Source organism: Podarcis gaigeae (assembly GCF_964106915.1).
Source record: "Podarcis gaigeae genome assembly, chromosome: 1".
Classification (NCBI taxonomy): Eukaryota; Metazoa; Chordata; class Lepidosauria; order Squamata; family Lacertidae; genus Podarcis; species Podarcis gaigeae.
Window position 1 is genome coordinate 19,743,279 of NC_139678.1, and position 72,089 is coordinate 19,815,367.

Below are 72,089 nucleotides of genomic sequence, written 5' to 3' on the forward strand. Positions count from 1 at the left end.
AGATTCACAACGGTGGTTTGCAGAGGGTCACAGCTCAGAGATAGAAGAGGGGCAAAACTGGGAAATAATGGGAGAAGCAGAGCAGGAACAGCTGGTTGACATGTTATCACTAGAGAGCATTCCAGACCCCCCCCCCTTCTCACAGAACATGGCAAGCAATGAAAGTAGGAGAACAGAGAGTCCAGAGGCAATTGTCTCTAAGCAGACACCGTAAGGGGCGTGTGGGCTGTTGTTGACTGAGAAGGGATGGGGGGAGGAGATTACTTGGAACAACACCATTACCCAAGAGGTGATATTTCTACGTCTCTCTCTCTGTGAATATTGAATAAAAGACATTGGTAAGAGCTTCTTGTCGTTCCGTTACTAGCAGCCTGCTGTGAGGGAAGGGGATCGGGTTCCCTGAAGCCTGACACTAGTGGGGAGAGTTGTGTTGCATTCAGGTCCTGTTTGTGGACTTCCCATAGGTATCTGGTTGGCCACTGTGAGAACAAGATGCTGTGCCAGATAGAACCATCTGATTCCTTTACTCCTATTCCAGTGCACATGGAGTCATTTGGAATCCTGATTTTCCAGGGTTTCAAAATACATGAAAACCTCCTCTATGAATACAGAAGGCTTCCTTGCTGCTGACATTCTCGCTTGCATTTGTGCCTGTTCAGCTGAGCCACATCACAATGTCTGAACAAGACTTTGGTTGATGTATCAGCTTCTATGAAAGAAAGAGTTCGAAGACACCCTTACTAGCAACAAGCAACTACTGCCTTGAAAGTAAAGAGATCAGTTCCACCTTATGATCCATTCAAAGTCCTTCTGTATCTGTGTTCGTGGATGAAATTTTAAAAATAGGCCATATATTCAGATCATCTGTTTAACAAGTTCTGGAAGGAATAAGGTTTGCCTTTCTGATGCTTGAGATATGTTTTGTTATGTAAAGGGATGGCTAAGGGGGGCGGGGATGAATGCCTCACACCAAGATTTGTTTGACAGAACATTTGCTTTTTATTCAACAGTAGAGAAAGGGAATAAAACTTTCAGTTCCTTTCCCCCAAAAAAACAGGGGTGGTGAACCGGTGGCCTTCCAGATAGAGGCGACAACTTCTCGAGAAAATGGGGGGGGGGGAGGCGATGCGATGCCCTGACATCACGTGCGCAATGTTGCAAAATTTCCTGATGTTGCATGCGCAACATTGCGAGGAGCCAGGGCGTGGAACCAAATGCCCTCTGAACATTGTAGGAGCCTAGCCCCCTAAAAGAAGAAAAATTTTTGGGGGGCAAGGTTGCTTTGGTCCTCAGGAGGTGGCACCTATTCCTCCAGATGTTGTTGGATTATTTTCCATAATCCCTGCCCTAAAAGCATTACTGTACTGTCCAAACATGCACAACGTGAATCTGTTTCCCATGGTGGACCTCGCCCATTTCATACTACAGGTCTCCTTTCGAATTTTGCCAACACTTCTTTTAACCTTGCTGTACTATGTGACAAGTGACAAGGGTGGTGCTGTGGGTTAAACCACAGAGCCTAGGACTTGCCGATCAGAAGGTTGGTGGTTCGAATCCCCATGACGGGGTGAGTCCCATTGCTCAGTCCCTGCTCCTGCCAACCTAGCAGTTTGAAAGCACATTAAAGTGCAAGTAGATAAATAGGTACCGCTCCGGCGGGAAGGTAAAGGACATTTCCGTGCGCTGCTCTGGTTCGCCAGAAGTGGCTTAGTCATGCTGGCTACACGTCCTGGAAGCTGTACGTCGGCTCCCTCGGCCAATAAAGAGAGATGAGTGCCGTAACCCCAGAGTGGGTCACGACTGGACCTAATGGTCAGGGGTCCTTTACTATATGACAGTGCAAAAGACAGTGTTAAGAGCAAATTAGCTGGATGTTTGGGGATGAAATCTTAAAGAGGGATAAATAGCATGTTTGTTTAGACAGCTTTATTTGTTTCATGAAATAGTTCAACCACAAAATTGATATCAAAATCTTTATTTGCAAGCGGTCCAGGATAAGGGGGGGGGAGGAATCCATCACCACCTGAAAACGAACAATGTTTCATTCATATTCAGATATAAAAACTCTAAAGTTGCTAGACTATCCGTTCCATTTAGACAAGCTAAGAAGGAAATAAAAGAGACCTACATTTATATCTTTGTTTTTTAACCTGCAGAATTAGAGGTGACTAGATGGTATTCAATATATAGAATGGCTTGTCTGGCAGCTGAATGGAGGCTCTTGTTACCTTTAATCTTGAACTTCGACTTGACCTAAGCCAGTATCAAGTGATACCAGTTTACCATCTGTCCTTGGTCAGCCCGATGGAAGACTTCAAAGGGTAGATTTAATAGCATATAGCTTGGCCTTGATGTAGAGGCTGTATCTGTTCTTACTTACTGAACAATAAAACCCTGTATTTAGTTTCCCATCAACAGATGGAAGGCCAGCACCTCACTCCATTTCGTTGCCCCATCTGGATGCCTTAGAAGTAACAGAAAATGGAAGTCGACCACACCGAAACGCCCTGGTCAAATCCAGAGAGTGAGAAGGGGAACACCAAGGAGACTGAGGGCTGTGCTGGGTCATGGCAAATTAAATACATTCCAGGCAGCCCTAAGCGATTGTCAAAACTAAATCAATATTGGCTCCAGGATAATGGCAGCAAAATCAGATGATGTATTGATGGGAATGCCCTGAAAAGCATTTTGCCACAATCCAGGTGCACCAACATTTTAAATTGGTCGAAACTCTCCCGTAAGGCACAATATTTATTTCTCTCAAAAGAAGGACACGACTCTCAGGAGACACAATACCTCAAGGACTGTCTCTTCCTATATAAACTGACTCTTGACTCTGCGTCCATCATCTGAGGCCCTTCTTCATGTGCCTCCTCCACATGAGGTCCAGAGGGTGGCAACACGAGAACGGGCCTTCTCTGCAGTGGCTCCCTGTCTGTGGAATGCTCTTCCCAGGGATGTTCACCTGGCGCCTTCATTATATATCTTTAGACACCAGGCAAAAATGTTCCCCTTCAACCAAGCCTTGGGCTGATGAATATACTACAGCCTTTCAATATTCTGATGAATATTCCAACGTGTTTGTGGGAAAGAGGGTTATTGTTTCATTGCTTCTGATTTGACTATGTATTTGTGATTTTATCCTGTGATTTGCATGTTGTGAACTACCCCGATATCTTTTTGATGAAGTGCAGTATCTAAAACCTAATAAATATACAGTGGTACCTCAGGTTAAGAACTTAATTCATTCTGGAGGTCCGTTCTTAACCTGATACTGTTCTTAACCTGAGGTACCACTTTAGCTAATGGGGCCTCCCGCTTCTGCCGCACGATTTCTGTTCTCATCCTGAAGCAAAGTTCTTAACCCAAGGTACTATTTCTGGGTTAGCGGAGTCTGTAACCTGAAGCGTATGTAAACTGAAGTGCCTGTAACCCGAGGCACCACTGTATATATTTATAAATCAGTGTTTGGCTAAATTTTAAAATCAGCCTCTCCCCCTCTTCTGAACTTGCTGTTTTTGAGACCAGTATTATTTTTCTAGAAAAAGAGGTGCCGGAACTCACCATGAATGCCTCCCTTGTTCTCCTATAATGGCAATGGCATCCAGTTGAGAGGTGCCAGAACTGAGTTCCAGCAAGTTCCGGCTGGGGGAAAAAAATCCCTGCCCATACCTATTGCATGATTAACTGGAGGGAGTTCTCCGACGCAAGAGGTGATGATGGTGCTAAGAAAGGGCTTGAAATCTACTTGTAGTCTCAGTGGCTTTGTGGAACATTAATGGTCAGAGGCAATATGCCTCTGAAAGCCATTGGCTTTGGCTTTCAAGCCCTCCTTGTGAGTTTATTGGAGGCATCCGATTGGCCACTAGTCTAGGTTGCTAAACTACATGGATCTCAGACTGATCCAGTGGGGCTCTTTTTGCACCCACATGCCATGCCAGCCTTCTGGCTCCACCTCTCATTAGCCACAGCCAGCATGCCTAGTGGTCAGCAACCATTGTGGGAGTTGCAGTCCAACGCCATCTGCAAAATGACAGGTTCCCCATCCCTGCACTAGCTAGGATGCCCTGGTTATCTCCCGCTTGGATTACTACAATGTGCTCTATGTGGGGCTACCTTTGAAGGTGACTTGGAAACTACAACTAATCCAGAATGCAGCAGCCAGACTTGGAGCTGCTGACGGGACCACATAACACCGGTCAGTGGCTCCCAGTACGTTTCTGAGCACAATTCAAAGTGTTGGTGCTGACCTTTAAAGCCCTGAACAGCCTTGGCTGGGTATACCTGAAGGAGCATCTCTATCCCCATTGTTCAGCTTAGACACTGAAGTTCATCTCTGAGTGGTTCCCTCACTGCAAGAAGTGAAACTACAGGGAACCAGGCAGAAGGCCTTCTCAGTAGGGGCGCCCACTCTGTGGAACGCTCTCCCATCTGATGTCAAAGAGATAAGTAACTAAATAACTAGACACCTGAAGGCAGCCCTGTATAGGGAAGCTTTTTAAAATGTTTTATTATGTTTTTTATATATGTCGGAAGCCGCCCAGAGTGGCTGGGGCAACCCGGTCAGATGGGTGGGGTACAAATAATAAATTATTATTACTAGTAGTAGAACTAGCTGGAGTTCCTGCAGGCACTGAGTATGAAATAGCCACCTGGAGCTGTGTAGGCAGAGCAGTTTTGCACAACGTACAACAATGCTTTGCTTCCGCAACCAACGGTGGAATGTTTTCCATGTGAAACAATATTTAAGATTAAGAAAAAAATCACAATAATAAAACACAGGCCAATGACAACAAGGTCAACTTTATTATCCTCTGCAGCAGAAAGCAATGGAAAGGTAAAGATGGAACACTTTACCATGCATAGCAATTATTCGGCTTGATTACCTCCTGCCCACCAGCACGGAATGTACACTTCCAGAGGTTACGTTTAACGTTGATAGATCTAGAAATGCTGGATATTGCCGTTCCCTTCCCTCAAAATGCTGCTACATCTGTGGGAAGCTATTTGCCAGCAATCTAATTTCCCCCCCGCAATTTGAAGAAATGTAGCACAATATTTATTTTTGTTTCCTCTCAAAAGAAAGGAGAGGGAGAGAGAAAGTAGAGTACAGCTATTTTATTAGCATTGAAAACAAAGCACCTTCCATTTGAAACCTAACTCAGATAAACAGCTGAAAAACGTTGTGCTTTTATATGCTATTATGCTCAATAATATTATTGGTTATGCCTTTTTTATATTTTTTTGTAATATATTGAGGAACTTGCCGATGTTTGTTCTCTCTCTTTGCCCAGACAAATGAATTCCTCGCAGCCATAATAATACTTCAAAAAGCTGCCGAATGAAGAACCGGTTGGGGGTAGTGTAGTGGTTACAGACTGCTGGACTAGGTACAAGGTAAAAGGTAAAGGACCCCTTGACAGTTAAGTCCAGTCAAAGGCGACTATGCAGTTGCGGCGCTCATCTAGCTTTTCAGGCCAAGGGAGCTGGCGTTTGTCCTGGTCATGTGGCCAGCATGACTAAACCGCTTCTGGCACAACAGGACACCGTGACAGAAGCTAGAGAGAACAGAAACACTGTTTACCTTCCCTCTGCAGTGGTACCTATTTATCTACTTGCACTGGTGTGCTTTCAGTCTGCTCGGTTGGCAGAAGCTGGGGCAGAACAACTGTAGCTCACCCCGTCGCAGAGATTCGAACCGCCGACATTCCAATCGGCAAGCCTTAGAGGCTCAGTGGTTGGGACCACAGCAAATCCCCAGTATCTGCCTCTCAGCCTAACCTACCTCACAAGGTGGTTGCAAGGATAACACTGGGGAGTGTAAGCCACCTGGAGCTCCTTGGAGGAAAAGTAGGATATAATAACAATTAAAAAAACAATAGCAAATTAAATGATTGAAGGGGAAGGAAACAACACACCTCCCTACCCAGGCTTGCTCTACCTGACTGACATCTGATGCCCTTTTAAATGTGTTGTGAGAGGGGGGTTATTGGTTTGTTGTTGTTCCTGTCTTTATTATGTATGTTGTATTTTGTTATCTTGTATTTTTATGTTACGAACTGCTCTGAGATCTACAGTGGTACCTCAGGTTAAGTACTTAATTCGTTCCGGAGGTCCGTACTTAACCTGAAACTGTTCTTAACCTGAAGCACCACTTTAGCTAATGGGGCCTCCTGCCAATGCCGTGCCGCCGGAGCACGATTTCTGTTCTCATCCTGAAGCAAAGTTCTTAACCTGAAGCACTATTTCTGGGTTAGTGGAGTCTGTAACCTGAAGCGTATGTAACCTGAAGCGTATGTAACCTGAGGTACCACTGTACGGATGAAGGGCGGCATACAAATTGAATAAATAATAGAGAGGAGCAGCCAGTTCTTTTCAGGGATGCCTCTACCAGTATTGAATACTGATGGCTGAGGAGCAAAGAAGGAGAGTGAACCATTAGGCAGACTAAGGCAGGTGCTGGGTGCTGGACACAGCAGTGAGATGGTTCAAGACAGAGCAGCGTTGGCCAAGTGGCCTCCACTGTGCTCTCCAAGCCAATCTGCTGCCTTCAAGTACTACAATGTCTTGAGATGACCTAGATTCCTATTTCGGACATTCAACAAGGTTTCAAAAGCTCAGGAGCCCCTATCCAGGCTCGCCTTGTTCACCATCAAGGTGTAAGTTGCTTTGGGGGGGGGGGCTCCCAACTTCTGCAGGCTCTGTGAGCATCTCATATGCAAAACCCACACCCCGGCTGATGCTTTAATTCAAATGAGAGGACCCTGGAGTCTTCAAATGCATCTATTGGCAACCCAGGGAATTTCTCTTTCTCCACCGCCCGCCCCCACTCCCTCTCTCTCAGTACATCACACTTCAAGCCAATTGCAGAGTTTAAAGCTTGATTGCAGAGTTTAAAGCTATCTGGAACAGGCATTCCCAAGTGATTCCGGGCACTTTGCAATCGGTGACACGAGGAGTATCAAAGCAAGGCACGAACATCAGGCCAGAAGACTGACTGCTTCAAATGACACTCCAGCCTCCCAACAGTAGCGAGTAGGCAATGCTATGGAAATGTAGCTAATTGCAGCTTTTGTCATTTGCCAGTCCCCTTTTAGCCCGCAATAGTTTCATTTCAGTAATTGACTTCCACGCGCTACTTACAAATGCTCGTTTTTGCAGGTGGAATCTCAGAGTGATAGGAACACGTGACGCAGCCTGGTCACGCATAGGGTTAGGAAGAGATTTCCAGCATTTCAATATTCAGGCAGTATTAACCCAAAGCGATCCATCCATGCAAAGGAAAGCGGGCATGAAGCCAGACACTGTGTAGGGCTACGTGAGATGAAAATAAGGCATCCTAAGTCAACAGGAAAGCAAAACCCCAAATACTGACAGCCTGGAATGTTTAGTCAAAGTTGTATTGGTCGATTTTAATAAAGAATAAAATAATTTCAAGATGTAACCCACAAATCAGACCTATGCTGTGTCAGTTTCCCCAATGAGTTTGCATTCAAACTGGCCAGAATAAGATGCTAGTAGTTTCTGGCTTCCTTTCATTGAGCAATTTGGTGAAAATGTTGCCTGTATATTTGGGGGGGGGGCATTAGGGGAGGAGTACCTCCGGTGGGGGACACATCATGCTCCTTCTGGGGTAGTGTCTCCACCTTTGGTCCGCATCCTGCCCTCAGATCTCACCTGTGGCTCCTAAAAGCTGTCAGCATGTGACAGCAGCCACACCCCAGGATCAGCTTCGACTGGCCAGCTAAACCAGGCGAAGGTGGCTGATGGGTCTCAAACCCTCAGAGCGTTAGGGACTTCCCCTGCATATGAAGGCTCCAGTGGATTGGGCGAACGAGACCGATAGTGGGTCCAGCTGTCAAGATGGCAGTTTCTGCACATGCTGTAGAGGGATTTGAGGGCCACACAGAGCCCCTCATCAGCCCATCTGGGAGAAGAAAAACTCTGATCCTAAACCTCCACCGCCTTGCAGGCTATCTCCAGGAGAAGAAAAGGCTAAGGAGTAAACCCTACACAAATCCAGAGCCGAGTCCCTAAGACGGTTGGATTGTGTGACCATCTCCTTCAAGCAACACCTGCAGCCAAGCTCTGCTTTCCTTTGGACCACATTAGAGAGGTCAAGAAGCAGGTCTTGTAATCTGGGCAGCCCAGGACCTCCATATACACTGCCCAGGCTAATGCATCTGTATGACTTCACCCCCAGTCACCCACAGTGAGAACAGATGGATGATTAGATGGTCGGTTGGCCTGATCCAGTAGGCTCTTACGTTCATATGAGCTAAGGACAGAGTATTTCTTCTTTCCAGAAAACAAAAAAGGCAAGGAAGGGGCAAATAAAATAGCAGAGGAAGATGGGGACCCCTTTCCTCCCCCCTCTCTCTCACACAGGCCATTTGAAATGGGGCATAAATTCTATTGATTAAGATTGCACTGATTTCCAATCCGTTTCTCCCATGTCATTAGCAGTGGATGAAGCAGGGGAGAAAAGACTGTGAAGCAGGAGTGCGTGAACTGTGGCCCTCCAGATGTTGTTGGACTCCTGCTCCCATCGATCGCAGCCAGCAGGGCCATCAGTCACACATCATCACAGTTGCAGCACAACATCTGCAGGGCCTCAGGTTCCCCTACCCTGTTGCAAAGGAACGGCCTCCAGAACAAAACCCAAATGCCCTGGTCTGCCAAAGTGACAGCCATGTGCAGAAGGGCTTCTGGGCACAGCTGAAAAAGACGCTGCATTATGATGCACATCCATGCACCGCTGAACTGGCTGGATGCACCCATTGTCTAGAGTTGCCTCAGTTGGGACAGAGGTCTTTAATTAAGGAAGTTGCATCCGCTGACTGCAAGCTGGTATAAGCTTCCTCTTTGGCTTCCTGGCACGGTGTTTTGCAAAATAATCTCTGCAAGATTTACTGTCCCACCAGAAGGTGCTTCGGATGTTTGTGCTAACCATTTTGATCAACTAGATGAAATAGAGGAAAAACCATCATTCCTCTGATTAAAAAATAAATTTAAAAAATCAAAACAAGACTCCAAGTGGAGAATTAGCTAGTAGAGCCTTGACACCTCCACCTCAGCTGCTGCCTCCCTCTCTTCCCCCTCTCTCCATCCCTCCCCCCATCTCTGAACATCTTTGGTTTCCAAAACTAACAGTGCAATCCTTTGCATGCTTATGGGGACATGGGTGGCACTGTGGTCTAAACCACTGAGCCTCTTAGGCTTGATGATCAGGTCGGCTGTTCGAATCCCCGCAATGGGGTGAACTCCCGTTGCTCTGTCCCAGCTCCTGCCAACCTAGCAGTTTGAAAGCATGCCAATGCTAGTAGATAAATAGGTACCACAGCAGCGGAAAGGTAAATGGTGTTTTCATGCACTCTGGCACTTGTCATGGTCCTCCATGCACCAGAAGCGGTTTACTCATGCTGGTCACATGACCTGGAAAGCTCTCTGTGGACAAACGCCAGCTCCCTCGGCCTAAAAGCGAGATGAGTCGCCTTTGACTGGACTTAACCATCCAGAGGTCCTTTAAAGGTAAAGGTAAAGGTACCCCTGCCCGTACGGGCCAGTCTTGACAGACTCTGGGGTTGTGCGCCCATCTCACTCAAGAGGCCAGGGGCCAGCGCTGTCCGGAGACACTTCCGGGTCACGTGGCCAGCGTGACATTGCTGCTCTGGCGAGCCAGAGCCGCACACGGAAACGCCGTTTACCTTCCCGCTGGTAAGCGGTCCCTATTTATCTACTTGCACCCGGAGGTGCTTTCGAACTGCTAGGTTGGCAGGCGCTGGGACCGAGCAGCGGGAGCGCACCCCGCTGCAGGGATTCGAACCGCCGACCTTTCGATCGGCAAGTCCTAGGCACTGAGGCTTTAACCCACAGCGCCACCTGCGTCCCCAGAGGTCCTTTACCTTTACCTATTTATCTTATATGACAAGGTCTTCTCCATTCACTTTTCCATGCAATCCTTTGCATGCTTATACTTGCAAGCAAGTTCCACTGTGTTTATGGGGACTTACTCCCAGGTACATATGCATGGGATTACAGACTAAGCCTGTGGACTCTCTGGCCACATCTGCACCATATATTTAAAGCACTATTATACCTCTTTCGCAATCATGGCCTCCCTGCAAATAATTCTTGGAACTGTAGTTTGTTAAGGATGCAGAGAGTTGGTAGAGAACGCTATTCCCCTCACAGAGCTACAATTCCCCGGGTGGTTTAACGATCAAGCCCTCCTACAAGGGAACTGTAGCTCTGTGATCTACTAAAAACTTTCAGGACCCTCAGCCAACCATCGTTCCCAGGATTCTTTGGGGGAAACCATGACTGCTTAAAATGGTATAATAGTGCTTTAGGCATGAGGTGAGAATTTGGCCTCTATGCGTTTCCCACTCAGAGCAACGTGGAAGGCATCCCTTCCAAAATTTCTACTGAAGTCTGGCATTGCGAGAGCTGCAAACATAAGCACAGGCTGCCATATATTGGCTTTTTGCTTTAATAGCCTTTTAACCAACTTTCTTAATGGACTGAATACAATTTAGATATGGAACTTGGCTAAAACGTAGCTTCAATTGGCTATTAAAATTTAAGAGCCAACTAAGACAGCTAATTACAAAAAAGAGAGAGAGAGAGAAAGAAAAAGAGCTCTGGTGATAATGCTAAGCAGAATTAGTAATAGCAAATGACAGTCTGTCTAGTCTTATTCCCAAAGGGAAGCGGAATTCTTAACTGAGAAGTCAAGCAGACAATGTGAACCCCCCCCTCCCCACTACCACCACCACCAAAAAAACCCCAACCCTTAATTATATTACTGGTGTTATGGCATCCCAAATCTGGCAGCTTTTTGGGGCAAACCATGTTAGCGTATCGGCAGGGGTGGGCTGCCAAAACTATTCAATTCTGGGCTGTCAGATTCTTAAGAGATTATATATACACACACTCATTTAAGAATTATTACTGGGGGAATGGGAGCAAAGAGAGAAAATGAAACCATCAAACCAGCAGAGTATTTTGTGTGTGTGTGTGTGTGTGTTTAAGAGAGAGAGAGAGGGAGAGAGAGAGAGAGAGAGAGAGAGAGAGAGGGAAAGGACAGAACCCAACTCCTTATGCCTATAATTAAATCAAAGTCTCCCCTCCAGATATTTTAGATTAGAGAGGGAGGGGACCAAAGTACACAAGGATCTGCCTGCTGAATGTTTTGGCACCAAGAAGTGTTGTACGATTCATTATCAATACCCTCATTACACCATCAGCTGAAGTGCATACTAGTTCTCCTGTGAAGATTTATCATGTATGGTGGCTACTTTGAAAGGGGTGGGGGAGAGAAGATGGGGGAGGGGGAACCCCACGTAGGTAGTGGAGTCTTTAACATTCCCGACTCAAGTGTCTCCCTGCTGTGCCTGTAAATGTCAGTCCGGTTTTTTCACGGCTGTGCGCACAGATTAGAAACAGCAGGAGAGCTCGGGAGTATGACTACAATACCGGTAAGGACTCTTGTCTTCATGGCAGTGCTCAAGTGATTCTTGGAATGCAGGACCCTGCTGTTTTCTAATATTTACACACAACTGGAGTCATCAAGAGCAGTAAATGCAGTCTATAAGGAAGCTTGCTTCCTTTGTGTAAGGGACTTTACATTCAAATCAGGACGCCCCAAGTGCTGCCACCCTCCTTCTGCTCCCTCCCACCCCACAGACAACAGGATAGGGCCATACTTTTTAACCATGTCGTCATAGCAATGTGCTTCCTATCTTCTCCCTGGTTCTTTAAAACACCAGGCAGCAGTTCCTAAGGAACGCCTCTCCTTAACGCCGTGGGGTTTTCGTTGGGCGAACAAACTTCTTGCTTTCCAAAACTCCCCCAAAATTGCCTTATCTCCCTCCATCTCTCCACTCTTGGATCTGAGGACATCCATTTTTGGAACCCTCCCTTGGTCAGTTCTGCCATTCTCAAGTCACTCCAAGCCCTGCTCCCGAATGTCAGTCCTCACTTACTCTCTTGCTGCCCCTTCGGCCTGGAACTGCTTCCCAGAGAAACTTTCATGCAAACAAGTTCCATTAATTCCTTCAGCTCCATTCCTGGACCTCGGCCTTTCCAGGGACGCTTAGGAAGAACGAATACCAAAATGGACCAAACTAAAGTGCCTGGGATTGAAATGATTGCACATCCTTCCTGTTTGTTCTGGCCTTGGTCTCTTCCCCACCCCACGAACTTCTTCTGTTGCTTAAACTGTAAACTCCTTCGGCACAGATTTGTCACACCTGCTGCTAGTATAGCCCCAGCCATGTAAGTATGTACATCAGGGGCAGGGAACCTTTCGGAGACTGTGCGCTGCATTCCCACCTGAGTAATCTTCCAGGGGCCACATACCAGTGATATGCAGGGCCAGAGGCAAAAATGGCAGAAGCAAGAGCTGCAAATTTTTTCTTGGCCCAGTAGGCTAGTTTAGTTACACACACAGGAAACCACGAGGCACCAACGGAGATCAAGGGCACACTCCAGCCAGGAGAAAACACCCAAGGAGAATAAGAGCTGGGGAAAGGTTAGAATTAGAGGGCCAGAATCAGAGTTCCCTTGCAAGAGGGATTGACTCCTAAACCACCTTGTAGCTCTGTGAGGGGAATAGGGGTCTGCTAACCACTCTCAGCCCCCATAACTGCAGTGTCCAGCGTCTTGTAGTGGCAGCCATAACCACTAAACATGGTATGATACTGCTTTAAATGTATGGTGCAGATGGGGCCTTAGTGGGACATTGTTGTTGTTGTTGTTGTTGTTATACCACCCTTCATCAGAGGAACATGGGGCACTTTACAGTATAAAAACACAAAACATAACAACAAGCCAAACAATAACTCCTCCAAAAATAAATTTGTCAGTTCTTCCAATTATTATTTTTTAGTTTGTTTTGGTTTTTTACCGTGCGTGGGAGGTACTAGTTGGTGCTTCTGTTTGTTTTACGGGTTGCAGTTTTGACCTCTGTATTTTTGTTCTTGTTTTCTGTGAACAGCAGCACATAAGTTACCCTAAGTAAATGCATATTGCCAGTCTTTTCTTGAGCTAGCAATTGCAATTGCACCCCAGTCGGAAGCACATTTATCTTGCATGTACAGCACCTGGATCCCAACGCAGCTTGCACCCGAAAACACTTCCACTTCAACCTCAGGTTTCATTTAAACAGAGACCAGAATTGGGACTTTATTTTTATTCAAGTTTGACATAAACTAAACAGTTAAATGAGCAGGTGCAAAAACAGCCATTCAAGATTTTTGAAAACTTCTGTACTAGTATTAAAACTGTACATAAAAAACTTAAAATACCCCTTTTCCAGTTTCAGCTACATAATGCAGTGCCGCATTGTGACTGCCTATAGGCTAAACACATACAGAAAAAGGGAAAAGCCCATGATTACTGGAAAAAGAACAGTAACTAGTAAAAAGCAGCAAGCACTCATCATTTAGACTTTCCTATTTCTGGGTCCTCTTCCTGGGGGTCAAGGTTTTCTTGGCTTTGGGAGCGGTCTTCAGTGCCTTGGGTTTCGTGACTCCTGCCTCTACAGTTGTTAAAAACAAAAACAATTTAGAGGTTATAATTAACGACTATGGTAAAGTGGTCAGGATATAATCAGAACATTTTATTTTAACAAAGGAAAATCCACGTGAATTTGCTACTGATTTAGACCAGACATAAAAAAAAAGAAAGGCAAGGAAACGCAACCTGCTCACATCAGCTTTAGGACACTCTTGAACCCCACAAAATTAATTTATAGCAGTAAAAATCGTAGAAGTAGTTTATAGTATTTCGAGCTATACAAACTAATTAGTCTGAAAAGGCAGCCTATGGGCAGTACCTAGTCCTCTATGCGATTTCATCTGGCCCCTGTTAAGATTCCTGGATAGTGATCCCTGTGTGTCTACACTGCCAAAGGAGAGGACTATGTGAAGGCAGCTCTTAGGCACACAACGGGTCCTTTCCTCTATTCCTGAGTCCAGTGGTTAGCAGCGATGCTTGGGGAGCGTTCACTTCCTACAGTCCTGACACCAAGAGCATTTCCCCAAGCATCCACAGGAGCTGCCAAGGCCCGGGGATTAGGGAGGGGAAGGATAAAAAGGTGGGAAAGAAATAAATTCCAGCTTCAAGTGAGGAGGGAGGTGCCTCAGGTTAGCCCCCTATCTTTTCATGAACCCCACCTCTAAAATAAATACTTTCCATGTATGCTCCTGTACTGTAATATTGGTAATTGCATGTAGAATGGTCTCACAGCAGATCCACAGCCGGGGACCTGCAGCTGTATACATAGGTGTTCACACACCGAGTTCTTTATTTGCTGTTGTTGCAGCACCCCTTCCCTCCCAGCCGCTCGTCTTATGTTTCAGAGATCAATAAAAATACCCCACGACTATTTAGAAATCTGAGTTGCAGGTAGGGCAGGGAGAAAAGAGGTGTTTGGCTGACGACAATGAATCCTCAATATATATTTGCAAGCGTGTAAGTCCCTCTCTGTGAGAAATTGATGCTCCAGTGCGGGAAATACATTTGGGGTAAAGCAAGGGCTGTTTTGGACAGTGGTGCCTTAGCAGGTAAAGAAGGAGCATAGGTGATTCTTGCATTGGTTGTTCTCGCTGATATTTCATTCTCTAAATCACTTTGAAAACACAGAGATTTCTCACCTTGCCTGCTGTCAGATCTGATCTGTGTATTCCAAGACTTTTCAGGGCACAAATATGACTGCAAATGAGATCCATGTGCCAGTTAAGTAGAGTGCAGTCAGTTCTCCCTTCTGCTACTCCTATCACCCTCATATCCAAACTTGCTCGAAAATGAGCAAATCAGCTTCACATCCAACAGTGAAAGTTAAACAAAGGGAAATGAATTGGGGAGATTTTATATTTCTAAGGAGGACAAAGAAGGCAAGGTCCAGAAACAACTAATGTTTCTCAGTAAAAAAAAAAAAAAAGATAAAAGAAGCATACAAGCACTCATGCAGCTTTAACTAGGGAGTAGTAGGCAAGCATCTCTAGTATCTAGTAAGATCTGGAATGGTCTCCCTCAGAAAGTTGTGGACTCTCCTTCCTTGGAGGTTTTTAAGCAAAGGTTGGATGGTCCCCTGTCATGGATGCTTTAGCTGAGATTCCTGCATTGCAGGGGGTTGGACTAGATGACCCTTGGAATCTCTTCCAACTCTACAATTCTACAATCTCAGCTATTTATTATGTTTTTATATGTGCTGTAAGCCACCCAGAGTGGCTGGGGAAACCGAGCTAGATGGGTGAGGTATAAATAATAAAACTACAGTGGTACCTCTGGTTGCGAATGCTTCTGGTTGTACATGTGTCGGGTTATGAGCTCCGCTAACCCAGAAACAGTGCTTCAGGTTAAGAACTTTGCTTCAGGATAAGAACAGAAATTGGGCTCCGGCGGTGCGGCAGCAGCAGGAGACCCCATTAGCTAAAGTAGTGCTTCAGGTTAAGAACAGTTTCAGGTTAAGAACGGACCTCCGGAACGAATTAAGTACTTAACCTGAGGTACCACTGTACAGTGGTACCTCTGTTAGCAAATGCTTCTGGTTGCACATGTGTCGGGTTATGAGCTCCGCTAACCTGGAAGTAGCTGCTCCTGGTTGCGACCTTTGCCCAGGATGCAAGTGGAAATTGTGCGCCAGAGGCTTGTACACAGCAGGATGCCCCATTGCTGAAAGTGTGGCTCAGGTTAAGAACAGTTTCCGGTTACGAACGGACGTCCAGAACAGATTTAGTTCATACCTGGAGGTACCACTGTATTATTATTAATAATTATTATTATTAATAATAATTGACACATAAAACATGCACTATGAAAGGTCAAAATCTTGTACTTCCCACTAACAATTGCCTCCACCTCAATTGAAGGCCAAGCTCACATATATTAACAGCAAACTCCTTATCCTGATGTCGGATCCTCACGTCGCCAAAAGGACACCATCCACACAAAATTAACGAGACATCGGCAGGCTTGGAGTAACTCCAAGGTGTTCAGAAGTACAAAAAATAATAATAATCTGGGAGATCTCAAATGCAGGAGCCCAGTGATGACTGACTTTGCTTGGTAGACAAGGAATGCCAATTGGCTCTTGGGAGGGAGGGAATGGAAATTGAGGGGAAAGCGAAATGGGACAAAGCATCCTGGAATAAGGATAGCTGGACCTGAGAAGGAGCACCACACACTTTTGTGTTGAAATTCCCACTGCAACCTCAGACATCTGAAAAGGATACATGGGAGAAATGCCAGCCATATTTCAAGAAATTTGAAACAGGAGGTGGGGTACCAAGACCAATTCTCAACACCACATGATTGGTTTGTTACTGGGAACAGAAAATAAAGAAATTGCAGCTGTGCAAAGTTGTACTGCTGGAGAAACACCATGGAAAATATACATCATATGGCTGGGAAATCCTACACTGAGAGATTAGCCAACAGCTTAACAGGAAAAAACAGACCAGATAATGTGTGGGGTCTCTGACTGAAGAAAACTCATAATGGATTAGAGGCCCTGGACACTGAGGGCCCAATTCAGGCTTGAAAAGCGGAATGGCGCTGAAAGAACGTGCGCTCAGGGGCATAAAAATGGAAAACTTGCAAGTTAAGACGTCAGTGCTGGGCAAACTGGATAACAGCCACTGCATGTATGGATGAGCAGTATATGCTAACAATCAGGCTGCATCCGTTATGTAGAGAAGCAAGTTTCACAGTTTCAAGTACTGTACATCGTGTGGACAAGGGTAATCTAGTGGAAGACATACTTGGAAATTCCCTCCCCATCTAAATTCTCCTCTCCCCTGCCCCATGACCACCACTCCAAAGTATTAAAAGGAGCACGCCGGTCACTTTGAGAGACATCTTTACATTTACCAGCTCAAGAGGGCCATATCACTAGACTAACCATGCAAAAGCTCCCCCCCCCCCCCTCACAAAGGTTTTCTCTGCATTAAACCCCTTTTCTCTGCAACTTATACCTTGTACTGTCTCTACCTTCTACACTGCTAAAGAACCTCTCTAAACCCCTCTCTGTTAATTCTCTCTCTACCCCAGAGCATACATATTCTTCTTTCTGCATGTCACCTCTCTGTTTCTCCTTTTCCCTCATTAATTCTCTTCCTGCTCGCTTACATCTTGCGGGGTCCAGAGGCACAAGCTCATGAATCTTTCGCTCTGCTAGCAATTCACACACTTGCGGAACTTCAATGCCAAGACATTGTTATTAATGGATTTATTTATACACCGCTTAATTGCAAAGGTGGAAAATGCTGAAGCCACACACTCTTCACACTGATTTCCCATAAAGCAGGACAAGTGGGATGGCTGTTTAAAGCACAGCAGGAGCAGGGTGGAGAGGAATGCCAAATCCTTCCTTTGCCTATGTTTCACACCCTAAGCAACTTCACTTCACACACTTGATGGCGCCCTCCCATCAGATGTCAAGGAAATAAACAACTACCTGACTTTTAGAAGGCATCTGAAGGCAGCCCTGTTTAGAGAAGTTTTTAATATCTGATGTTTCATTGTGTATTTAATATTCTGTTGGGAGCCGCCCAGAGTGGCTGAGGAAACCCTGCCAGATGGGCAGGCTATAAATAATATGATTTCTTCTTATTATTATTATTCCACCAACAGGGATCCACTGCAGAAAAGGCTCGTTCTCAGGTTGCCACCCTCTGGACCTCTCATGGAGGAGGCACACGAGAAAGGACCTCAGACGATCATCACAGAGTCTGAGTCAGTTTATATGGGGATTGAGGAATTCCATTCCTCTGAAGTACCTCCGCCACCCCAAAAATAACCAAGCGGAAAGTTTTTGAAAGCTTTTTTTTTAAAAAAATCCACTTCTCTGACCCCCCAACCCCCACCCCCCAAATTAAGCTAAAAAATCGACAACTTAGTTATAACAGTTTCATGTTTAACAGAAGGTGACAGATTCATTTTAAAGCAGGGTTTTCCTCTTAACACGTTTCCACGTGTTAATAAAAGCTCAAAATAATAATAAAAAAGTTTCAAACGTTTTTTAAAAAAACCAAACACACACAAAAACCAAGCAATGGATTTCATCCGTCCCAGAGCAGGCGATACCAGGCTAGATAAGAGTAACAGACTGAGTGGAAGTCGAGTCCATTGAGTTATGCATACACCATGCATCTTCACTTGGAAATAGTATCACCTGCACCGATGCCTGTCTCTTAGGGATAGGCTCAGTGGCAGAAGTTGTGTGGGCTCCAACATCTAACCTCCGGCATTTCCTGCTAAAAAGATCTTGGTTGACAGGGCTGGTAAGTCTTGCTTTCAAAAGTTGTGCTGCTGCACATAGCCTGGGTTGTAAGCTACCAATTATGCCAAAGCAAAACCAAGGTTCTTTTTCAGTCTATCTGGATAACTCCCTTTTCTTAAAGTAGCTCCACTCACTGTTGAATACGGTGGCGGCTGCGGCGGCTGCTGCTAGCCTCTGGCTGTAACCTGCTGTGATGAATTGGTCCTGGGGAGCGAGCACTTCCTGACAGTGAATTGGACAAGATAGGGGAGGATGAAAATGAGAACAGAGAGGAAAATAAAAGGTGGGGAAAGGGGCTGGGGACTACAACCAACCACAACCATCCGTTTTATATGTTGGGCCAAAAGCATATTTCGCGTTTGCTGCAGATAGACAACTGACAACCTTACATTCCCCAGGTTGCCCAGTATAAAAGAGTGGCATTTATTGCAAAACTTAATGCTTTTTTATTTTCAGCAAAATGGAAGATCTATGACAAATACCAATGGGGTACTTACTAGAGGTAGCACGTCTTCTTCTTTTGATGTTTTTCGTATCTTCTACAGCTGTTTCGCCATTGTCTTCATCAGCAGAGGCTGGCCCTGATGCAGCAGCTGCTTTTCTTTTCGTCTATCCCCGAACAAAACAAGAAACAAAGCCACACTTTATACAAAGCAGAAAAGTGCATGCAGACAAGTTAAATCGCAAAATGATGGTGCACTGTAGTAAACTGTTTGGCATGTTTCTCCATCTTTGCCCTTGTGTGAGTAACCAGATCAAAAGCCTATAGGAGGAATAGTATTTAGTCATAATTAACACACCATGGTTTTCATTCCCTCATTTTGAAAGTTTGTTGTTGTTTTTAAATGAGGTTCCTATGCAAACCCATAGTCTGTTTGAGAACAAGGTTGTAGTTGCAATCATGAGGTATAATACATCAAATGCTGTATCATTAAAATGCATGTGGATTGCATTCAAACACGAGGGTATTCCGCCAGCCACAGACTAGAAAATGAACTTTGTGGGATTCCCGAGTAACTGAGCTCAAATGTTTATTTTAAAGTTTCTTGTCTTTGAGATCACAGGGGAAAAGCATCACAATTTTTACAATATGTGGACAGCATCAGCTAGGAATGCACAAGAACTCTGATTTTTGCAAACTGCTATACAACATGAGCAGATCTGCACCTCTCGGACCAATACAGTATGTGCATTGGGACTTTTCTATGCACCTGATTTCACATATCTCCAAATGGCACGACACAGTTCTTGGCTAATTCAAAGTATGTATTAAGAACACGTTTTGAGAGAAAATGCATACATTTAATATTTTTAAGGATTTCTTTTTTCCCTTTTTAAATGCAAATTAATGCAGAAAGAGAACTTAATTGTGTGGGGAACATGTTCAAGTGACACGGATCAGAAAGAGACAGATTCCCTCCTTCCTCATCATGGGAACTGAGCCTGAAAAAATGTCTCTCCTTTATCTCTCCCCACCCCCTTGCCACATCACCCTATGGGAAGACCTGGTTCTCAACCAAAGATACATCAGGTTAGACATATTCTAAAAACAACAGAGCATGCAAAATACTTTAAAATAAATCGGGTGTCTCTCTTTTCCCATCACCTCCTCTCCCCCCCCCCTGCTTTTTTTGCAATGAATGTCGACAAGCCAGTACGTTTTGCCAGACACACAAACACATCTTCACCCATAAGCATAAAAATAACTGCGAAAGTTCAGCCTGCTTTTGGGGGGTAAGTTTGACAAACGTGTAGCTTTACTGAAATAGCTGCTGAAGTGGTTGCAACCTCACATAGCTGATGAGAGAAGGGGAGAGTGCATTACATCTTTCCAAAGTGTTGCTTCATGATTACCATCTAAACCCTGCTGGGCTGAACAGATTGGTTCGATAATTACATACAATAACTGCAGTGGGCAGGTAACCCTCAGCTGGCACAGGGCAGCTCCCCTGTGAGAACTTCCATATGCAAACTGCACTGATGGAGTGCATTAGGTACATCTTTCCTGCCGGTGCACAGGCCTGATTAACGCCAACCAAGACTCCAAGGTTAGCATGTCAGCAGATTTGTGATGCATTAGGCAGGAATAAACACAGACACTTTTGTTCGTTCTGACCAAAATTAAGGAGGAATATTTCACCACTGTATTGCTTTTATTTTCAGGATATAAACGCATTCCTCCTGGTTGCACCGAGGAGAGATTTTTAAAAGGCTCATTGTGAAAACAGATATCCAATACTTCCCACACAAAAAGCAAAAGGACATTTATCTTGTTTCCAAGCTTATTCAATAAAAAAAGGCATTTCTTAATCTTGATGCAGGTGAGTTACATGGCAAGAGAAGTCAGGCATCATTCTCTGACAGAGGCAACACCCATGTTTGATGCAGAGTGCAAGGCAAACTATGAATCACTAATTCATATTTATTTCACTTCAAATGTTTCCTAACAGTTATCGAGTGCCATCAATGGGCCCATCACCGAGCATAAGACATGCCCCACGGCTTGAGTAGTTTACAGGAACAATAATGGATGCTTTCACTGCACCACAATGAGGATAACTTTTCTTTCAGCAGGAGCTAACGGAACCCATGCAAATATTAAAGTAACATCATCCATTACATATGAAAGTGAATTAGATTCAAGCCAAGTTGGAAACAATGGCTCATTAATAAATCGCAGAACTAGAATCATTTTAAAATTTATAGTAGAGGGGAAAATGTAGATCTCTTAGCTCAAAGGAATTTCAATTAAGGTAGGCAGCAGATGTTGCCGCTGTTTCACAATACTGGCCATTCTGATGTGTCATATATACCCTAGCACAAACTGGATTAAAGTTCACCCAACAGTTTAACATTTGAGAAGCCTACCATGCTATATGCAAGATGCATGTCCCACTGTGATCAGTGGAGCTTACTCCCTACTAAGTGTGTTTAGGATGCAAATTATGAAATAGCAGAAGAGGAGTCTACACATTTAAATATAGTTCTCAACTGAATTTCATTTTTAGGAAGGGAGAGCAACAGCTCATCTTAGAGTTGTCTGAGGTCCAATTAATATGCAAGACTGTCTCATCTTCTAACCAAAGTTGGATTGAAAGTGCTTATTAACTTTATTAAGTTCACACACTCCTCCCTCTTCCAATCTACCAATAAGTCCAACTTTGGGTTTGGAGCCAACTATGCTTAGCATAAAATATTGCCATGTAAGGAAGCCCGAGGTGATACTTTTAGAAGCCACTTTGACACTCAGGATTTGCATGCAATTCGACACCATACTGAGGAGGCATACAAAGTACCATCTGGTCCAACTGAATTGGATCAATTTCAATTACACAGCCCAGGAATATCCTTGCAGGAGAGTCTGAGTGACCACACGTGGCTCATCAGGGGGATTGATGGGACAAGAGGGATTAACATCAAGACTTTGGAAACTTAGCGTTATGCGGTATTAGCTGCTTCCAACACTTTCTCCTCTATTCCAAAAATAGTCATGCATTACCAAAGATTCCTGCATTGCAGGGGGTTGAACTAGTTGACACTCAGGGTCCCTTCCAACTCTATAATTCTTTGATTGCTTTTTTTTTTTAAGTGCTGTTAGATTTATCAATCCTTCTTTCCCCTGACGTGTATAACTGTTTGTCTCTTCTGAAAAATAGTATTATAACAATAAGCAAAGTGTATTTTTCCACCTATAAATGCTGTTTGACTTGATAATGACAAGTGTTTACTGGAAGTACTTCATAATTCAGAATACCGTGATCATTTCTTCAGATTAACTGAAAGTTATTTTTTACCAGTCAGAAACAGGACAAAACACTTCTACTCTAGAATTTCTCTTCTAGGAAACTTAGATTCTGAGAGAGAATTTATCCACGCTTATCTTTTGTCCTGCTCTTTCCAGCTACACTTTAAAGCTCCCTGTCCAAGCAACCTTTTTCTTTGCTCTGGATCTTCCCCCATGAAAACACACTATTTAAAGATGAATTGAAACAAACGTTAATTTGGGTTTTTGTGGGGAGGGCTCTGGAGCAAAAAAAAAAAAAAAAAAAAAGTGGGGATGCTCAGACATGAAGCTATAAAATGCAGAGTGTGCCTAGAAAGAGCAGAGAAAAGGTGTGTGTGGATAAACCCCAGAATGGGAAATGTAAAAATCAGTGCTGAGCTAGGAACAAAATCCAGATCAAGCTGCACTTTGAAATCCAGTCGAGACAACTGCTAAATGCTGAAAGTCCCTTCATACACTGTCCTTTACAAGGATCATGTCGATCTCACATACCAATCATAAGTAAACTAATGAATCAATTATGAAATGGCTAACGTAGCCTGCAGGCATTATAGTGTGCTCATGTGATGAGCAGGCTCTTTTAGAATATGAGTTTTCACTCAGAAAAAGAGGTTCTAGTTCTTAGGATGGCACGGCTGCGTGCCAAGATGTTGATCCTATAAATTCTCAAAAAGGAGAGCAAGGAAAGAAAAGGTGCAAAGCAAACTATGCAAATGACCAACTATTTATTTATAGCTACGAGTCTTAGTTTTGTAATAAAGTTGGCAACCTGGCAAAACGTGAATGGAAAGTATATTTAGCCTAACTTGTTACATCCTGTTGGTTCTTGACCTCTGAAATGGAATTCTTCTGGATAAGCTATCTGAGTTTGGGACAAGTTTATGGAGATGTAAGGCTAATAGTCATGATGGCTGTGTTCTACCTCCAGCACTATTAACTGGGACTGAGAGCTGTGATCACATTACAACTGTACTTTGCCAGCTACACAGTGGTGTCTTCCTGTTTTAGTTTTAATGTCATATGACCTTTCCGTAAGCCATCTTGGGAATTTGATGATCAGCACAGTACAAATCTCTAAAAGTGAATAAATATTCATCAGCTCTTCAAGAGATTATCTCTATTTTTTAACCCAGTGCTGCTGTGAAGCATGGCACATCTATTCTCAAAAGAGTTAGGAAGAAAAAATAGTTTTGGATTTGTGTATATATTTATTGTCATTCATTCATTCATTCATTACATTTAGATCCTGCATTTTCTCCGCAAGTTTTTCCTCCTCCCCTATTTTTCATCTTCACAACAATCTTGTGAGGTAGGTTAGGCTGGAAGATAGTCACTGGCAAGTGGGGATCTGAACCCTGATCATCAAGATCCTAGTTCAAAACTAACCATTATACTATGAACGATCCTAGTCCAAAACTAACAGCTAGACTATGAATCCATTCAACTACATTATGTGCAATTCTCCCACCCACTTACGGATACGTTACCATACCAAACAAGTGAATGCTGATTGGATTCACGATTCACACCAAGCTAAATCCCAAGATAAACCAATTGAACAATTCTAGAGAGAGTAGAGCTGAGTGCATTAATATATTAATTGGTTCAATTAACTAAAGTGTGGCTTTTTTACCTGAATTGTAAATCAGAGCACTTCCCTTTCAAAGATCCTCAGCACAGAGAATGCTTTTTAAATCTATATACAGCTCTCGATTCAGGCAAGGCATTTGAAGATTATCTTTCAGAATACAATTTCCCAGTTTGGGGAAAGGAAAAGGAAACTTACAAATACCATACAAGCATCACCTGTATTTAAAGTCAACTTAGAGGGAAAGATCAACAACATGATCCCAAAGATATTTACTTGGAAGCAAGACCAATTATTTCAGTGCAACTTATAGCTTCAATTAACTAAACATCAATAGGCTAACAACCTGAATCATAGACAAAAATCAATTGCCAGGGTGGGGGTTGAGGGGGGTGAGAAGAGAGTCACCAGCTAAGATTAATTCTTGTTTGATTGAGGCTTTATTCTCCAACTGCCTGTTTCAATGCAAGAGCAATCACATCAATTTACACTGAAAGAGACTCAAAAAGTGATGGGTCCCAGATATTTATTTAGGTAGATTTATATCCTGCCCTTCTGTTGCAGGAAATTGGTAGTATCAGATGAAAAGGGTCTTACTGCACTGCTACGAGATGGGCTATGCACAACTGCTGCACTAGTGCAGCAAAACATGCAGTGCAGTAAGTCAGGCCCACGCAAATCCAAATGCAGTATTTTGCTTTCAACATTTTAATGCATTTCATAGAGATGTGCTAGTGTATAGCTTCTGCTATTGTTTGGCTCAGGCAACAGAAGCCAATTGATTGCCTGTCCTTAGCAATATTCCCTTGAAGTCTCTGGAATAATGATTTCTTGTTCCGGAACATACGTTATGTGAACGGAATGGAAAGATAACAGCTTCTTCTCTAAACTATCCATTTTTAGTCCACTTCAAATTTCACTCCTCTTCGTTAAAATATGGTTCGACTGAAAGATTAAGAAACTCTAGCTTTTAAACATATAGGCTACACCAGTCAACATGTCAAGCACGATCTATTAATTTCAAGTATACTCATGAACGTTGTATACAGTGCTTCCTGGTGACAAGACTTCACTATACCAGTGTTTTTCAACCACTGTTGCCTGGTGTGCCGTGGGAAAAATTGAAAAATTCGAAAGATTTTAAAATAAAGTATTTTATAATTTTTCATATTTCTGTTTACTTACTATTTCATAATAAAGTAATTATAAAATACTTTCTTTGTGTTTATTTGATTCCTATTCAAGAGAATTACTTTATATATAGTCAATATAGGCACAGAGCTAAATTTTTTAACATTTTCTAATGGTGGTGTGCCTCGTGATTTTTTTCATGAAACAAATGTGCCTTTGCCCAAAAAAAGGTTGAAAAACACTGCACTATACAATACTGTTAATTCCACAATTACTGCTATGATTATTCCTATATATATTTCAGGCTGTACTAGCTGACAAATCAATATTGTTTTGCAGTAAACCCCTGGATGGTTTAGTCTAGTCAAACCTGGCTATGGGGTGTGGCGCTCATCTCGCTTCAGGCTGAGGGAGCCAGCGTTTGTCCACAGACAGCTTTCCGGGTCATGTGGCCAGCATGACTAAACTGCTTCTGGCGCAACGGGACACCGTGAAGGAAACCAGAGCGCACAGAAACACCATTTACCTTCCCAGCGGTACCTGTTTATCTACTCGTGCTGGTATGCTTTCAAACTGCTATGGTGGCAAAAGTTGGCAGGGTGTATGGGGTGTTAGAGGAGGAGTAGCACTTCTGGTAGCAGACACGTCATGCTCCTTCTGTTGTAGGTTGTTGACTTTCGGTCCCTACCCTGCACTCAGCTCCCACTTGTGGCTCCTAGTAGCTGTCAGCTCATGACAGAAGCCACACCCTGAGAAATGGCACACCCGAACCATCATCCTATTGGCACATCCCATTGGTTGAAGCATTCCAGCGCTCAGTCTAGTACTATCACTTCATCCTTCTCTTCAGTCGGTAGCTCTGAGCGCAGCCATTTGGTGCCAATGCTTTCCTTCTTATCCAGCTTCCTTTTGCAGCTCTTGCTTTCTGGGTCATCAGCATTAGCTGAAAAACCTTCCTCAGTCTCAACTATCAGTACATCATCATCTTGAGCAGTGGGTGCTGATTCCTGTATATACACAGCAGCCTTCAAATAAATCTTACACTTGAATCATAAATAATGTCATTTCATGACATCTCTGTCAATACATATATTCGCTGAAGGTTTTTCCTGTTTATGAATAACAAAGCAGTCAAATATGCTTTTGCAAAGAGATGGACTCTAAAAAGGAAAAGAAGGAACTGACCTCTCTTTCTTTCTCTGCCTCTGCCTCTCTCTCTCTCTCTCTCTCTCTCACTCACTCACACACACACACACACTTGTAGATCCATTAAAATCAGCATTTATACAGAGTTCATACGAAAAATATTGAAATACACACATTTGGTGCATCAATGTTTTACCCATGGGATACAACCAAGTAAATATCCATCACAGAAATGTATCACTACGACAAACCCAAAATCCCACTTCTAATCTTTTTAATTACTGTTCATGAACAGCATTATGCTAGTACTCAGTAATTATATTCTGATCAAACAGCCTGGTGTCCAATACCAAGCTTATGAATAAAATTCTGGTAAGTAAAATACTGGATATTATATAGAAGTACAGTGGTACCTTGGGTTACATACGCTTCAGGTTACAAACTCTGCTAACCCAGAAATAGTACCTCTGGTTAAGAACTTTGCTTCAGGATGAGAACAGAAATCGCCCGGCGGCAGTGTGGCGGCAGCGGGAGGCCCCATTAGCTAAAGTGGTGCTTCAGGTTAATAACAGTTTCAGGTTAAGAACGGACCTCCAGAACGAATCAAGTTCTTAACCCGAGGTACCACTGTAGACTGAACGCTTGGTTTACATGCCATTACAGGAATAACACATCTGGTGGTTTATCTGTAGAACAGTCTCTCTGGCTGTTCAGCTATCATGTCAATTAAAGATTTGATAGCCTATAGCAGGGATGGGGAATTTTTAGCCCTCTGGATGTTGTTGGACTCCCCACTCTCCTCAGCCCCAAACAGTACATTCAGAGATGGTGAGAGCTGTAGTCAGCATTATCTGCGGGACCACAGGTTCCCTGTATCTACCATGTTGAAATGCACAAAAAAAGAAAACCTTCTGGGTAGACACCAGCCAAGATCCAAAGAGCTTTTTCCTAGCTTTCACATGAGTTCCAAGGAGACTTGGGTGGATGTGTGTTTTTCCACTTCAGCCCCTTACACTGTGTGAAGTGGCATTTCAACAGCGGTTTGTGATGTGGCACAGAGGTCTCCATAAAAGAGAGGGAAAAAAACCTCCCAGTGGCGCACGTGTAAGCTCTTGGGCAAGGCTAAAGTAGCTCTTTGGACTCAGGCCAGTGACAATAAGATGGAACAAGCCTTTTGCTCATGAAATATAGTCAAGTCTCAAGTGTGCATTTGTTCCCTTTCCTCTTCCAGTCTGGATTTCACCTACGTGACACCCATTTCCAACAGCACTCACTCGCTTTCCAGCTGAAAAGAGGAGGCATTAAATACTGATCTGAATTAAAAAATAAAGACCTTAAGTGCAGGCTTTGCTGGAATGTCTCCATTCTCTGAAACATCCAAGTCCAGTATACCATCATCCTTCTGACCAATGTCCTTGAGACCCTGAAGAAGTATTTCCCGTAACTGCTCGTATGGTGGTTTCTCAGCATAAGTCAGAGACATCACCGTTTCCATGTATTTGGCTATTTCATCTGAAATAAACAATAAGTGTCTATCTAAGGAGATTGAATTATACTACAAATATATTCTAAAGTGATTCACCTAGAAAATTCACACAATTCTATGCTACCGCTCAGCCATGGCTGTTGTGCAGAATCTGATTTCAAGGGTTTACTCGGAGTAGGACTTATGCTGAATATCACCCTTCGTCATGAAAAAGCCATCCTAGCATTTCAGTAAGAAAGCACTACAAACAACCCTGCAGTTTTGCTTTGGAAGGAGGCGTTTACATAATACACTAGTCTTGCTCAGGAGTGTTTATTTCAATGAAAATAGACTTGAGCCCAATGACTTACACTTTCTAAGTTCAATTCATTCAGGAGTTTTTAAACTTCCCGGAAATTATGTCACGTTTTCCAGTATTTTAGACATAAAGTGCTTGTTTTGTCTGCAGGCACAAATACACACATCTCTGCAGCAAGCAAAAATTGTCATGATCTGAAAGCCAGTCATGTTTCATGTGTGCTGCATGCTATGACTGAAGAATCTGGATCCTCCTGGCATCCCAATCCCACTGGTGGTCTATGTGTGAACGCTAAACGATCTTAATAGCTGTGAATTTTGCCCCCCTGCATTAAAAAGAAAAAATATTTCCTTACAAGCCAATCCTTTCATCCTGCAATTTCACGACAACCTCAACTATATTTGCAAAATGCAAAATGTACAAATATGTAGCAAGTTGTTCAAGGGGTTGTTTTAACTTTGTTTGGAAAATGAGCACCAGAAGCTCTCCAAAAACAAGCAGATCCTGGACACTTTTTGTTTCAACAAAACCCCTTTGAATTCTTTTTTATAATTCTTGTAAAAAATTTATAATTCTTGTAAAAACTTTTTTTCAAAAGTTTCATTATGGGTTAATATGACAATTGAATATTCTTACCTGGTTTATCTTTTTTAGAGAAACACTCACTCATCAAGTCTGCAATATTATCTGTATACCTGATGGGGGGGTGGGGGGAAGCAGACAAGTTATGTTTAAGAGATCAGCAGCTAGTATTTTTGGTGAATATTCTCCCTTAGGTAAATAAGTGTGTATCAACACAATGATGAGAGTAAAAATGGGGCAAATCCCTTAAATTTTAAAATTATACTTCAGTACTGAATAAAATATCCCATTTTCTAATATAGTACAATCTCATTTAGTAACATTTGCTCAAAATATACAGGTAATCAAAACTGTGGATGAATGAAAAGATTATTGCATTATATTTTTGATGGATGTGTTACTATATCATGAAATTCCCAGAGAATCATGCATGTATATCAAATAGGAAAGCCGGGGCCTTTAATTAGACCAACCTGTGTTGGGAAAGTAGAGAAAGTCAGAACTTTCAAGCAGAAATAATAGGCAAATTGAAAATTACACTGACAGAAGAGGCTGGAAACATCTTCAGAGCTGAGGGCCACATTTCCCCAGCGGAATGCTGTCAAGAGGCCCCACACCAGCAGATCTACTTGCAGAGGATGGACTTACAACTGCACACTTTGCACAAGAGATAAGCCCCTTTCCCTCCCCACAGATGGTTGAGACAGAGCTAGATGAAATCTCGCTGTGGGTTGCATGCAGCCAACCCACAGGTTCCCCATTCCAGCTATGCAGAGCAAGGAGGGGTGATAACCCTGTAATTCACGAAAGCTAGGGCTAAGCTGCTGCTAGCAAATGAGGAACACTGTGATAATGATTTAGAGTTTAGGTTATTTCAGGGCAGCTTGTTCAAAAACAGATCTGAGCCCAACGTTAATAAAACTATGGTCATGCTATTCATGTCAGGAATCTGTTGCAAACTAAGAGGGATGTGGGATGAGTATGTACTCATTGCCTAGAAATTTTCAGCAGTAACAGATTATACTACTATGCCCTTGTTTGCAGTTTCTGGCTACCAAGGCCTCATCAGACTGTTGCAAAAAGCAAAACAAAAAAACCAGCAGTGCACAGGTGGGTGCATTTAATGAGATTCCTAAGTTTGGATGATATGTGCAATGAGAATGATGAAAAGTGGATGTGAGCTACTTGTTCAACAGCTACACTTTCCATTTGCTGCATGTTCAGTATGTTCACCTGTCAGGGCTGGCCCGCCCATCAGGCAGGGCTGGCCCGCCCTCAGGGCGGCAGGCTCCTGTGGGTGGCGGTGCTGCTGTGTACCTGCTGCTCACTGCTGCCAGATGCTTGGCACCTCCTCCTGCTCCTTTGTCACTGCAGCCACACGCCACTGTCTTAGCCACACCCCTGCAGCCTGCCTGCTGCTGTACCTCCTTGACCACCACTCAGGGAAGCCTCAGTGTGCTGGCAGCAGCGAGGGGCTGTGGAGGAGGAGGGGAGTGGAGAGTAGATGGGGGGGGGTTGCCTCAAGTGGCAAAATATCCTGAGCCAGCCCTGTCATCTGTTTTCTTTTATGTAAAATGAGGAATACCCACAATCAGTGTGAATACCTTATCCTATTATTTAAATAAGGGCTTTTCATTCAGTTAGGTGAGTATTGGAAAATAGAGTAATCTCATTCCTTTTGGGTAGTCAAGCCCCAACTATACATTTGACTAATATTTTGAATTTAGGGGCCTCACTATCAGCCAAGTTGAAAGATTACTATTTTGAATAAGACAAATTTGTTTGTGAAAATTAAAAATAAGAGTTTTACCTAATTTTGGAGTCTTTGACATAATTGGGGTCTTTCAGATTGTCTTCCCAAGGGAGTTTACCACAAAGCCAACAGATCATACAATAACCCAGAATTTCCAAGTCACCACGCCTTGATGGAGCTGCAAACAAAACAGAGCATTAACTTCACAGTTGTGTCTTATAGTCAATTTAGAGATATATAGATGATTTATAGATCAAGTTTGGGAACTATAAAATATTTTCTTAAGAATCCAAAAGGAGCCATCAATGTACTGTCACAGGGTCTTTCAAAACTGATGGACGGGATCTCTTTGGAATGTGTGGAACATTGGCCAAGATTTGGCATGGTACTATTGGTCACAGGCCTACAGGCGCTCATAGTTCAGGGTCTTCTAAGGGTGGATCATTATTCCAGTGTCATCAGTGAATAGAGAGGTGAGGTATGGAGAGTCCCCAGCTGCTGTTCTGCCTGGTTGGAGATTAAATGTGCAGGGAGAAGAGGTGTGTAATTGATGAGGTTTCTAAGTGGTGTCAGAGATTACTATGGCTGGGATCCAAACAGCTACTTTAGTGGTACCCAAGGATTTGCACCTGTCCAGTGGGGTTTCTTTTAGAACAGAAAATCCCATGCTGTCTCACAAATTGCTTTTGAGACTATCCTCAGCAGCATGACAAGAATGGGGAGCCACTCATTGCATTAGCACAAGTCCAAAACCACTTTGGGTTCAACATTTTCAAGATCCTGAACCTAGTAAACTTAGAAGACATGTACTTTGAGGCACAGTGACCCATGCCACACTTCCTGATGGGACCCTTTTTAGTTTTATATTATTAATTTTTTTACCATTGGTCTCTGACTGTGGACAGCACAAGAATTACGCCAACCCCTGGAATTGTACTTTTAAAACTCCTGTCTTACGAGACGAAATGCAACAATGTGTCATTGCTCTCACCACTGTAACGTACCAATGCAACTCATAATCTGAAAATCAATCAAGATTGCTTTAAAAAGCCTGGATCCAAAGAACAGATATGCATGCATGGAATAATGGAAAGCAATGCCTCAAGGGCAGTTTTTCTCCATATGCACCTTCCCAGACACTGAGGTCATTCTTGTGTGCCTCCTCCACGAGAAGTCTGGAAGGTGGCAACACAAGAACAGTCATTTTCTGCGAGGGCTCCCCAGTGACGTTCGGCTGGTACCTTCCTTACACACCTTTAGGCGCCAGGTGAAAACATGCCTCTTTAACCAGGCCTTTGGCTGATTGACATCCAATTCCCCTTTAAATGTGTTCTGGAAAGGGAGGGGAATTATTGGTTTGTTTTCGTTCTTACTTTTATGAAGGATTTTGTGTTTTGTATATTGTGATTTTATGTTGTGAACTGCCCTGAGGTCTACAGGTATAGGAAGGTATACAAATTGTAATAATAATAGTAAGCAAGAGCTTTGCTTTTATCCATTGTTTTCAGCAGCAGTACCCACCTGAAGCCGAAAGCTTGTGAAATTAAAAACAGCTAACCTCTTCTGTACTTAGAAATCCTGCTTAGAAAAAAAGGAGTGCTCTGGCTATGTGAAAGTAGCTGGGTGTAGCTCTGTGGTTCAGAATGTGCTTCGCATGCAGAAAGTCCTGGGTTCAATTCCTGCCGTTTCCAGACAGGGTTGGAAAAAGACTCCTGCATGAAACCCTGGGAATGCCCTGTCAGTCAGTATAGCCAACACTAAGCTAGATGGACCAACAGTCTGAATTAGCATAAGGCTGCTTCCTCTCTCATCTCTGAATGTACATTCATCCATTCTTTACCATCTAAGATCTAAACATATTTTTTTAAGAGCTAATATGTAAAAAAAAAACAAGTAGTCTTGTTTTATATACTTGGCAATATGATGAAATATATTAATATTTGACTGGCCAAGTAAGACAATCTGTACAAAGATTTCAGCACGCAGATGTCCCGTTTGCAGACAATGTTGGTACAGTGGTACCTCTGATTGCAGACGGGATCCGTTACGGAGCTCCGGTCGAATCCGTAACCAGAGGGGCCACTTCTGTGCATGCATGCGCAGCTAAACACTTCTGGGTTTGCTGCTTTCGCAACCCGAAGTTTACATTATCCTAGGGTAACGTAAGCCGAAGTGATAATGTATTATTATTCTCCAACACTACTACAATCTGGCTTGTAACATCGTTTCAAGTTATTCTGCTAATTATTTGCAGATTTGTTCCCACTGTGGAATTCTAAATTAATTCTTGATATGTAAGTGGGCTACTTTAGACCAGTATTTCAACATGGCCACATTTTCAAGCTCGTTACCTTGCATTCACAGCAACCACAAGAAACGTTATGCAAGAAGCAAAGCAAAACTACTTACCCACCCCCTTGTGAGCATCAATACTAGTAAATTCAAGAGTTCCATCATGACACCTCTTGGGGTTCTCTTTATAATCTTTGTGGTTACCTTCCGGACAGTATCGATAGGCGAGGCCATAATCCACCAAGTACACCTATTAAGATTCCAAATGCACAAAGATGAGCGTCATCCAAGAATTTATAAGGATGCTTTTACAATACTTTCAAAAATTCTCTTATCATTCAGACTTCAAATGCTTAGGTTACACTTGAACAAACATCTACAAACTATTCATTTTTCCTTATTGCATTATTAAGGTCATTTATATACTGTCATTTATATATTTATATACTGTCATTTACATATTTCTAAGCAATGCACATAAACATAAACCATGCAGAATATAAAATAATAAAAAGTCCTCATAAAACGGAACACTAGCTTCTACTGCCATGCATGTAAAGTTCAGCAAGGAGGTGCCTGTCTAATCTCAGTTGGGAGGAGAGCTCCATAGGTTTGGGCCCACAGCTCTGAACACATGGCTTCTAGCAGTTATGAACCATGCCACCTGAGCCACAGGGGATCACCAACAGAGATGTCACAAAAGATCTCAGTGATCAAGCTGGGATATAAGGGATCAAGTGGTCCTTTGGATACTTTGGACCCATGTTGTTAAAGGCCTTGTGAATTAATGCAAGAACCTTGAACCAGGCTAGGTAACATAGGGCAGCCGGTGCAAGTTTTTAAGCACCAGGATTATGTGCAGGTTGCAATGGAACCACTGTAAATCAGTGCCCCCAATACCTATCCCAGAAAGCCACCCTTGTCAATTGTATCAAAAGTTGCAGGTGGTTTGAGAAGCAGGAGCAAAGATGTATCCTGCCATCCCTCTATCAATCCAGGTCATCTATCAGGGTGACCAAGGTTGGTTCAGTCAAAAATCCGAACCTGAACCCAGAATGAAATTGATCTAGCTAGTCCACATCTTCCAGGAATTTCTCCAACTGCTCTCTCCACTACCTTGCCTACGGAAGGGGCATTCATGACTGGGTGTGACTAATCATTGATTCCACGTACTCCAATATAACACAATCCCATAGTGAGATACTTGCTTTTTGTTGTTGTTAAAATAAAGGAAAAAACCAAGTTAAAGCAAGTCTACCTGTATGCTGTGTTTCTATCTAGAGTAGGGATGGGAAGACCAGTGGATTAAAACAACCTTGCAAATAAACCCACAAAAGTTACTAGCCTGTAACAATTTTTTGCTATCCTGCTGGGGATTGGCACAGGAAACTCTGTCTCTGCTGCAGCAGCCCGCTGTATTTCTATGATGGGCATGGAGGAGGGTTTTTTCCTCTTCTGGCAGCCTGCTTGGTTTCTAGGGACACAAGGCAGGGAAGGAGCACTCCATCTCTCCTCCAACAGCCTGTTTGCTCACCTGTATGCAATTCTTTGTCACTTATGGCTACCAGGCTAGTGCTTAAATACAAGGCTGGGATTCAACTCCCATCATCTCTGGCCGTGTTGGCTGGGACTGATAGGAGTTAAAGTCCAACAAGAATGGGAAGGCCACAGATTCCTGGTCTCTGATCTAGAGAAATCCAATACAAGCTTTAAAATAACAGTGGGGGGATATTTTAAACTATATAGGTAAAGACTATATTGTCTCATAATCCTTGAAAAAAAAACATTTGGTTGGCTGCATGGATCTGACCATATTGCCTCAGGTGAGCTGGTGGAAACCCGAAGGCTCCGATTTGCGTCAAGTCACCAAGATAAGTTTGATCTATAATTTCTTTTTTAAACCTATCATGAATGATCAGTAAGATGGTAAGTGATTTCACTCAGTTACAGAAGACTCCTGCTCATTTTTTAACAAACAGACACTACCCACTCAGATGGCAGAGGATGGTTTGCATCTGTTTGAGACTCACTAATTGGCACAGTGACTCCAGTCAGTATAAGCGCCATCTTCTTCCCTATACCTTAAATGGAGAATGCTCTTCCTTCCTCCAACAGGACCAAGAGTTTTCTACCCTCTGGTTGAATACTTAATTTGATATTAAAGGATTTAACAAATTGTTCAACTGTTTTTAATAATTATATTTTCATCCTACCTTTCGGACAAAAATATTGTCTCCCAAAGCAGCTCACATCAATGAAAAATTCAATACAGTCCTGGTGGGAGGCACTGTACATAAATTAAAATGAGACACAGGCCTTGACCTCAGGCTGGCAGACTAAAAAACACAAGACATCCAAGGGAAGGGAAGGGGGGGAATAGGTAGAGGATGGAGATCAGTTCGGCAATGCCAGAACAGCAGTGAACTTTAAATGGGCATCTTTATTAGATGAGGGCAGGAGCTGATCTTTCCTTGCTGGCACTCTTGCTTGGGTATATATATAAAAAAATGCAATTGCCCATTGACATTTAGACCTCTGGCCAGTTTAGTTCATATTCATGTGGGTAGCAGAGTAGTAAAGCTTTTTTCTTTCTTTTTTATAGACTAGTAAGTGTCACAAATTCATTTGCAAGGCTAGTTGGGCCACTTTAAAAAAAGTATAACATTCGCTTATTCACTCCAAGATAAGCACTCAAACAAGGGGAAATTATGGACTTTGTATGTGCATTTGCCAAACACTAAAGATGTAAAATAATAATAATAATAATAATAATAATAATAATAAAATTAGACAGCTACAGATATTTCTGTAAACCAATTGATTTGAACAATCAACATGTTAAAAATCAGGTTTTCCAAGTAACAGAACACTTATGCTTGATGGATTCTTCAAACAAAGGAAATAAAAAATTGACAAAGCAGACAGGCAAATGTAATTCACCGGTGTACTATATAATTTTAAACTTCCACCCCCAAATAGCTATTTGAAATTCATTTTGTATCGCAAGCATTCTCCTGAATATTATTCAGGGCAGAATAGCCAATTTGATCAACTGCCAGCAAAGTGAATAAAAAATGTACAACATTAACTAGATATAAATGTCAAGCAGAAATATTAATGCTGTACACATTCATAAAGGCAAGATTTCTGCTGAGGTTCACAGCAGCTCCATTAAAAAAAACACAATAGGTTAAACAATGAAGAAAGAAAAAACCTGGAAGTTACCTGATGTGGAGCCTTGTAGCCCAGGAGAAGATTTGAGGCCTTGATGTCTCCATGCACATATTCATGTTCATGAATGTATTCTAAAACATCAAGCTAATAAAGACATAACAGAACAATTTCAGCATATATAAACCACACACAGCAGAGGGCAACTACTCTTTACAGGTTAACTTTAAAGCAAAGAAACTACATTAGATAGCATTAATATTACTTAATTTTTAACTTACTATTCTCAAGCCCAACAGTAATACTGTTTTGCGGGTAAAGTGCTTTCCCCTCTCTTCAAAAATCTTCTGGAGATCTTTCCCAAATCTGTCCATTACCATAAATCTGTAGCTGGTTTCAGAAAAAGAAAACATAGCCTTTAAGAAAATCCAAACGAGATACCTTAATATATATATACCTTTTTAGTGTAAGTATTTAAAATTTTAGGTTGCTTTCCAGCAAAGAAAAAAAAGCCCCAAAGCAAAGTACAAAATGAATAAACATGCACATTTAACAACAGAAATTTAATATCGACTGTAGATACATTAAATGTATTTATTTAAATTATGTAGCAACAAAAGATACACACAATAAGCCACTGAGAAGTCTAAACAGGAGAACAAATGAACAGTGAAGGACTGTCAGAATAAGAAGAGCTAAGCGAGTTTCCTATGGATGAACAGGGACAAGACTAGGTTCCTGAGGGAGAGTGTTCCAGGGTCTGGTCTCCTGTCCTATGACAGCGGGTGAACGAGATGCTAGCGGGGCAGAGGTCTGGGCCTCACCAAAATATCTTAGGAGGAAGGAATGATCGTGTGGAAGCATATCGTCCATAAATACTATGATCTCAAACTGAAAATATAATTCTTTCAAGCAGTGGAGGTTGATCTGTTACAGCCAGTGGGGCACTGCCCCGCCAACTTCAATAAGATTCAAATGCAGAAACAGGAAGCCGTTGACTAAATGGGAAGGATCCTGCTCTGCATCAAATGACAAGACTGGGTCAGGCTACTTCTCTCTCCTCTTCTACCTTTTTATTTAATAATTTGATGAATGGTTATTTCATAATTTCCATTTCTACGCACCATTCCTTCTATATTTTCAAATTGCTCATTTAAAAAACAAAAAACTGAAGGAATTGAAAAAGCAAATCATGGTGGTGTTGAGCTGCTTTTCCAAAAAATGCTCCCCCAAAAGGCCCTATAATGCTTGTGAATATTCCACGCTCTGAGCAAAAGCTGGCTGTACAGGAAGCAATACATAACTGACTCATTTTTATTTTGCTTTGGGTCTGGCTCGTGCTAATGCCCTGCAACGAGGTCAGAATGCCCTGATCCCACCGAGGACTCTATCTGGTTCACAGCCATCGAAAGTGCACTTTTAACAGATTGCTTTAGTTCTCATTGCTTTTGAGCAGCAGGATACGGAATTTCAACGTTTTATTAAAAATGAAAACACCTCTACGGAACCCACAGCACCCACCCACCCTTTCAGGGTGGTACTCAGAACAAGCTGCTGCTGAAAGCCGTAGAACATTCAAGCAACTATTCCAAGGAAAGGAGTTCTGGTCAGAAACCAGAAAGCAAAATTACAGAAAGCGTGGAGTGCACATGGGAGGGCTTTTGTGACTCACACAGAAATAGAAGCTGCATTAGTTGACTGTGAAAAGTTGCTCCTAGAATCATAGAGCTGAAAGGGACCACGAGGGTAATCTAGTCCAACCCCCTGCAATGCAGGAATCTCACCCAATGTGGGGCTCAAACAACATGACCCTGAGATTAAGAGTCTCATGCTCTAACGAATGAGCTATATGTAAGGGTGTATCTTCAGAAGCCCTTGGGTTGTTGTTTTTTTAAAAAAGAGCCATAGACAAATTCAGTCCCTTCCCAAACATGAGGGTTCTTTGATCATGTAGAATCTTCTGTGAGCTGGGTGGGTGGGTTTTTTAAAAAATGCCCCCTTTCTCCTGCAGCCTCTTGTGCTACTTCCCCAACCCTCTGGAGAAGACTTTGGGAGGTGCAGGAGCTTCTAGAAGGGAAGGGAGAATCAGATAAAATTGTATTTCCAGTAGTGACATAAGCTTCTACTCAGCGCCTTTTTTCTTAAAAAAAAATGTTTAGGGGTACTCTCATTTTCCTACTCATATTGGAAACTTAGATTCACAAAAAGTTTAGGGGTATGCGTACCCCTGTGTCCCCCCAGAAAAAAAAACACTGCTGCTACTACATTCAAAAGTTTCCCATCAAGCAGAGGAACACAACCGGATACAATTCAGGGGGAAAGTTCTAAAATTCATCTAACAATGCCTTTTGCATGCATCTGTCCATACATATTTCCAGTAACATTGATCTGTTCATCAGTGACATGAATTTAACTGTTAGTACAGGTTTAATTCTCCATATAGAATTTTTTCTCACATGGCAATTCCTCTGATATTTTCACATTGATCAACTTTTAAGTCTGAATGCTGACACAACACCAAAGGCCATCAGTTACTGAGACGTGCTAAGAATGTGAGAAACTCACACAGGGGGAGTAGTGGCTATGAAAAATCCTATAAACTCAAAAATAAGAAATGGTTTGTACCTTTTGCCGTTCTTTTGATGCAAGCCAGAACCCCAGTACTTGGGTACACCTAAGTATTTCAGCTTGTGAGAAGAAATCCATTTCTTAACTGAAACAAGAAAAAAGTTTCCAAATATGCATTGTTACAGCTTTCTGCAAAGCCATTATTGCCATATTTGTGTAAGGATGTGATTAGTTAAATCAGACAGAAGGCAAAATGATGAACGCCTATGGATAAGTACTAAACATTTACTACTAACTCACTAAGGGGGCAATCTTATGGCAAGATCTGCCAGGTTGAAAAGATTAGGATGCAGCAGATCTCTGGCTCAGCCAGTGCTAAGTCCCCAATCAGCTAAGGGTATGCTCATATAACTTGCTCATCCCAGCTCGGCTGGCAGAACCAAGGTCAGTGTACCCAAAACAGTGGCATTCTGGGGGCTGGACCAGAATGGGGGATGAGGGACTTAGGAGGGCTCCTAAGCCCAATCAGTTTGGTCATGTGACCTGGAGACCCAGAACAGAACACCTTTTTTGAGGCCTGTTTTCCATCTGCCAGGCTTAGGCAAAGCAGCAGCCCTGCCGCTGAATGGAGTTTGGATCTGATATAACTTTAACTTGCACCAACTTGCCTTATGCCAACCTTTTTGTGCATAGGATTGCTCCCTTGGTTACTAAGCATGTGATCTAATCAACACTAAGCATTTTAAGGCTCAACAGAATCATAGAGTTGGAAGGGTGACTGGGAGCGGCCGCTGAGACCACATAACACCGGTCTTGAAAGACCTACACTGGCTCCCAGTATGTTTCCAAGCACAATTCAAAGTGTTGGTGCTGACCTTTAAAGCCCTAAACGGCCTCGGCCGAGTATACCTGAAGGAGCGTCTCCACCCCCATCGTTCTGAGGTCCAATGCCGAGGGCCTTCTGGCGGTTCCCTCGCTGAAAGAAGCCAAGTTACAGGGAACCAGGCAGAGGGCCTTCTCAGTAGTGGCACCCACCCTGTGGAACGCCCTCCCACCAGATGTCAAAGAGAAGAACAACTACCAGAGTTTTAGAAGACATCTGAAGGCAGCCCTGTTTAGGTAAGCTTTTCATGTTTGACAGACTATTGTATTTTAATAATTTGTTGGAACCCGCCCAGAGTGGTTGGGGAAACCCAGCCAGATGGGTGGGGTATAAATAAATTATTATTATTATTATTAGCGACCACAAGGGTCATCTAGTCCAACCCGCTGCAATGCAGAATCCTTTTACGCAATGTGGGCCTCGTTCCCCTTGACCCTGAGATTAAGAGTCTCATGCTCTAACAACTGAGTTAGGCATGTGCTTAGGTCTCTCTCACTGAAATTAGTGGGATTTAAAAGGGCTCAACTTAGGAACTGCATTATGCCCTTTCTATCATTTATGCGTTCCACGAGTTTCTTTCTGCCTTCTTGGCAATTTTAATATAGCAAACATCTCATCTGCTAGCAAATCCAAGCATATTATTTAATTAAAATTGCTTATGCTTTCTTCCCCCTTTGAACAGCCACCTTGCACTACGAAAATTCCGCTTTCCCCTTGGAAATTAGTGGCTGCAGCCTCAATGGGCTGTGACCTTCGAGCATAAAAAAGGACAAGAGAAAGTGTTCCAGTTCAGTAGGCCCTGTTTATAAACAATTACCTTCAATAACTACCCAACACTGCACCATTATGAAGAAACATCCAGTTGTAATTAGGTATGCCCTTAAAGTTACCATTCAGAGTCCTCCGAGAACTATGGTTTTCGTTGCCCATGAATCATTAAATATATTATTACACCTCTCCCAACGTCTCACATTAGGTTATTCAAAAAGGTTTAAAGAAATTGTTTTGTTGATTCAAACACCAGTAGATTACTTACTTAGGTCAGGTTTAGCTGTCCGCATGTAGAAACTCAGTTCTGTAAAGAGTGGTCCATTGTCACTGGGTTCCTTTAAAAAATACATTTTTTTAATTAAAAAAAAGTGAAAGCTTTCAAATCTGTTGGGTACTCTCCTCTAGTAAATACTTTTTAACAGGTAAAGCTTTCTTCCCCTGTCCTATGCAGAATTCTAACAACCTAAGTAAATTCTATTCCTTTTTCTTTATCTTCTTAATGACTGTTACATAATGCAAAAAAAGGGTTCAATTAAAAAAAGAACATTTTTGTAGATTTCAATGCTGCGAGCAGGGATTAACTTAATATGGTGACTGAAAACTTAAGTGATCTTCTGCATTTCAGTAATATTGTGGTATGCAGAAACAGCAAATTACTAATATATACATTTTTGCTTGACCCCCTCTTAGAGCAAATATGTGTTTGTAACAATGGAATATACCCTCTAACAGGTCAGATCACTAGTCCATCTAGCCCCAAACTGTCTATTCTAACTGTTCACATCTCCCAAAGATCTCAAGCAGAGATCTTACCCATCACCTGTTCCCTGATATTTTTGGTTGAGGACACCAGGAATAGAACCTGGGACTATATGCATGCAAAGCATGGGCTCTGTTACTGAGCTATCATCCCTCCAATATGTACAAGGGATAGTTTTTTATAATAGAATCACAGAGTTGGAAGAGACCCCAAGGATCGTCTAGTTCAAGCCCCTGCAATGCAGGAATATGCAACTATCCCACAGGGGGATCAAACCCTGACGTCATCAGCACCATGCTCTAACCAACTGAGCTATATTGAATCAGTTCCTATGACAACAAAGGCTCAGATACTAAAGAGCACAGATCATTTACCACTAATGGCAGTGAATGAGCTTATGCACACCAAAGCCTGGTAGGCATGGGTGATTAATGTTGGTCAGAAATGTTCATGTTAGTTCAGCCACGTCCTGCTGAGATCTGAAGCAAGTTGAATGTTATGGTAGGCTTTCCCTTGCCAAGAAACCCGTCTCAACCCTGTTTCCCTCTCTCCAAAGTACAAACTTTGCCCATGTCATATACCACATTATTTTGTCCACATGAAGTTGACTTAAGCAACTCAATCTTGATCCAGGGTAAACTCAAATGTACACAAGTACTTCACAAATCTACATCTGGGGTCATACGTCCCCATCTGTAAAAGACATTTATGTTTTCAAGCTGTCTATTCTACGTAGTCAGAGGCATTCATTTATTAACACAATTTGTCTCCATTATGGTTATACACTAAAGCAAGCTACAAAGTACTGATATTCTGTATAAATAAAATGTTTATATCAGCATCCTCTTAAAACCACACATACATCACCGGCATGAACTACGCATTAATGCTTTTCAATACATTTAGTAGTCAGGGGCATGATGTATAGACTATTTTTACAAACATAAACTTAATCGATTCATAGTGTCTATAACTCTATAAATAACAGGCAGCCCGATACAGGCAAATTCACGGCACTAGGTTACTGCTACCAGGCAATAATACTTGCAACTATGCTAAATGGAAACTTAACAATTTGGCTTAAACAAACAAACAAACAAGCTTCCCTCTTCCTGTTAAAATGGGCAATAGTCTCTAGATAGGTAAATAGCAAGCAGTGTTTCAGCAAATAGGGCCAAATCCTATTTGCTTCAAGGGGTGCCATCTCCCCCACCCTCCAACTTTCCAGGCATGCCACATCCACTCCTTCTCAAGGGGTGGAGAGACTGTGGAAGAGGGAACTGAGAGGCAGCAGAAAGGAAGTGGCTGCACAAAGCTTGCACTCTGTCCTCTGTGACACGTTCACTTTTTATGGGGAAACGGGCTGTATCAGAAGCAACGCATGACTCTCTTTCCTACTGTTGCTGGTCTGGCTGGTGTATGGAGTCAGAATGCCCCAATATAGCAGGGGGCTCTGAAACAAGTGCCCAGTCGTCTCCCAGCCACCTCTATATCGACAGCCTTGTTTTGTGAACCGTCCTGAGACCTCCAAGTATAGGGCAGTATATAAATTCAATTAATAACAATAACAATGTCAGGTAATAAGATTATGAGTGGTACAGTTGGGCAGCAGGGACCTGACAGGGGGGGAAATGATCTGGCCCTCCACTGTGTAAAATGGCTTGTAGCCAGAATGAGTTGCCAAATAAGGAATTATAGCTAAGCACCTCTAATACCATAAGGACATATACCAAAAGTTATAAGCCTGTACTCCAGCTGCAATCTGTCACAGCATTAGTAACTGTCCATTTCTTATGCAATTGATAAATATTTCAGGGAATCTCAAAGCAGAAAAACAATCCCAGCAGATGAATGCAGTAGTGTAATTTGAGACTATAACCGTGTAGTTATAGGAATGTAGGTCAGTATGTGTTCAGTTATTTCAGCAACAGGACAATGTTTGCATTTTTTAAATGTATTATGTATTTATTTATTTCCATTTATGAATGTTCATATGAAGTGGTTTAGCAATGCATAAGGAATGCTAATGGCAGAACAGAATAAAAAGATTTTAAAGTAAGGCTTCAACTTATCTAAACTTATTTCAACCTACTTGTAATTCATGGGACATTGGGTGCCTAAGGATTTTCTCTCCACAAAATTCTACATACCTACTGAAAGAGTCTTTCTAGTTTTCCTAGGATGTTCTGTGCATGCATCTGAAAATGGACTACTTCAAATATATACTTACCACTTTTATAACATAGGGTGCATCACTGGTGACTGATTTTGAAGAATTAACATCAGCTGTTAAAATATGAAGGGTTTCTTATCAGCATGGTGAAAGAACTATTTGCTTAATATACAGTTAGTAGTAACAAATAAGGATGTTGAACGCTTAAAGTTAAGTGTTCAACTTGTTTCATAACCAGAGGTTTGACGCTGGCTTGTTTTGTAACCGACCAGATTTTGTGACAAATCACAGTTCCTGGTTTTCAAACAATGACAAGGCAGGATTAGAGGAAACTGAAAATAAATGTTGATGAAGTTCTCCTCCTGGCAGAAGGAGATGGCAGCACACAAGACTGATGTTTTGTTCAGGCTCATTGCAGCTCATTGCAGCTCCTGGACCCAGCGCCAAACCATGGTTTAGTGTGGCATGCGGACATGGCCTGGGTGCATTATATAATAATACTGGTGAAATCCTTCTCCCATTAACACTGAAGGAAGAAAGAATAGGCGACTTTGATTAGACTCATTCCAGCTCATACACATTGCGCTAAACCATAGTGATAAACATGTGCTTGTTACACTTAACATTTTAATTTTCCGTGCACATGTTAAATTGTACCATGAAGTGCCTCTCCGGGAATTGCTTGTCACTTCCAGCAGGCACTTAGCTTCTGCAAGTGACGAAGATAGTGACATTAGCCTGTCTAACTCTTGCAAGCCAGAAAGGGACCATGCCCTCTGCATTCCAATTATTGCTAGTCCAAACAGAGCAAGATCAGTACAGACAGCACAGTAACGGTACCACTGAAGAGCCACAATTGCATCAATTGCTTAAACTAGAAACTACACTGTCTTTGAGGTACTTCTTGTTGCAGGTCTTGTATCAATACTCTGATCACCGTAGAAGCAAGTTACCATCAAATGTGCTCTTATAACACAGAAAGGCTACTTTTTATATTAAGGCTCTGCTCGTTTATATTTCAGCTCATAAAGGAATCCTGTGGCTGAGATACTTAGGAGAAGTTTAGAAAAAGCAAAATATATATGCAGGGATTAGAAAGTAAGAACCTCTGGCTTCAACCTGGCAGGAAACGAGTCTTGAGACAGAAACCCCTCCCTCTTCTTTACACTATGGCCATCCATTTCAGCTTTCTGCTCCTAAGCCAGATTACATATTTATACACACACACGCAAAGAAGAAAACTCATTAGGCAGTGATGGGTAGGTTTTACATCATAAGAAATCTGAGACACAAACTCCAGGTATTACTCTGGAAATCTCTAGCTGAAATGCATTATTCATTTTTACAAGCCATGCCCAGCCAACAGCCAACTGTGTCCAAACTTCCACATAACAAAGGACATAAGAACTGCCTAGCTTAATCAGACTAGGGTCTGTCAAGTCCAGCATCCTCTTCCCAAACAGCAGCCAGCCAGGTGCGTCTGGGAAGCTTCCAAGCAGGGCATGGAAGGTGATGAATAAAATCCGGATCAGCAGCAGAAACTTAGTAAGCTAAGCAAATGAATAATCTAAACAATGCAGAATGTTAAGTGTGTCTTTGGGCTCATCAGGTGATTATTTTGAAGGAAAGGAGGGAAATCAAGCTGCCATTCTCTAGCCAAATTGTGCCCATGATAAATTGATTTCACTGTTCCCATGTTTTCGGATTATATGTTCCCCACACCACCACCCCTGGCCTAAAGAAAGGAATGCAGTGCTCCAACTTTAACAGGCTTCTTTCTCAGTCTTACCAAGATAGAGGCAGCCAAAACCACCTTTGCCTATAACCGGACCAAGCTTCCAATCTTTCTTTGTTAGGTCAGTAAAAACTTCTCCTGGAGGAAATTCTTCTGCAAGTTTCCGTTTTGCAGGGCCTCTTTTCCCAGCTGCTTTCTTAGGCATATTCTAAACTAAAACAAACAAAAAACAAAAATCAACACACCTGTTAAGAGGTAGGTTATTCCACACTGTCACTTGCTTTTAGTTATTTAATATACCAGTTCTCTTTCTTCAACATATGCTGCCTCCAACAAAACCCAAGTACTAAAATAAGAACCAAACAAATTATCACTCCAGAATGAAGATACTTGAAGTGCTGTCCCCCCCCCCTTTGGGACAAAATTGCCTTCTCCTAATTGAATCTTAAAACCATATTTCCACATGAACAACAATAAGAATTCTTTAGTTTGTAAATGGTATATGTATCAGCGACCAAGCTCTCAAACACTCATTATGACCATACAGGTTATTTTAAAACACTTTTACCCTGCTCTTGAGCTGAAAAGACTTCCAGATCCATTTAAAAAATCACACACACACACACGACAATCCCTGCCCCCAGGCTTACAATATAAAAACCTCAACACGAAAGGAAAAGGGGACGAGAAAATGGAAAAAAGCAAACTCAGGTATTGTTATCATTTTAAATTACAGTTCTTATAATGAAGAGCTGGGATGGAAATTGCTCAGGTACCCTGATGGAATGGAAGATAAGGGAGAGCCAAAGGCAGCTGATCTCTCAGTACAGCCAGTTGAAGATCCATACTTCCTTTCTTCCTTTCTGCTTCAACTTGGCTACTGCTAGGTGACAGCTGAGGGACAGCCAAAGGCAGCTGGTCTTAAAAGGGGGATTGGACAAATTCATGGAAGATAAGGCTATCAATGGCTACTAGTCATGCTGGCTATGTTCTGTGTCTACTGCTGGAGGCAGTATGCCTCTGAATGCCAGTTTCTGGGAATGGCAAATGGGGAGAGGGTTGTTGCACTCAAATCCAGTTTGCGAGTTTCCTGAAGGCATCTATCTCTTGTGCTGCTGTGAGAAAAGGATCCTGGACTAGATGGGCTTTTGGCCTGAATTTAATCAGCAGTTCTCAATCCTTCATAAAGACTGAGTACATCTGAACAACCAGTTTCCACACTTCTATGTGAGCAAAGCTCTTTATGCTTCCCTGTTATAGACATTAATTGTCTTGTGCTCTAAAATGTGTCTTAATTATCTATCCTAACCATAACTATGACCTCACTATCCAGTACTGTAGATGGAAATGGCAACAGAGCAAAGGACCAGGTGGGGAGGAGAGGGCTGTGTGGATGGCCAAACAACAGTTAAATTTTTATCCAGAGTTTCTGCACCTCATCCTCATGAGTGCAGGGAGAAATAACCTACAAGTCACAGTGGCAGCCAGGCAAGCCTCGATGGCAAGCCTACTTTACATGTGGCAACATATTATATTACCTTGTTTCACAAACATGGGCAGAAGGAGCAAGGTAACCTGGCTGGAAGGGTGGTATACAATTACTTGTAATAAATAAATGTTCTTGTACAACTTATTCTCAATTGGAAGGGAAGAGCTACACAGTTATAAATGCTTACTTGCAATGCACATGAAGGGAGACTCCTTAACTATGAAAACTAAAAGCAAGAATCTTTCTAGGAATCCTACTGTTATGCTAACTGCACAGGCTCCATTTCCTGGCCGAGAATGCCCACATCCATCTGCTTATGATGGCACTGTGCCTATTTGCAAGGTGGCCAAACTATTACTAGGGCATTGATGCCAAGCAATGAGTCTGAATGGGCAGAACACAAATTTCACAGTATTCATTCACTTCCAGACAACCTGCTCTTTGTGGAGATATCAAATCTTGCACAACCCTACTTATGACCACCCCTACAGCTCAAATTTAACTCACTGCAAACATCCTTTAACCTGCCCCCAGACTCAGGAAAAGGTACTTCTGTCCATTGGGATTTAAGATACAGGAGAGGCAATTTTGTGCAGGCATCCATGCACATGTTTCCATCCAATTTTCCTACAGAAAAGTCAGGTTAGATATCTAAATAAATATGTATATGCATGAATGACTTGGGGATGTTAGCATGTGCAGTTTCACGGATGCCATACTGACAACAGTGAGCAGCAGACTGTCAGATAACACAAATAGCAGTAACTAGTTTTATTTATCAAATGGCTTAACTACCATATGAATTAGAAATACAGGAAGCAGCCTTAAGCTGGGTCAGACTATTTGTCCATCAAGCCGAGCAAACACTATTCCCATTGGAAGCAGCTCTCCGGGGCCTCAGGTCTTTACCATCAGCTGCTTTCTAAGTAAAGATGCCCAGGGATTGAATCAGGCACCTTCTGCATGCAATGGATGTGCTCTGCCACGGAACTACAACACCTCAGAAATGCGCTGGATGAAAAGGTATAGCTGATACAGTCAGCTATTGGCTATTATATTTGACAAGACTTCACAAACAGGGTTCTCCTCTTTTTGCCCCTTGAAAATAAACTGTTCTGTTCATTAGCAAACCATCACCCCTTGCTTTTAGAAATGTGCAAATATGTGTGTGTGTGTGTGTGTGTACACACACACACACACACAGTGGTACCTTGGGTTACATACGCTTCAGGTTACATACGCTTCAGGTTACAGACTCTGCTAACCCAGAAATAGTACCTCAGGTTAAGAACTTTGCTTCAGAATGAGAACAGAAATCGTGCTCCGGCGGCGTGGTGGCAGCTGGAGGTCCCATTAGATAAGTGGTGCTTCAGGTTAAGAACAGTTTCAGGTTAAGAACAGACCTCCGGAACGAATTACGTTCTTAATCCGAGGTACCACTGTGTGTGTGCGTGCGTGTGTGTGTATAGTGGTCTGCAAGGTGCAAAAGTTGAGGAAAATGAGCTACAGCAGTTCTCTTTGTGCATTCTGGCATACCTAGTTTTTATCCCCACTTTTGTACACTGCCCAGGCATCTTCTGATGAAAGGTGATTAACAAATGAATAAATAACATGGAGAAGGGAGGCAGTGGAACTGTGCTGGTGGTCCTGACAACCTACAATACCAACACTAGAATAGGCTCATTATGAAAGCATAAGAACCACAACTCTAATTATTTTATTTGTTTATAAAAATATCCTTGTCTTTCCATAAAATGCTCCCGGCAGTTTACAATGACAAAATCAAAACAAAGCTAATGTTAAATAGAAACATAAAAGAAAAATCAGTAACCGCAGTCATGAATAAATTAAATAGGCCACTTTAAATCATTACAGTTTCTTCTGAGAAACTACATTTTGGCCACAGAACAAAAGTTCAGCATTATGAAAAGGCCCCATCGTTTGTTCCCATCCACCATACTCCATTATGGAAAGAAAGATCACCAGGAGAGCCTCAGTTAACAAAGTTCAAGGTCACTTGGGGTAAGATCTCATAGTAAGAAAAAATCAAAGAGAAGGAAGTCCAAGATGGATGGGAGTTTCTTAAAGCACCCCCTTGGTAGGTGTAGGTCACAAAGCATCTGACTTGCTTTCCAGCCGACCTGACACTTGCATGGTGTTTGTACTGTATTCTGAAAGCAGCCTTGCTTCTTAATCTTATTTAAGTGAAGGGGTCAAGGAAGAGAGGCAAGTTAAGTAGTCCTCGTGATTTTGTGAGAAGAGTCTGAAGATGCGTGAGCTACAAGGGAACTAGGTCATGACTTTGTTGCCCAGGGTCTGTAACTTTGCAAACTAAAATAGATTCTCCTCTAGTGAAAAAACAAATTCTGAACACAGAAAAAGTATGCAAACTAAGTTATGATATATTCTATCCTGAAAATGGAGGGAAGGAGTGGCATAGAAACTGGACTTTAAGAAGGCTGATTTCAAAAAGCTTAAGGAACTACTGGATGAAATCCCATGGTCAGAAATACTCAAAGAGAAAGGAGTCCAAGATGGATGGGAGTTTCTTAAAGGTGAAATACTAAGGTAGACAATTCCAACAAAAAAGAAAAGTGAGAGGCACCTAAATAAACCAGTGTGACTGAATAAGGAGCTTACAGATGAACTGAGATGTAAGGAGGGAAGGTATAAGAAATAGAAAGGACAAATCACAAAGTAAAAGTATATACGAGTAGCCAAGAGTTGCAAGGAGAAGGTCAGGTGGGCAAAGCTCAGAATGAACTCAGGCTTGCAAGAGAGGTTTAAAATAATAATAAATCTTTCTTTGGCTATGTTTGAAGCAAGAAGAACAAGCAAATAGTATGGGTAAGTATTATAGTTGAAATAACGTTCAGGTGGCGCACTTGGAACACCTCTCACTAGGCAACAGTCATTTTTGCTCCATTATATTCCTCAACAGTGTGTTACAATGATCTAACTTAGACATAACTAGGGCATGAATGACTGTTCAGTGTCATTGCATCTGCCATTAATTTTTCTCCCCCCTCCCTCCCTGCACACTTCGTTTCTTAGCAGCCATTTCCTATTATATGTTTCCATCCCTGCTGAACAGAACTAAAATGAACATGCCTCTAATTTATTTTGAACACAAAGTTTCTGCTGTGTGGGAACACAGAATGATTCAACAGCTGATGTCCTTCCTCATTTGGTAGTGCTCTAATCCACCACAAACTGCTGTTTATTTCAGCAAGGTTGCTTCCTTTTAGTGATCAGGCAGTGCCACTAAGTTCGTAAGTACTGCATAGATGAAATTTTCTAAGAAAACCCAAGGAACAGGGGACATATCACACCCACGTCCAACCTCAAAAATAAAGAAATTAGATTCTCTGCTTATTTAAAAAAGGGGGCACTGTTTATCAAATAGGAGAAAGGGAAAAAATAAGTATGGATACTTTAGTAATCAGGCAGGCAGGTCGTGCATCCAGCAGTGACCAGAGGAGGAATGACCACTGGAAGGAGCACAGAGAAGAAACGCCATAGCACATCTGCAGCAGCACAATCGGATGCCTTCATCTGCCCTAGCTGCAACAAAACAACAAAACACATATCTCCCGCATCAGTCTCTACAGCCATAGCCAACGCTGCAAACTTCCAACCGTTTGACTTCACCCCCAAAGGAGCACTCCTCCAATGACAGATGGATGCCAACCAGAGTTGAAACAGATAATTTCCAAATCAATTAACGTCTTATTATTTATTAAATTTATATACCGCCCTTCATCATAAGATCTCAGGGTGGTACACAGAATAAAATTCTTCTCAGGCCTTTAGTACACCTTTTTTGTGAGTTACCAGAAGATGACATGTAATGTCTGGTTCTGTGGGTTTATATGCCACAAACCCCATAATAATATATGAGAAATCCTTATTTAGAACTCATTAATAAAACTCCCATTAAGCTACTTCACCTCCTCTTTATGGTAAATGGAAGTGCAAAACAAAGTCCACACACATTTTTACATGGGACAAATTGCTTTTGAGATTCTCTTAGGCATTTTATCTGAATGTGCAAAAGCAAAATAATAATAACGCAGAAATACAAAAGAAATGCATGCAGAAGGTCCCAGGTTCAAGTCCTGACATTTCCAGTTTCAAAGAATATCAGGCAGCAGAAAAAGAGCCCTGCCAGTCAGAGTAGACAGTCCTCTGGGCTAGAGATGAATCAGTGGTGTGACAGCACTAATCATTCAGAGCACTAGAACTACCAAGTGAAACCTATACAGGATATTGACTTCTAAAAATAGCTTCCACCTGGTTATAGTAAGACACTTTATTATATGAATGCATATAAATAATACATAATTTAATTCCGCTTTTCCACAGCTACGGCATACTGGGTTGACCTTTTCACATTCAAGTATCTACAACTCCTAAAATCTCCTTCCTTGTCAGTCACTCGTCAGTGCAGTTCCCATAAGAATATATTCTCAAATTGTTTATATTTAACTTAATTTATTCAGTTACATGACTACATTGTTGCTATTCTAGCCTCACAGCAAGTCTGCAAGGTAGGTTAGCAGGAAGACAGCAATTTATTAGAAGAGCCCTCTGTACTTCATGGATAGAAATGTGAACCTGGATTTCCAAGACCCAAGAATATAGGATAGTTTACAATTTTTTAAAATGGCTTGCAAGATAAGAGACACAATATAAATCAATTATGGCATAATAAGCTGTTGTGGACTACAGTTCACCTCATCAGATCAACACTAGCCCACAAAATACTGCCCTGTAATAAACATGAACCTTTAAGATGCCAAACATTGCTTGTGTGGCGAAAGACGAACATAGATCCCACTCCGGAAGAGATTAAGCTACAATCCTAAACAGTCTCACTAGAGAGTAAGACCTTTTGAACACTACAGAACTTCCTTGTGAGAGCACTGTACTGTCCATCATGATGGCTAAATGGAACATCGAAGTTCAGGGGCAGTGTACCTTTCAAATAGCTGATACCAAGGTCAAACAATGGGACAAATTACAAGATGACATCTCACTGCCCACTGTGAAAAGCAGAGTTTTAAAGTGTGTGCATATTTTTGGACAGATTCAGCATGGCTCTCTTGCAGTTCTGTTGATACATGACAGCTCTAAGAACTCTGCCACTACAATGCCTTTGCTTTGCATTAAAACTTGTTGACCTAGAGTATTCTGAGCTGTGTGTGTGAAAATAAACCAAGAATACAACCTGTCACATTTACACCAAAGTGAATTCCCTTTGGAATGGGCTTCAATACAAAGTGAGATAATGAAAAGGCCTCCAGCAGGTGAAGGTTGTGTGTGAGATAAAGTGTGCAAGAGCACACAACCCCCTTCCCCCATCACCAAAGCCAACACGGTGCAGTGGCTGGTGCAGTTTTGGCTGATTGTCACCTGCAGCCTTCAAGATGTGTCGGATTGCCACTCCCATCAGCTCAATGCCATGGTCAGCGGTGATGGGAACCGTAGTCCATAAACATCTGGAAGGCCAGAGGCTCCCCAACACCAGGTGAACATCCCCATTTGCGGTGCAGCCCTAACCACACCTATTTAGTTGCAAAGTTACTTTGGGTTTCCCTGGGCAAGACAAAATGACAAGAAATGTAATAGATAATAAGAAATCTTACTGAATTCCACGGGGCTTATACCCAGGCCAAGTGGGGATAGGGTTGCACCCAGCCACACACTGAGCGGCCCTGAGCCGTGTTTAGGGAAGTTTTTAATGTCTGATGTTTTCTTGTATTTTTATTTTTTTGTTGGAAGCCGCCTAGAGTGACTGGGGAAACCCAGCCAGATGGGCGGGGTATAAATAATAAATTATTATTATTATTATTATTATTATTACTCCCTGCCTCTCTCCTGAACACGCCTCCCTCCCAACGGTTCCCTTGAGGACGAAATGGGCGGCAGAGAGACACAGCCACCTAAGCTGCCTCCAGCACCTCTAAGGATAATGAGCGCAGCTATAATGATTTTAAGGAATCTCAATAATAGGGAGGAGGGCAAGGAGTGGAATGAGATGCAGATGCACTTTCTTCTCCCCGTTTGTATCTGATAAAAGTGACTCTAGCCCACTCTCTATTAATAATAATTAGTAATAATAATGTGCCACAAAACTCCCTGCTTTCTTCTGCAAACACCGCTCGGGAAATCCTCACAGAAAAGTCCCCTCCCGAGTGGCTCCGCCTACCCCGCAACCTGCCAGCCCACGTGTAGAACCGGGAGGGGCACCCCAAGGGCCATCTAGTCGAACCCCACCTCACATCGCCTCAGCAGCGGTGCCCTCCCAGCCCTACCACGGAGGCTGCTGTTATTATTGTCGTCATCGTTTTTTACACTGTGCAGCTGGGACTGCTGAGGGGGGCGCGAAGAGAGGAGCCAGCAGCCTGGGCCCGCGGCGGCCTAAGCTCGCCTCGCCCCCCGTCACAGGCGCCTGCCACCCCTCAGGCTGCAGCAACGGCCTTTCCTTACTTTTGTTTTTACTTCTGTAATATACCTCCCTGCTTCCCTCCTCTGCTCGCTCGCTTCCTTCCGCCCGCTCTGAAATTCCCGCCGCGAGTCTCTCGCTCTCTCCGCTTCCCTGTCAAAGTCCAGCGCTCGGCTTCCTCTCTTTCCCGCCCCCACGCGACGCGGCACCTCATTGGTTAATTAATCCACGCGCCCTCCCGCCCGAAAGCGACGAGGCTTCTTTTTTTTTTGTTACGTTTACCCCTCCTCGGCCGCCGTCGCAAGGCAAAACGGCCTCCTTTCTCTCTCTCTCTCTCTCTCTCTCTCTTTCTCCCGGACGCCACCCGCGTACTACGATGCATTCTGGGAAGTGTAGTTTTATTTCCCGCGTAGGAACGGCGCGCCGCCGTTTCTCGCTTCTTCCCACCCCGCCCACTCCTCTCGCGCATGCGCGTTTCAAGAGGGGAGCCGATGCAAAGTTTGAATGTACAGTACTGTATTTTAACATACAGGTACATGCACTGGTAGATGTTATATATGTTGAATTGTGGTTGTTGTGTCTTAGTGGGTCTTTTCCCCCCCTGTAAGCCGTCTTGAGTCCCCTCAGAAGAAAATGTGGGGTATTATTATTATTATATAATATTATTACGTATTTTATATAATAATAATAATACTCAGTAGGCCAGTACCCCAGTTCCGGGTGACTTATTATGCAAATCATGTGATGGGTTGGGAAAGGGCTAGGCAATCCGCTTGTTTAGGATTAGCTGCCGTTTGCATTTTTTCAAAATAAAAAAAAATGCAATAGTAGGTTGATGAGAGCTTCATGCAAAATAAGTAGAATGCATATTCATGGAATGAGCTTGTTCATATTTTCTAGGTAGGCAGAACTGCACGCAAACTCATTTCAGTCAGTGCAGAAATGGAAGAAAGTGCATCAGTGGTCAGCGAACAGCAAATCTGTTAGAAAAGAACAAGAACTTATAGCGCAACCCTAAGGAAAATACTACTGCAGCATTTGGGACTTTGGTTTAGAGAAAAGGTGAGTAACATGGTAGAAGTTTTTTTTAAATTATGCAGGACATGGAGAAAGCGGATAGAGGAGAAATGTTGTCCCTCTTTCATAACACTTGAACTCGTGGATATCCTATGAAGCTGAACTTTGAAGATTCAGGATGGAGAAAAGAAAATACTGCTTCACACAGTTAAACTATGAATCTCACTCCCCCACTTAGATGGCTTTAAAAGAGGATTTGGTACAAATTCATAGAGGAGAGTGTGGTCAAGGTCTACTAGCCATGATGGCTATGCTCAATGCTTCCAAATGCTAGTTGCTGGAAACCACAGAGTGATCTTGTGCTTAGGTTTTGATTGCTGGTTTCCCTCATTCATCTGGTTGGCCACTGTGAGAAGAAGATGCTGGACTAAATGGGCCACTGGCCTGATCCAGCAAACTCTCCTTCCATTCTTAAGTTCAATTGTTATGTACTGAGTTGAATAGGATCCAAAAGGCAGCAGTCTGATTGGTCCTAGAACAATAAGATCCAAAATGCAGCAGCCTATTGGTCCTAGAACAATAGGATTCAGAATGCAGCAGTCTGATTCAATGCAGCAATATGATTGGTCTGCAGGAGCCACCCAATCCGGCTCCAGATGGAAGTGAATCCACAACCTGATTGGCCTACAGGAGAATTCCGGAATTAGCCAATCACCTGCGGCCCATTGTGTAAATAACGTATATAAAGCAGATACTTTGAGGGGGCTTTCATTTCTCCTCACCACTATGAGCTGAATAAAGAGCATGAAATCCACTCTCGACTCTGAGTATATTTCATCAATGTTAAGCATATATAACAAAATAGTATTGTGGGACTTTAAAGTCTATCAAATTTATTCTGGCATAACTTTTCCAGAGGTCAAGCTCGCTTTGTCAGATGTATGAAGTGTTGGTGCTGACCTTTAAAACCCTAAACAGCCTCGGTCCAGTAATCTGAAGGAGCGTCTCCACCTCCATCATTCTGCCTGGACACTGAGGTCCAGCGCCGAGGGTCTTCTGGCAGTTCCCTCGCTGCGAGAAGCCAAGTTACAGGGAACCAGGCAGAGGGCCTTCTCAGTTGTGGCACCCGCCCTGTGGAACGCCCTCCCATCAGAGAGAACAACAACTACCTGACTTTTAGAAGACATCTGAAGGCAGCCCTGTTTAGGGAAGATTTTAATATCTAAGAACTATTGTATTTTAATAATTTGTTGGAAACCGCCCAGAGTGGCTGGGGAAGCCTAGCCAGATGGGCGGGGTATAAATAATAAATTATTATTATATTATTATATGAAATGAAATATTAGTTGGCAGGTATATGAAGCAGAAAATTATGAGATGCAAAAATTACAGCCAGTGATCACTGGGGTTTATATATAAGAGGCACACCTTAACCTTTTACAGTAGCAGACTGTTGATCATTTACTGAGCATTGCTGACACCATTGTATAATTAACAGCTTATATTTTGGGAATGATTCCTGTTCTTATGTAGCTGCGTTGTTTCATATTTTCTCGATGTCCCATTATCATATTATAAAGTAGTTGTGTTCTATGTTGCAGTTCAAGGACTGCTAGGAGTTGTTTTTTTGTTTTCCAATGTATTTCTTATCGATAAAAAAAAAATCAGTGTGCATATTTTCTACCGTTTCTCTGATGAAGACAGGGACATCCTACCATACCCTCCAACATTTCTCCATTGAAAATGGGGACATCCTGGGGGAAAGTGGGACATTTGGGGATTAAATCAGAAACCGGGACAGCTTCTGTAAATTCAGGACAGTCCTTGGAAAATAGGAACACTTGGAGGGTCTGAAAGTGTGGCCCAGGGAAAAGAGTTTGAGAACCACTGTGTCTTCTACAACAGTGGACAACCCTTCTATTTATCTCTGCAGACTGTTGGTAAGGTGCTCTGGGGTTACTGTGAGCAGTTAGAGTGGCGACTGCCTGGCAATCACTGGAGGGGCTCCAGGAAAGAAGACCCCATGTGTCAGAAGCAGAGGGCCTTCAGCAGGTGCCCAAGGGTGCCAGCTGCTGCTGTGATCCCTCTCCAAGAGGGCTTCATATATATTCCCACTTTCTGGTTTCAATACAGTCATACCTCGGGTTACAGACGCTACAGGTTGCGAGGTTTCAGGATATGGAAACGCTGAAATCCGGAAGTACCGGAATGGGTTACTTCTGGGTTTCGGGGCATGCGCAGAAGCACCGAATCACAACCCGCACATGCGCAGACGCAGCGCTGCTGGTTGCAAACGTGCCTTTATAACCTTTTCACACATTTGTATCCCTGGAAGTGCGGAATCGTTTGTGGGAGAGAGGGTTGAAAATATCCATTGTGGTTGCAAAAAGTTACACGGGAAGCAGGCCAACAATATTTTTCCCGGTGATATCAGGAGGCGGATTAACGATTCACTTCAGTAAGTTCAACTTGGGAGTCTCTTAAAGAGTGCCAAGCCTGGGAAATTATTTTGTTGTTGCTGAATGACATCAATCCAAATTAAAGGATTCTTGTGACTTTCAAAGTGGTTATGCTTATTTATTTTATTGCCCCAATTTTTTTGTTGATGAGAGTGCTTTTTACCCTCTTACCTGGCCCATCATTAGGCCTTCCTTCTAATCACCTTCTGGAATATAGCATACGATGCCATCCATCATATACCTAATACAGGCCCCCACAAACAGTACAGTCTTGCTATGGCTGTACAAAGGACTTCTGTTTATCATCAAACATTTCATGAATCCCATTACGTGTGAAAGAATTATTATCTATCCCGCTGCAGCAAAAACACTTTTCCCTATAATGGAATTTTTACTCTGGAAATTTATTTTAGTATTAAAAGGTTCCACTTTATACTGTCTACAGTTCAATCAGTGATCTAAAAGGCACTTACATGCTTTGAACGAGATACATAAAAAGCTTTTATTGCAAAAGCTTTGCAGTATCTACCAATTTTGCCATTGATCTGTTTCCATGTAAGGCAATCCTGGAAGGTGCCCAGGCTGTATAAAACCACATGGTGGGTTTTGATCTCCAGCCGGTGATTAAAGCACATTATGGAGGTTTGAAAATTTTCTTGTGGCTATTAGCATACCTCGAAACATCACTGTATTAAATGCTAGCGGTGTTCTTAATACATGCTATTTAAAAACAAGAACCCCAGAATCTATAAACTCCTTATTTATTACTCTGTTGCCAGGAGGACGTAAAGCTCGTGAATGAAGTGAGTTTGGCCTTTAGTGATAGAAGCTTTGCTGATCAAAGAGTGATTTCCTGAGGTAATTAGGAACAGGCACAATGCAGTGAGGTGGAAGGTATATGTATTTTTAAATCCTCATTTGCTACTAATACTACTAATAGGCACAACCTCAGCCATTGTGGGGCTGAAAGGCTAGAGTGAATTCCTATTAGGGATGAGGAAGAAACTTGATAACGTCTACACTTAAAGGTTGAACGTACCTAATTTGCAATTTCCAAAAATAGGCAAACCCAACGACAGCTGTCCTTCAAAATATGAAATGCTCCTAATTTTGCCACACCGTTCTCCAGCCAAATTTGAATATATTGGGTTAAAGTGTGCATAAGAATGTAGATGTTACTGAAAATAACACACACACATACACACACACACAAATGCATTATATTGTGGGATTGTGTGCATATGTTAAATGTGTGCATTAGGCAAATTTGCATTAAAATGTGTATATTGGGTGAGTTTTCATGAGGACTAATTAGCATATATATATATATATATATATATATATATATATATGCTAAGTGATGTGGATGATCCAGTTGAAGACTGAAAAAATAAGAAACAGAGAGAAAGCAAAACTGGCAGATTTGCCCATCCTTAGTTCCTACCAGCAAGTTGGGTTAGGTCTGCTGAGTTTATGACCCACCAGCCATGTAAGGTGCTGCATCTGGGGCTTGCTCAATATCCTAATTTTGTTGCATCTGGAACTTTGGAAACGGGAGATGAACACTGAGCAGTCTGTCAGGGCTGGAAGCTAGGAAGCAACATTGTACCGGGTCAGTTCAATGATAAAGAAACTCCAAAGATGGGAGCAGTTGGCATTTAAATTGCCCAGCAACGGCTGCCACACAAGCCAGTATTTCTATTTAAATTAGAGTTGATTATTTCTAATTTTGCACCTGTTCATCATATGCCAGTTTTAACCCAATCTGTATCTTCTTTTGCTTCCTTCTTTGGTGATATATAAGTGGCCACCCCATGCCACCAGACCATGACCATGCTGGTGGAAGGATGCAACCCTGGGCAGTGTGTATGGAGCATAGCTTTCAACCTTCCCTTTTTTTGTGGAAAATTCCCTTATTCCAGCGCCGTTTCCCACTGCTTCCCGGATTGTTAGATATCTCATAGACTGTCCCTGGGACAGGTGAGGCTGCTGATCCCTTATTTTCAAATCTGAAAGTTGATAGCTATGGTATGGAGGTCTTGGGCTGCCCAGACAACAAGACCCCTCTCTCGGCCTCACTGATGTGGTCCAAAAGAAAGGAAAGCAATACATTTGGCAGCAGTTTGGCTGCCAGAATTGCTGGAAGGAGGAATACAAGTTGCCCCCCAACCATCTTAGAGACACCACTCTGGATTTATATAGGGTTACTCCTTGTTGTTGTTGTTGTTTAGTTGTGTCCGACTCTTCGTTACCCCATGGACCAGGGCACGCCAGGCACTCCTGTCTTCCACTGCCTCACGCAGTTTAGTCAAACTCATGCTGGTAGCTTCAAGAACACTATCCAACCATCTCATCCTCTGTCGTCCCCTTCTCCTTGTGCCCTCCATCTTTCCCAACATCAGGGCCTTTTCCAGGGAGTCTTCTCTTCTCATGAGGCGTCCAAAGTATTGGAGTCTCAGCTTCAGGATCTGTCCTTCCAGTGAGCACTCAGGGCTGATTTCCTTCAGAATGGATAGGTTTGATCTTCTTGCAGTCCATGGGACTCTCAAGAGTCTCCTCCAGCACCATAATTCAAAAGCATCAATTCTTTGGCGATTGGCCTTCTTTATGGTCCAGCTCTCCCTTCCATACATCACTACTGGGGAAACCATAGCTTTCAGTATACGGACCTTTGTTGTCTCTGCTTTTTAAGATGCTGTCTAGGTTTGTCATTGCTTTTCTCCCAAGAAGCAGGCGTCTTTTAATTTCGTGGCTGCTGTCACCATCTACAGTGATCATGGAGCCCAAGAAAGTAAAATCTCTCACTGCCTCCATTTCTTCCCCTTCTATTTGCCAGGAGGTGATGGGACCAGTGGCCATGATCTTCGTTAGCGTTTTCTTTTCCTGAAGGCAGCAGAGATTTAGGATAAGAGTTTTCCTTCTCTTAGATGGGCTACCTCCCTAAGTTTTTATATATACACAAACATTTTGAAACCAACAAACAGACAATAATCAACCCCAGTGTTTTTTTTTTCAGGGTACGCAGTACTGCCACCTCTTTTTTCGTTGTTAAAAAGTGTGGCACCTCTTTTTTGTTGTTAAAAAGTGTGGCTCTTACTTCGTGGTGAGTACCGACACACATTTTTTTAGGAAAAAAGCACTGAAAACAAACCCATTTAAAACAACATCCACCCTCAGAAGACCCTGTCAGAACAATATACTCTGCCTATCAGAAAAATTAGCCTAACCTCTGGTGGAAGGGAGTTCCATAGTCTGGGAGCAGACACCAAGAAGGCCCGTGATATCCTGAAAAGTACACTGCGTCAGGAGCAATAGCAACAAGTAGAGGATGCAAGGAACTTCAAACTAGTATATTTGCATGCTAGTTTACATGGCATATAAAGAAGGAATTTTGATTATTTATTCATTGATTCCCTGATTACCAATCTCCTTTCCTGGCTGCTGCTTTTTTACTGTATATTAAAAGGAAAAGGTAAACAAAAGACACCGAACCTCCAAAAAACTCATAATCAGATGTCCTGTTGGTTCTCCTGCACAGGCAACGCAAGCTCAAAAAGTTAACGCACTGAGAGTTAACAAAAATACTGTTAATCACCACTGACATTCTCTCATTCTTTAGACAGGCACGCTAAGAGTTTAATCACATGCATTATTGTAATCAACCTGCCAATCACGTATTGAAGTGTTTCATTTTTTTTGACAGAATTATAATACTATTTCCCGCTCCCCATCCTAGTCCCACCCTAACCTAAAGCATGGAGATGGCAAGATTGATACTGTAGCACAAAAATAAAGGGAGGGGGAAATGGATGCTTCTCTGTAGAAATTTTTAAAAAGACTGAGATCTGCTAATTCTTTTGCCTCCCAAATCGGTTGCCCTGCAGAGACTGTCAAGAACTTGGTTTATTACAATAGGAAGGTGTCTTATACGCAATCAGACCATTGGTCTGTCTGGTCTACACTGAGCAGACTGGCATTGACTCTCCAGGGTTTCAGACAGGGACTCTTTCTCCAAGCCCTACCTTGAGATGCTGGAAATTGAACTTCTGCATGCAAAACAGCTACAGCCCTGTCCAAACCCAAAGTGGCTTATATATTAGGCGCCTAAATGTTTTAAACATTTTGAAAAATAATTATTGCGTTGCTCGAACCCGGATATATTTGCTGCCCTAGGCTCCTTTGAGAGGAAGGGTGTGATACAAACATATTCAAGCAATAAATCTTGAATTCAAATGCAGCTTCCCATCCAAGTAGGCTGAGGTCTACTTAGCTTCAGCAACGTGCTGACCTTTATGCCCTAATCAGCCTCAGCCCAGTATACTTGAAGAAGTGTCTCCAACCCCAGCGTTCAGCCTCAGACTTTGAGGTCCAGCTCCGAAGGCCTTCTGGTGGCTCCCTCGCTGCAAGAAGTGAAGTTGCAGGGAAACAGGCAGAGGGCCTTCTCGGTAGTGGCGCCCGCCCTGTGGAACGCCCTTCCATCAGATGTCAAGGAAATAAACAACTATCTGACTTTTAGAAGGCCTCTGAAGGCAGCTCTGTATCAGGAAGTTTTTAATATTTGATCTACTGTGGTTTTATAATAGTTGGAAGCTATCAAGAGTGACTGGGGCAACCCAGTCAGAGGGGTGGCATATACAGGCAAATAATATTAATTATTATTATTATTATTATTATTATTATTATTATTTATATCCTGCCCATCTGGCTGGGCTTCCCCAGGCACTCAGGGTGGCTTCCAACAAAATATTAAAATACAGTAATGCATCAAACATTAAAAGCTTCCCTAAACAGGGCTGCCTTCAGATGTCTTCTAAAAATCTGGTACTTGTTCTTCTCTTTGACATCTGGTGGGAGGGCGTTCCACATGGCGGGCGCCACTACTGAGAAGGCCCTCTGCCTGGTTCCCTGTAACTTGGCTTCTCACAGTGAGGGAACCACCAGAAGGCCCTCGGCGCTGGACCGCAGTGTCTGGGTAGAACGATGGGGGTGGAGATGCTCCTTCAGATATACTGGACCAAGGCCATTTAGGGCTTTAAAGGTCAGCACCAACACTTTATTATTATTAGTGTCCGTGTCCAGAGGACACTCATCTTTCTCCTCTCTGAAGAGGACAAAAGTACACGCATACAATGCAGACAGCGTGCTCACATTGTAGGGTAACACTACCTCTCCTTGACTGCTTAGCCATTGTTGGTGTCAACACCTCTGTGGCTAGACTTGATTATATCTACCTATGCAGACACGTTGGTTTGATCTCAGCAGAGCTCTTTTGCTTTAAACATAACTGCAGAAGCATGGACAAAGGCAGCTCACATGGTAAGAATTGTAGCCAAGATATCAAACACAGCCTTCTTCAAAGGGGTTTAATTTCCAAGGATGTTCTGTAGTAACCAAGACGTCATGGGATGTGTATACTCAGGTTGTTGGGGTGGGGTGGAGGAGCAGCCTCCCTGGGTTTCCGACTACATCTAATTATTTCTCGGGAATGTCTTCGTCTTTGGCTATTACAAGGCATGAAAGGTATCAAACAATGGCACCTCAAATACAGTGAGGTGGTTTTTGTTTCGGTGTTTCTTTTTAGCACAGTGTAGGACAACCTAGACAGCATCTTAAAAAGCAGAGACATCACCTTGCCAACAAAGGTCCGTATACTTAAAGCTTTGGTTTTCCCAGTAGTGATGTATGGAAGTGAGAGCTGGACCATAAAGAAGGCTGATCGCCAAAGAATTGATGCTTTTGAGTTATGGTGGTGGAGGAGACTCTTGAGAGTCCCATGGACTGCAAGAAGATCAAACCTATCCATTCTGAAGGAAATCAGCCCTAAGTGCTCACTGGAAGGACAGATCCTGAAGCTGAGACTCCAATACTTTTGCCACCTCGTGGGAAGAGAAGACTCCCTGGAAAAGACCTTGATGTTGGGAAAGATGGAGGGCACAAGGAGAAGGGGACGACAGAGGACAAGATGGTTGGATAGTGTTCTTGAAGCTACCAGCATGAGTTTGACCAAACTGCGTGAGGCAGTGGAAGACAGGAGTGCCTGGTGTGCTCTGGTCCATGGGGTCATGAAGAGTCGGACAAGACTAAACAACAACAACAAGAAGACAACCTTGTTTTCATGATACCTCAGGAGGAAGTCCTCCTGTGTTCCAAGGGCCTTAGAATTGGAAGGGACACGGAGGATTTTCTAGTCCAACCCCATGCAGTGCAGGAATGTGCAGCTGCTCCATACGGGGATCAAACCTGCAACCTTGGCACGATCAGCAACACACTCTAACCAACTGAGCCATCCATTACTCCATGGCAAGTGTGCACAGCATCTTGCAAAGGCCTTGGCTGTGCCTCTTGCTCCTACCAAGGTTATTTGAAATCATTTTAAAAACTAATATTAATTGCAAAATTGCAAATACATCTATAGTACTATTTGTATTGGTTTGTTGTATTTAACAAGGTTTATATACTGCTTAATGATAATAAAAACCCTGAGCAGTTTACATAAACGAATATAAAATATTCATTTAAAGGTATGGATAAAATCAAACTGTATTTTTCAAAAGTAGCTATAATACGAACAATCAAGTTATGGATGAAACCAACAGTTTTAAAAGCGAATATAAGTAAGATTACATGTCTGGAGAGGTTTGCCCAAACAAAGAAGTTTTTAACAGGTGAGGAAAAGAGGACAGTAATGTCACCTGCCTGCTATTTATATGCAGTTCCAAGGAATAGGCGCTGCCACCACACTAAAGGATCGATTTCTTGCAAGAGCAGAACAAACATGCTTTGGCATTTGCAAAAGTGGCAGTTCCGCAAATTGAAGCGGTCAAATGGGCACATATGCGATAAGGCGATCCGTCAAGCAAACTGGTCCCGAGCTGTGGAGGGCTTTATATGCTAGTAGCAACACCATGAAATTGGTCTGGTAACAAAGCAGCTGCAAGCAGAGGTCTTTGAACAGGGGTGTAATATGCTGACAGGGTCTCACTCCTGTCAGCAATTGTGCCGCAGCATTCTGTACTAACTACAGCTTCCAGATCAAGTGCAAAAGATGTCCTGCATATACACACATCTATCTACCTACAGTGGTACCTCAGGTTACAGACGCTTCAGGTTACAGACGCTTCAGGTTACAAACTCCGCTAACCCAGAAATAGTACCTCAAGTTAAGAACTTTGCTTCAGGATGAGAACAGAAATTGTGCGGCAGCGGCGCAGCAGCAGAGGGAGGCCCCATTAGCTAAAGTGGTACCTCAGGTTAAGAACAGTTTCAGGTTAAGAACAGACCTCCAGAACAAATTAAGTTCTTAACCTGAGGTACCACTCTATCTATCATCTATCTATCTATCATCTATCTATCTATCTATCTATCTATCTATCTATCATCTATCTATCTATCTATCTATCTATCTATCATCTATCTATCAATCATCTATCATCTATCTAAATACTGATAAAACCTTGTGTCTGCTAATGCTCAGATATATAATTCATGTGTGTGAGAACACAAGTGCTAGATCATTTCACTGTTTTCAATGTTTGTTTGGGGGCAGTTAATGTGGTTGAGAACTTTTAACTAAGAGAGGGGGGGTCAAACTATTTTAATAAATAAATATGCCCTTCCCTACCAAACCTGAAATGCCCTCCGGAATAAGAATTTATTGGTTCAGGGTGGCAACTGTTAATAGCTTCTGAAAGGACTTCCAGAAACCATGATCATGAAAGCAAATCTGTACCACAGAATTCACATCCAGAACACGAACAAATGCAGAGGGGTTTGTTTGTGTGTGTGTGTGTGTGTGTGTGTGTGCCTGCGTTAATGGTGGAATTTATGGTATAGCATATTTTTATGCATTTACTCATGGCTGTACTTCATAATAGATGAAAAACATAGAGAAGCAAGATACTGTTGACAGCTATCCATCTGTCAGTGAAGAGAAAGCTTTTCCTGTTCGTGAAAAATAACTTTGCTATGACAACTTTATAGAGGACAGAACTTTCTCCACGCTGTAACAGGGCAATGGGTCACATCAGAACTAAGCCAATAATAGGAAGGACTTATTATATTGCTATCGGATGACCACCTCCGTGGCCTGCAGGATATAATTTCGTCATCCCACTCCAGATTTCTCTGTAGACAGATGTCCCCTCTCACATAAACAACTGTCACAATTGGCATCAGTGTGTTTGTTGGCAGCCCCAACACCAGTCCCCACAAAGCAGCCTGGGTACTGAATGGATTGGAGAAGATCGAATTACATCCCACACTTCTTATTCACGAGGGTCGGCATTTGCTGTGCCAATAGCTGGGGCAAAACCTATAGAGGATCTGCAGAGTCAAAGACCCTTCCGAGACTGTCACAATTTCCCCCCACTTTCATTTCTGTGTTTTAATGATCTTATAGGGTTGAAAAGGCAATTAATAAATCCAAGACAAAGATGAGATTTGATTGTTTGAAAATATTTCCAGATGTTTTGAATGGCTTTTCTTCTTCTTCTTGGTATCATTTTGTTGTCTGCTGCCCTGGGCTTGCTTTGGGAAGAAGGGCCACATAGAAATTTAATAATTAAAATAAATGTCCACAGGTTTGCAGTTAAATCTTGGGATAGCCAGCAGTCCTACACATCGCAGAGAGGCAACTAGAGTTTGTCATTGGCTACACCCAACTCGGGGGCATCTACCCGTCATCAGAGTGACCCTCATGGTATGTGGGTTGGACACATTCAAACTTTGCATGCTCAGATGTGCAGATTTCTTAGATATGAACCAAATCGTCTTATTACCAGTGGCTCATAATGCTTGCTTCAGATATGAGGCAAGCACAGTGGCCTGATCATCAGCCCAGTACATTTTGCCGCTTATGGAGGACCAACATTTCCCACCTGGCTGCAACTCCCGCTGCCTCGGCATCTTCCACTAACACCCACACACCCACCGCCTGTGGACTCACAGTCCCTGATTCTCACTGTTCCACCTCCCCTTATTCTTCCCAGCCTGGATGGTGCAGCCACCTCATATGCAAACGAGATTGCCTTGGAGAACCCCTTGCACCCCCAATTTCTCTCTTGGATAAGGGCTATGCAGGCGGTCTACAGCAATGGGGCCTGTAAGGAGCTGTCAGCAGCAGGGGCAGGAGGAGATTAGCTGCTGTGGGCAGCCAATGGAAGCAGCACCGGAGTGGATGTGATTTGTAACTCTTCTTGATCCACCTGAGCCAACCCAGAGGCTCTTCTTGGCTTGGCTAGCCCTGATAAATCTCAGCTGGAGTAGAAGCAAAGCCCTTCCTCTCATCTACCCCCTTCCTTCGTTTGCTGCTTCCCACTGCCAGTGGCAGGGAGAAAAATAAGGAAGACTCCCTTCTTTTCTCTTTGGCGTTTGCAAGCCTGGCAACTTGGATGCTCTGACAAGTGCCGAGGGGATTGACGGAGGGGTGGGTTCCCATCTCGCTCCCATTGGCATCAACCAGGGTCTGATGAGGTCCAACCTGATCAATACGATACGATAATCTTTATTGTCATTGTCCCATACGCAACAACGAAATTGAAAAAATCTACATCAGACATTCAAAAACCAACAAGCCTGCTATCCCATCTATCCCAGCCAAGATCGCATTTGGATAGAAACTGTTTCTCAGGCGGCTAGTCCTAGTCTTTATAGCCCTGTACCTGCCCTGCTCCTGCCAACCTAGCAGTTCAAAAGCACATCAAAGTGCAAGTAGATAAATAGGTACTGCTCCAGCAGGATGGTAATTGGCGTTTCCGTGCACTGCTCTGGTTCGCCAGAAGCGGCTTAGTCATACTGGCCACATGACCCGGAAGCTGTACGCCGGCTCCCTCGGCCAATAAAGCGAGATGAGCGCTGCAACCCCAGAGTCGGCCACGACTGGACCTAATGGTCAGGGGTCCCTTTACCCTTTTACCTTTTACCTTCCTCCAGAAGGCAGGAGATGAAAGAGATCATTTCCGGGATGCGCACTATCCTGCACTATATCTGCGGCTTTCTTATGACACCTGGAAGCATAGATTTGATCCAAGGTTGAACCTGGAATAAACTGAGCTATTGACTGATTTGGGGGAAGGGACCAGTGGGTGGAGGGGGGTCTATGGGGTGGGTGGGTCCACAACGCTGAACCGATTCCCTGGGTGCATTTAGAGAGTGGAGGGCCGCTGGTGCAACCACTCTGCATACAGGCTGCTCTTGTAATAGGCTGTTTGGGGTAAGGAGATTTCCTTCGGTGGCAGAAACGCTGGTTGGTTTTGCAGCACATTAGCTGGCATGTACCGCTGGAGTTAATGTTCCCCTTAATGGACCGGGGTACACGCCTACTGCAATCTTTTTGTAACCATTTCTACTGCATCCTTGACATGGGATAAATAAACAGAACTGGCAATATTGCTAAAACCGTCCACTAAACATTTTTTCCTCATCTCCCTCCCCACCCCATGCAATATCAACACATGCTGAAATTTAAATATCACTTCCATCTGCGCTCTTTTCTCTGTTAATAATCAAATTGCAGCCATCAAGTCTTCATTTGGAAAAAGGGGGGGAGGGGGGAACCCTCAACTTGCTCTGGAAAGTAAGCACAGCCATTTGAAACCTTTTTCTGTGTGTGTGATTTTGGAATGGCATGTCAGTTCTTAAAAGTGCTGAATTTGTATCGCCGCCGCCTCATCAACATATCATAATGTATATTGGCCTCTTTTATCAAACAGCAAAAATAATAATGTACTTTTAAAGAGAGAGGGAAATGTTTCTTCCGAGATATAAAGCAGGGAAGATGAAGTAATATGTGAAGATGGCACTTCAGTCCTAACTTAATAGAGGCCCCCAAATACTATATCACTTGAACCAATGATGAAATGGGCAAGACTGTATTGACTGTGAAGGTTATGAGCATTTCTTAATATTCCCCATGCCCCCCCCCATCCCTTATCCTGGAGTTCTTACAAGAAGAAAACCTCATTTTTCTCTATGTCCCCATTTAACTTGTTAGGTATGTATGAATATGCCAATTTTGGGTTCCCTCAGTTGGTAATTTTATCAATGTTAAGTTCAGTTGTCCCCATTTCCTCAACAGCTTGCAAATGATTTAATTTTGCACTTCACCAAATATACATACAGTGGTACCTCTGGTTACAAACTTAGTTCGTTTCGGAGGTCCGTTCTTAACCTGAAACCGTTCTTAACCTGAGGTACCACTTTAGCTAATGGGGCCTCCCACTGCCACGCAATTTCTGTTCTTATCCTGAAGCAAAGTTCTTAACCCAAGGTACTACTTCCGGGTTAGCGGAGTCTGTAAGCCAAAGTGTTTGTAAGCCAAAGTGTTTGTAACCTGAGGTACCACTGTATTTTTGCACATAATTTTGTCTAATGTGTGCATATTTGCAAGCAATTTTCCCTGACATAATGCTTTTTCCTACATTATTTTCACTAACAAGTAGGGTTGTGCAAGGCCTCCCGAGCACATGTTTATCAGGGGTTAAGCCCTAATTAAGCATGTGGCTGGCAGCAAGGAGAGGGGGAAGAAAGAGGCAAGGCATTGCTCATTAAAATTATCAGGGGGCAGGAGAAGGAAATGACTTCTGCTTGAGGCCGGGAAAGCTCCTGCCGTTCAGAGTGGGCTACCTTGGACTAGATGGAAAAATAGCCGGACCTGCTCTAAAGCGCCTTCCTATGTCCCTCTGTTTTCCTGCAGATCTGTGCTTGTGATAACTTATTCCTTGAAAACGTTGGATAAGATCTTTCCAAAGCAAACTTCAACTTTGAATTTAGGTATGTCAAAGAGATGCAATAGCAATTAAAGATGGGATGGCGGGAGGGAAATAGCAACAGAGGAGCAGAGCTCCATGCTTGGGGAGGTATTTGCGTGGACAGGCGGAGTCCCCAGATCCCGCGCGGTCCCCACGTCATGTGGAATAACGACTCAAGACAACGTGCTATGGGATTAAATTGGCCACAACTTTATTAAATTTCAAATGTGGGTAGACCTTGGCTCAGGCATTGGGCGTTCTCCCTCCCCAGTCCCCAGCCGGGGACCTAGGGAGCATCAGGGTTATCCAGTATGTGTGGGGGGGATGGGCCGGCTCTGGAGAACACATGTTCAAGCAGAGATAGCCGCCCCCGTAACACCGCCGCCGCAGGAGAGAGCAATGACGACCCTTCGGCGTACAGTCAAAGCCTCCCTTCAGAAAACCCCTTTAACGGGGAACCCTGGTATCGCCGCCGCAAAGAGGAAGATGGACAAAAGGATTCCGCCCAAGGCCTGATACCGCCAACCGAGACCGCAAAGATTGCGGTCTCGCTGCCAAGACTACCTACATCCGAAAAACGCCTTTGCCATCTTCCAACCAGTCAATCAGGCCATGCCTGATGTCGCTCAGCCAACGCTCGTTACCAAGGTCCGATAGGTGCACGCCATCGGGCCAAAATAGCTCCTGTATGTAAACTTTAATGCAAGCGTGGCAGAAGTTCAGACCAGAAAATCGTGATGCTGGGGTGAGTGGCGTGTACGCTTTCCAGGTCTGAAATCGCTGTTTTGATCAGAATTATGCTTTTACGCACGACCAAGTCATTTTCGCCGAGGTGGAGCACAACCACACTTGGCGGGTGGCGGAACGCAAGTTCGTGACGCAACCGGTGGAGCAGGGCATCCCACCGCATTCCACGTTGTCCGAACCAGGAAATGGAGATCTTTGGCTGCAGACCCAGTTGTTCTCCGCCTGGGCCAGTAGTGGCATGGATGGCCGCCCAATGCACTATGCTGTGGCCGAAGATCCACACACAAAAAGCAATGTTTGTGAAAGGGCCCCACTGATCAGCTGTTCTGTAGTAGGGCGAGTGGAGGGCTGCATCTGCTCACCCTTGTTCTCTCTTTCCTGACAAACAGTTGACCAGTACAGTGCTACCTCGGGTTAAGTACTTAATTCGTTCCGGAGGTCCGTACTTAACCTGAAACTGTTCTTAACCTGAAGCACCACTTTAGCTAAATGGGGCCTCCTGCTGCTGCCGCGCCGCCAGAGCACGATTTCGGTTCTCATCCTGAAGCAAAGTTCTTAACCTGAAGCACTATTTCTGGGTTAGCAGAGTCTGTAACCTGAAGCGTATGTAACCCGAGGTACCACTGTACATTCCCACCTTCCTTACTTCCTTAAATAGCTGTGGCTTTCCTGTGCACACTGTCTGGGTTGATAGTCTCTCAATATATCTCCTGTTACAACTTCAAATCACACGCCTACCAAGTGCCCCAGGAAAAAACCAGGACCGCCTGGGTTTTTTGTGCAAGATTGCAACAGCCATTTTGGGTCCCACTCACTCGCGTCGCACTCTCACGCCCCCTCCAAGTGTTTGGGGGGGGCGAGAGCAAGATGTGGGTTGTGTGATTCACCTGGAAGCGTATTCTAGAAGACCCACACCCCGGTTTTGGGTCTCCCCATGTTGGATGGTATGTAATCAGGGCCAACCCCTACCATTAGACAAGAGTGAGGTAGGTGCCTCAGATGCTGGAGGGTGGAGACTGATGCTAAGGAGCTGGAAGGCTGAACTGCGTGTGCCAGGCGGCTTACCTGAAATCCTCTGAACTGCCATCACAAGGGATGGTTTCACCAATGCTGGAGATTCAACACCAGCCAGCTTCAAATATGTGGGGAGTCAAGGAGATGGGATGCCATCTTGCTGTTTGCCGTAGGCAGACAGACTCTGCTTGCACTGTTGTTTACTCCAGAAGTCTTGAGAGCAGAGCTTCTGAAACTTCAGGAGCACTGTGCCTCACTAAGGATACTCAAGGTTGCTTCGGCTGCTATCAGAACACACAGAGAGAGGAGGATAACTGTTTTGTACTGAGTTGAATAGGATCCAAAATGCAGCAGTCTGATTAGTCCTAGAACAACAGGATTCAGAATGCAGCAGTCTGATTAGTCCTAGAACAATAGGATTCAGAATGCAGCAGTCTGATTGGTCCACAGGAGCCACCCAATCCAGCTCCAGGTCGAAGTGAATCCGCAACCTGATTGGCCTACAGGAGAATCCCTGAATTAGCCAATCACGTGGGGCCCATTGTGTAAATAATGTATATAAAACAGATATTCTGGGGGAGCTTCTATTCCTCCTCACCACTATGAGCTGAATAAAGATCATGAAATCCACTCTCAACTCCGAGTATATTTCAATAATCTGTTGTAGCTGGGAGTTCCCCCCAGGGGTGGGACCACCACAGAGAAAGCTCTCTTGAACTTTACCACCAAAATGGTTCAGAGGTCTGCAAACCTAATAATAATCATAATCATAATAATAATATTTATACCCTGCCCATCTGGCTGGGTTTCCCCAGTTACTCTGGGCAGCTTCCAACAAAATATTAAAATACAATAGTCCGTCAAACATTAAAAGCTTCCCTAAACACGGCTGCCTTCAGGTGTCTTCTAAAAGTCTGGTAGTTGTTTTTTCTCTTTGACATCTGGTGGGAGGGCGTTCCACAAGGTGGGCGCCACTACCAAAGGCACGTTACACCAAATTAGCTGGGAACTGTGACCTAACACCAGTTTACTAAGCAAAAACGTAAAACGAATTTCAAGTTGTGGCTTACGGTCCCAGATAGTAAGCTGACATTAAACCATACTTCCCCATTTTGGAGGACATGGCTAACCAGTTTAATTAAATAATACATTATTTATTTATTTGATAAATAAATAATAAATGTTATTAGCCCAGAGAGGAGGGGAAGGTCAAGGCGGGAGCTCACAGTTCCCTTATTCATTCCTAGCTGCTCAACTACAGCTGGGAACTAAGCACCCTATAAGTCATCTTGCATTTTTTTATCTTCTAAAAATCTTTCCACTTTCAAAAGAGCTTCTGACGTGAAGCAAGTCGGGTGGGAGAGCAAGGAAAAAGCTGGTCCCACCTGTAGAGATATATCTCTTGAATATTCTATTAAATCAAAAGTTTTAACGTAGGGAGGACGCAACTGAAATAGAAAGAAAAATGTATTTAAAGATTGGACAGCGATTGAATTAAGCAGTTGTTAAAGAAAATGAATGAAAGAAACAGAGGCTAACAGTATTGGTTAGAGCCAGATTTCGTTCAGATCAGCAAGACAGACTACTAGCACAAAAGTGGAACATCTCAGGGGACACGCCTACAGACCGTCTGTTCCTACCTCTTAATTTTAACTTCCAGTTCCCAAATTTAATTTGATCTTTACTTCAATAAAAATTTGCCCATTACAGTAGTTTTGGCCAATGCCTGTCTCCAGGGACACACCCCAAACGAGGGGGGGGGGAATCACTGTTGAAGGTAACAACGCTTCTGAATAGCAGTTGCTGGAAGCCGCAGGAAGGGAGAGCGCTCTTGTGATCCCATCCTATTTGTGGATTTCCCACAGGGTAGTATCTGGTTGGCCACTGTGAGAAAAGGTTGCTAGTCTAGGTGGGCCATTGGTCTGATCCAGCAAGCTCATCTTGTAGGCTTATTTTCTTCCACTATCTTTTCGCTTGGTCTGCCACATTTTGCAAATGAGAAAGAGCCATCCACACATCATATACAGTCATACCATGGATCCTGAACGCCCTGGAACTCGGACATTTTGACTCCCGAATGCCGCAAATCCAGAAGTGATTGTTCCGGTTTGCGAATGTTCTTTTGGAACCTGAACATCCACCGGGGCTTCTGTGGCTTCTGATTGGCTGCAGGAGCTTGCTGCAGCCAATCAGAAGCTGCAATTTGGTTTTCGAACATTTTGGAAGTTGAACGTACTTCTGGAATGAATTCCGTTTGACTTCCAAGGTATGACTGTATGTTTATTTTGGCATGTATTCTATGCTTTTATGTGGCATTTTTTATGTTGCGCACTGTCCTGAGATACTTGAACTTGCTATGGCTACTATTGGTGGCTGTATTCAGGGCCAGGTTGGAATTTGCCCAGGGGACTTATTGGCACCGTCCTTTGGTTATGCCGACCTCATAGCAATTGTCACAACATTGTCAGTTAAGGCACTGGGTAAACCTTAGTTTTGGGTGGAGCCTCTGCCTGCCCCACCAAAGCACAGGGTACCCCGGTCATAGGCGCCATCTTCAGGGGTCCCTGGGAGCCTGGGTACCCACATGATTTTCACCATGGGTGACCCAACACGTTGTGCACTGCAGTGGGGTGCTCCGTTGGGCCCTCCCACTGCAGCAACAACATGTGATATCACATGCTGCATGTGACACCACACACGCGCCGGGCACCCACAATGCTGGGTGGAACCCGACGCACCTGATCCCGGCAAAGGGATC

General features: G+C 43.1%; 1 protein-coding gene and 1 long non-coding RNA gene across 7 annotated transcripts; one reads left to right on the top strand and one right to left on the bottom strand.

Annotated features, from left to right (window-relative positions):
* Positions 1 to 13,180: 13,180 nt before the first annotated feature.
* VRK1 (VRK serine/threonine kinase 1) lies at positions 13,181 to 52,739 on the bottom strand. Of its 6 annotated transcripts, none has more exons than XM_083736294.1 (14): positions 52,392 to 52,739; positions 44,465 to 44,623; positions 42,733 to 42,788; positions 40,008 to 40,077; positions 38,146 to 38,233; positions 35,802 to 35,910; positions 35,575 to 35,667; positions 32,467 to 32,599; positions 30,115 to 30,235; positions 28,359 to 28,417; positions 27,272 to 27,450; positions 18,787 to 18,898; positions 18,424 to 18,511; positions 13,181 to 13,543 (listed from the first exon to the last, which is right to left on the bottom strand). In XM_083736294.1, exons 2-14 carry the CDS (start codon positions 44,613 to 44,615, stop codon positions 13,444 to 13,446), a joined length of 1,359 nt encoding a protein of 452 aa, XP_083592420.1. In that variant the 5' UTR covers positions 44,616 to 44,623; positions 52,392 to 52,739; the 3' UTR covers positions 13,181 to 13,443. The 6 variants fall into 6 exon arrangements, with proteins under 6 accessions (XP_083592420.1, XP_083592422.1, XP_083592421.1 ...); XM_083736296.1 differs by having other exon boundaries at positions 44,465 to 44,618; positions 52,392 to 52,632; XM_083736295.1 differs by having other exon boundaries at positions 52,417 to 52,627.
* A 104-nt stretch (positions 52,740 to 52,843) lies between these two features.
* Positions 52,844 to 57,691, top strand: LOC310844840. Its single transcript, XR_014564349.1, has 3 exons — positions 52,844 to 52,863; positions 53,248 to 53,427; positions 57,397 to 57,691. It is a non-coding gene; the product is annotated as an uncharacterized lncRNA (long non-coding RNA).
* The last annotated feature ends 14,398 nt before the right edge of the window (positions 57,692 to 72,089 follow it).

Bases quoted from the DNA above. Each gene is read 5' to 3' on its own strand.
- VRK1 (XM_083736294.1), bottom strand. From the start codon at position 44,615: ATGCCTAAGAAAGCAGCTGGGAAAAGAGGCCCTGCAAAACGGAAACTT. The intron at 35,911-38,145 runs GTACAAACCATT...TTCTGAAACCAG, and splicing joins CATCAAAAGAACGGCAAAAG to CTACAGATTTATGGTAATGG. The intron at 18,899-27,271 runs GTCTTTATTTTT...GTTCGGGGATAG, and splicing joins CAGCAAAGCCTGCACTTAAG to ACGAAAAGAAAAGCAGCTGC.